The 67,884-nt window shown below is 36.0% G+C and overlaps 5 protein-coding genes across 9 annotated transcripts; 2 read left to right on the forward strand and 3 right to left on the reverse strand.

The window, feature by feature from the left end:
• Positions 1-1,972: 1,972 nt before the first annotated feature.
• Positions 1,973-7,316, reverse strand: LOC110755355 (pectin acetylesterase 8). The gene is made up of 13 exons (XM_021956529.2): positions 7,048-7,316; positions 5,946-6,067; positions 5,715-5,797; positions 5,079-5,208; positions 4,825-4,904; positions 4,652-4,738; positions 4,447-4,571; positions 4,292-4,352; positions 4,097-4,150; positions 3,937-4,014; positions 2,934-3,039; positions 2,359-2,504; positions 1,973-2,209 (listed from the first exon to the last, which is right to left on the reverse strand). Exons 2-13 carry the CDS (start codon positions 6,064-6,066, stop codon positions 2,084-2,086), a joined length of 1,197 nt encoding a protein of 398 aa, XP_021812221.1. The 5' UTR covers position 6,067; positions 7,048-7,316; the 3' UTR covers positions 1,973-2,083.
• A 4,632-nt stretch (positions 7,317-11,948) lies between these two features.
• Positions 11,949-18,175, reverse strand: LOC110755356 (pectin acetylesterase 8). Of its 4 annotated transcripts, none has more exons than XM_088253095.1 (13): positions 18,151-18,175; positions 14,709-14,835; positions 14,507-14,589; positions 14,157-14,286; positions 13,926-14,005; positions 13,715-13,801; positions 13,513-13,637; positions 13,361-13,421; positions 13,226-13,279; positions 13,062-13,139; positions 12,717-12,822; positions 12,465-12,610; positions 11,949-12,328 (listed from the first exon to the last, which is right to left on the reverse strand). In XM_088253095.1, the coding sequence occupies exons 2-13, from the start codon at positions 14,827-14,829 to the stop codon at positions 12,197-12,199; spliced, it is 1,203 nt and encodes a 400-aa protein (XP_088109221.1). In that variant the 5' UTR covers positions 14,830-14,835; positions 18,151-18,175; the 3' UTR covers positions 11,949-12,196. The 4 variants fall into 4 exon arrangements, with proteins under 4 accessions (XP_088109221.1, XP_021812223.1, XP_021812222.1 ...); XM_021956531.2 differs by lacking the exon at positions 18,151-18,175 and adding an exon at positions 16,010-16,277 and having other exon boundaries at positions 14,709-14,829; XM_021956530.2 differs by lacking the exon at positions 18,151-18,175 and adding an exon at positions 16,010-16,277.
• A 3,085-nt stretch (positions 18,176-21,260) lies between these two features.
• LOC110755357 (adenylosuccinate synthetase 2, chloroplastic) lies at positions 21,261-25,612 on the reverse strand. The gene is made up of 6 exons (XM_088253094.1): positions 25,452-25,612; positions 23,997-24,311; positions 23,236-23,928; positions 22,696-23,007; positions 21,989-22,469; positions 21,261-21,435 (listed from the first exon to the last, which is right to left on the reverse strand). The coding sequence occupies exons 2-5, from the start codon at positions 24,300-24,302 to the stop codon at positions 22,299-22,301; spliced, it is 1,482 nt and encodes a 493-aa protein (XP_088109220.1). The 5' UTR covers positions 24,303-24,311; positions 25,452-25,612; the 3' UTR covers positions 21,261-21,435; positions 21,989-22,298.
• Positions 25,613-32,486: 6,874 nt separating this feature from the next.
• On the forward strand, positions 32,487-33,532 carry LOC110755360 (uncharacterized). The gene is made up of 2 exons (XM_088253097.1): positions 32,487-32,666; positions 32,949-33,532. Exons 1-2 carry the CDS (start codon positions 32,499-32,501, stop codon positions 33,516-33,518), a joined length of 738 nt encoding a protein of 245 aa, XP_088109223.1. The 5' UTR covers positions 32,487-32,498; the 3' UTR covers positions 33,519-33,532.
• Positions 33,533-34,500: 968 nt separating this feature from the next.
• On the forward strand, positions 34,501-45,567 carry LOC110755359 (lysine-specific demethylase JMJ29-like). 2 transcript variants are annotated; one of them, XM_021956536.2, is made up of 14 exons: positions 34,501-34,690; positions 34,875-35,830; positions 35,914-36,029; positions 37,693-37,792; positions 37,872-38,010; positions 38,551-38,614; positions 38,706-39,432; positions 40,648-40,986; positions 41,560-42,066; positions 42,911-42,983; positions 43,055-43,140; positions 43,679-43,798; positions 44,235-44,293; positions 45,197-45,567. In XM_021956536.2, exons 2-14 carry the CDS (start codon positions 34,925-34,927, stop codon positions 45,240-45,242), a joined length of 3,282 nt encoding a protein of 1,093 aa, XP_021812228.1. In that variant the 5' UTR covers positions 34,501-34,690; positions 34,875-34,924; the 3' UTR covers positions 45,243-45,567. The 2 variants fall into 2 exon arrangements, with proteins under 2 accessions (XP_021812228.1, XP_021812227.1); XM_021956535.2 differs by lacking the exon at positions 34,501-34,690 and having other exon boundaries at positions 34,710-35,830.
• Positions 45,568-67,884: the final 22,317 nt, after the last annotated feature.

Genomic DNA, 67,884 nt, shown 5'->3' on the forward strand with positions numbered 1-67,884 from the left:
GTTTTTAAGAGCTATTGCTGTTGACCATATAGAAGTATAAAAGTCAAGCTGAAAAGTCTTACCCCTGTATTGTAGTGGAGGGGCCTATTTATAGAGGGCATTTAGTATGCTCTTAGTGCTCATTTTCGATGTGGGACTCGTGGGAGGGCCCTATGAGGTTGACACGAGTCCTTAGATATTTCAGGCGGGTGCTTCGAGGTTGATTCTGCGGAATCGGTAGGGGATACCGATTGTAGGCTGTGTTGGGCTTGTAATGATCTTTTGCTGCTTTGAGACAATATCATCAGTAGCCTATGCCGATTGTCCGAGGCCTTGGGTGCTTGGGCGAGTTTATGAGATCCACGTGTCGTTGTACGAGTGGAGGGTCAGGTATGGTACAAACAGGAGGGAAGGGAAGAGAGGAAGAGGGATATCTGAAAATAGGAATTCTTCACTGGGGCAGCTGCGGGAAAGGGACCTTGAGCTCCCAAAATCCCTAATTTTGTGCAAAGGAGCAGAGTAGATTTCACCAAAATAGGATGATTGAAGGGATGAGAGGAGAAAAGAAGGGAAAGACTTGGCAAAATGGGATGGAAGCTATCAGGGTTTCTTGGAAAAAGATGGCTTCCAGTGGCTATAAATAGGGCCTCTTCTACCCAACAAAGAACCATCCACAACCAGAGAGCAAGCTTCCTCTCTTACTTTCGAAACCAACAATTTTCGTGCTTAGTTCATCTCCTTCCTCAGTTTTCCTTCTTGCCATGCTGTTCTAACACTTGACAGAACCACTGTCAAGCTGCTGGAAAAAGCACTCAAGCCACCCTTTTCTTTCTTTCCTTCGTTCTCAACCAAACCTCTCTTCAAAATCCTTTCTCTCCTATCTTCATACCCATCTTTTCCCAAGAACACTTAATTTTCTCTTTAGTGCTAAACTCATGGCAACTTTGCTCCCATGCCATAAGCCTCTCATGCCAAGCTAAGATTCTACCTGTAAGCACTAAAAAACTATCTGTAAGCAGCCATTATTTTTGTTGGTGAAGATAACTAAGGTGTTTCTTAAGGCTTTACTATCCTTTCGAAACATTTTGGGGTCTGATCTTTCAACTCAGATACAGGGGATATTTTCTTCAGTTTGTTCCTTACGGCAGCCCAGCCCATTTGATAGCTGCCAGAAGAAAAAGGTCCCTACAGTTCCAAAATTCCTAAGGGTCCGTCCGGTAACGTTTTCGGATAATGTTTTCCGAGAATATATTCAAAAAATGAAAATCAGAAAACGAATTTGCAGTTTCAAGATTCGAGAATATGTCTGGTACACTAACTGGAAAACATTTTCCGAGAACGAAAACAGTAAAAACGTGTCTAATATGAACATATGAAAATGAAAAAAACACTGAATATGCGTTCGGCATCAGTATTGTAAAAATTATTTTCAACATCATAAATCAAATATTTTCTGTAGCACATATCTTATCAGACTTATTAATAGGTCAAAAAATTCTTTAAAATTGTGCAATTGTCTAATTAATTATCATTATCTAATACATGCTATCTAACCCAAAATGGTCTCATGTCCTCCAAGATATCACCCTACATCATAGATCAAATCTCTCATACTCTCTCAAATATCTGAAAAATATGCAATTTAAAATTTAAAATTATGGTCATGCTAGGGAGACCATCTTTAGAGACCACCTTGCGTATCATCTCTCTACGCATCTCTCTCTAATAGAGGTAGAACCCACCAATACAATAGGTTCCACCTCTATTAGAGAGATAATACACAAGTTTGACTCTAAAGATGGTCTCCCTAAATTTTGGCTCTTGCTAGTTTGTTTTTGCGTTGTGTTTCTATTTTGTGCATTTTGGCTTGTACCCGTTTAAAAGATTACCCACAGGCAAACTTAAAGATCTTGTTTTAGAATTACTCAATATCAGGGCTGAACTGATGAATGGTTAACAATCCTGCTGAGTTTTAATTACAAAAGCTACCGGATTAAATCATCAAACTCGGAGGGGTAAAATATTATTGAGAACAGTAAGTAGGCCTCGGCCATTACATAAACGTCCATATATCATAAAAATTATACACTTCGACATAGATAAATTAATCTTGTTGCTCATTTGAATCAAACACACGGTTTTTGCATGTAGGATTGCAAGGGTAAGCACAATCTATCTTCTGGAACGGAGTACGGTCGTGGTACCAGTCTCCAACTGCCTTCCCAATTGGCTGCAGAATACATTTAGGTTGTAGATAAAATTTAAAACCAACTCAGTAATTTTCGTTCAAACAGAGTCAAATGAAACCAAGAACTACAAAAATTGACAACAGAGAGCTATTCTCAATTTTTTGTTAATTGAAGACTACATGACTCTTACCGTCTTACTCAACACCGGAGAGTCGGCTGCCAACCATGTCTCCTGTGTTCCAATCTGGCAGTGGGCATAGCAAGAGTCTATGAACAGTCCATGAGATATGGAGTTGCTGGCAGGACTAAGTGCGCCTAAGAACTGCAACCGATATTCTGAAACAAATTCCATATTAAAAACCCAAGTAAATTTTCCAGCGGCCGGTTTATGCCAATGATGCAATACATAAGATGCTTTCTTGGACAAGAAGCTTTCCTTGGTAGGTACAAGGAAGCTTCACTGGAAAAAGTAGGACTCAATAACATAGCAATCAATTTCAACTCATATGTCTTGCTAATAAGTTGACATAACCGTTTGTGGTTCCATGCTTTCATCAAATTGCTTATTATCATCTAAAGACTAAAGGGAACAGGCAGCAGTGCATGAGACCCTAAGAAACTCCAACCATCAAATTTTACTATGACAGAAAAGATTTAACCAAATTCAAATCTTGGTTTAAATTTTCACAAGGGCTATAAAGGATTCTATCAGCTTCAATCTGTGAAGGATTGCTTGCTGGTATGGAGGAGGGTTTTGATATTCACCTTGCATGGTTTGAAGTTGACTGGGTGAGCAGTTCTTTATATCAAGCTTGCACTTTTTCCAGGCGCCTTTAGGATCAGCAATACCCGGTGCCAAAATGTTCTTTATCTGAATGGATACAACAAGGAATCAGAGAAGGTGCCAAAATGTTCTTTATCTGAATGGATACAACAAGGAATCAGAGAAAGTGCACGCTAACGTATTCTCCTAATGTGCACAAGTGGGGGAAAAGAAAAGATGAGAACGAGTACACAACATTTGTATTGGAAATATATACATTTCTAGTAATCGTTGCTTTTGGAGTCTCATAGCAAAGTTCAGGTGACCTACTACAAGTCTACAACTATTTTTATTTTCATACAATTCTAGAATAATAAGATAGAATATGTGACAACTGAAATAATCATAGCCCCATTTTCCATGAAATTGGTTCTTGAATTAATATTGTTCTTTGTCTCACCAACAAAGAAAGCATAATAAATTCTATTCTTACAACCAAAGTTCCTGTAGTGAGCCAAAACAACAACAAATTGTTATCGAGCCTACAAAGGAAAGCAAAGCAAAGAGACTCGATATGAATGATGAAAGGCTAAGTTGTGTTAGGGAGAATCTGAGTTTATTCTAGGAAATTAGATAAAATAAAATATATTACGAATATATATAATTTGGACGAAAAGAAAAAACTTATTATGAACCAAACTATTACTCAGTTTTATATTTAGGGTAACAGATAGACGATATATATCATATATGTCATTAACAAGTTGTTGGAATTTAAAATTTTGATCATAAAGATGATATGAAGTATTTCAACCTGCATACAATTAAAAAGTTGTTGGCATCACATTTTTTTGATAGGCACACCAAAAAAAAAAGGGAAATGGCAGCACATGTTCTATATCATTTTTAGAACAGAAAAAAAAGAACTAGAAAGAAAAGTACTACAAGATACAATAAATTGGAAAGTAGTGTTCTATAAATCAAGGATTAGAAGAATGAGCTAACCTGCCACGAATCATAAGCTGCATTTACCAAAAATATTGGGGTCCGGGTCACTGGTACCACATTTTGTGGGAAGAAGCACTGAACAAAAACAATTAAAAAGGAAATATCAGAAGTAATTAGGAAAGAGTGGAGCAAATCATACAAAACTATAAAAATTTACCAAGCCTGGACTCAATTTTGAAGTGCAGGATGCGGGTAAGTTCTTCGCCGAACCCTGCACAAACAATAGATAATCAGAATCTGAAGCTACTACTTATCACCTGCACAGAATGGAGGCCTAACAAATGGAAGAACCCTCTTCTCCTGAAAGAAGTAAGAGGCCACTTTATTATCTTAAAGAACAGAGATGCAATACATGTAGCGCAACCACTTCACTGTAAAAGGCTTGAATGTGTTGAGATCCAGAAACAGTCTTCCTGTGAATCATTACAAGGTGTTAAGAATTCTGAAATAGATTAGAGATAATATTGGGTCAAGTCTTCAAGACAGATAATATAAAATACATCTTACGCATTAATGAAGTAACCAGCATCTGCCAGACATTTTACTTTAGTACCCACAGGTAGGAGAGAACGAAAGTTATCGCAATTAAGAATTGAGGTCAATCCACCGGCCGAACAACCAGAGAGAAGAGCCTGTAATCATAAGTAGTACTAACAAACAATCAGAAATGTGGACAAGATGACAAAAGTACAGTTCCTGGAATGGGACATACACTTTGGGCACTTTTCATTCCTTTTGCTAACAGATCATCAATGATGGCACGAAAAACTCTTGCTCCTCTGAAGTGAAGATTTGTTGCCTGATCAAATTAGTAGAATAAACACTAGGTTCAGAATTTCTTATGATAGTAAAACATGGGTCGCTGATTGAAATTTATTAACTTACTGGGTTTACTGCTTCAACATCACCAGTGAATGACGCCCCATCACAGTACCTAACTTTGATTCTATTCCAGTTATAGAAGTCTAGCATAAAAATAAAAAAGGGTCCAGTTTTTACAGTTGGCCACAAAAAAACAAAAGAAGAAGAAGAAATTCAAACTAAAAAACAATAGGTATGTTCATCAACTATTGAGTCATTCTTAGGAGTTGTTTCAAGTTTCAAAAAAGCAAAGATTGAGATATGAAGGCAAACCAAACCTGGATTAAACTTTTGCTTGTTGCTAAGCACCCCAGAAAAAGACATCGACTTTTCCATTTTGTTTGATGAACCATAGTGAGTATTCTTACGATCAAGGCAAGTCTCAACACTGTTACACCATCCTCCTCCCTAAGAACCAAATATCAATTAAAGAAATCTCAAACTTCAATGCAAAAGTCTTTTACAACTAGTTTACTAAGCTAATGCTTGGTACCCTAGTGGCATGACCAACACCCTAGTTCAAGATCCCAGGTCCAGACCTGGACAACAGTATAGTGAGGAGAGGCATATGGGAGGGAAAGGGCTACCCCATATTTTGTAGCCTATTCTTTTCTATAGGCCCCCCAAAAAAGGGGGAGTTACTAAAGGTTAAGTTCACAGCCTTCTAGAAAATATTTGACTAATATTATACCATTCAGAGGCCATAATGTATAAGCTCAGACGTAATATACAGATTTCTCTTCTCCAATAATCTATTCTAAGCTCCCTCTCATTGACTAGAAGGTGGAGCTGGGAGAACACAAAATGGTTTAAGATTAACATTCCCACCCTATCCTTTCTATCTTTTTTATTTTGGTGAAAGCTATCCTTTCTATCTTTTAAATCCATTTTAACATGGCAGGAAAATGACAAACCTCAACATGAACCAACCAATTGTTGATTCCTGCACCAAATCCCTTGTCAAAGTGGTACGCTGGTGCGCTCCCATCCAAACAAACTGTATAACATGTCAAATTTTAGAACACAGAGTGAAAAGTAAAAACAACAATAAAATACAGTTATTGGAACAATGAAAACTAAAAGGAAAGTGAAATGGAACAAGGAAACTTTTTAGAGAAGTACTCAATTCCCCAAATATTTCTCACCGGCTCCTTTGGCAACTGCATTCTCAACAAGAGTGATTCCCACAGGATGGCTTTCTGCTTTCAGCAATATCAGTAAACATACTAGAAGACTTAACCATTGGCCTAATCTTGCATGGGCCATTCTGCACACAAATTTTAGCAATAAATATAAAAATAAAATAAAAAGAGTATACAGAACATTCATTTCATAGCTTAATGGTAGACTTAGTTTTCCCCTACATAACAGTACCATAAGTTCCTAATAGAATGCAATACTCAAAACTAAAAAGTTTTCTCTTTACTCAATAATCTATATCTAACTTATAAAGTATAACTCCATAATTCATATAATTGTTTAAGGACCAAACAAGTATCATCATTTTTTTTTCTTTTAAAATTCAAGGCAATCTAGTTTACTTAGCAGTTTCCTGTCATAGCTAGCACCCCAATACATCCAGCCAAAAAGTAATCCACCAAACAAATTTTCTCTCACTTCACATTGCTTAATGCGAAAGGAAGAGCAACACAGGGATTTTTTTAACCTTTACTCTGTACTAATAAGAGCATAAAGTTAGCTAATCAACCAGAATCCAGTTCCATTTTGAACCAACACCATCCGTGCAGTCATTCGATGGAAAACCCAAATTTGAAAAATCAATATATACAAAGAAAGAGAAGAAAAGAAATCCATTTAGCAACTATATACACATACAGACACAAGGAAAAGAAAGCAGAGCAAAAGACTGGCACATTACTAGATCATCAATTCCAAATCTTAGATTGAAAATTCTATCAAACAAAGAAAAAAGATCTGAAATTGCAAACTATTGTTCTTCAGTTCAGAATCCTTTTTCTAGCCAAAGCGACTATTGATATCTGTTTAGCCATTAAGTCTAATCAGCTTGATGGGTTTTTTATGCCAAAACCCAAACTGCATTCAGCTCATATGAGACATTCCAATCCAATCTCAAGCACCAAGTTTCATTACACAATGAACAGAAACTGAACCAATGTTTGAAAATAAGCTCGACCCTGGAAACCAAATAAAGAAGAAGAAAAAAAAAGTAAAACAGAACAGCTTCTTTCGATTACCATGAAAACCAAAAGCATTATTACTCTGTACCTGGAATGAGAGAAGCTGAGAGACAAAAATCTGAAAGAGTGAAAGAATGCAAGAGAGAGAAACCCAGTTGTGAACTTGGGTTTCTTTCTTAATGGTATGAGTAACGGTAGAGAAAGCAATAGCAGGAAGGAAAATAAATGGAAAGTGGGATGAGTGAGGTGAGCGTGAGGGAAGCTATTTGATACACACACAGTTTGGAAAGTGAGTTATCGCGGACGAAGAGCTTAGCTTTACAGAGAGCTTTGAGAGTTATATTTATTGTAGCGATTCGGAGAAGATAAAGCTAAAAGGCGATATTATTGGTAACAGCTGCAAAGCAAAGAACCAATGACTAGGACAAATCTTGTCGGTGAACGCGTGTTATTAAGACGAGTGTCTCTGCGTTATACAAGATAGCATATGCCTAGAAACTTCATGCACGCAAGATAATGTAGCAAATTTTTTTTTTTTTTTTAATTCAAAAGATTACAACGACTGATCTTAACACCATACCCTATATATCAAATTTTGAATAAGATATACGGAAAATGACTGAGCTCGTTGGCTAGTGGTTGGTTAGTGGTATTTATTACCTGAAGAAGATTCAACTTCGACTCACAATGAAAATGATATATTTATGATGAGTCAGATACTTATTCCAACTCTTCGATTGAAATAAATATCAAATTTTTAATTCTAATAGTGTTTTTTATGTGTTGGTCTATTTTGGCTTAATATCACAAAACGTCCCTAAGGTTTACGAAACTATCAAATTGCATCCTTAATTTTATTTTATTTTTTGTCATTCGTGGTCCTCAAGATTAGTATGTGTGATCACAAATGGTCCCTACTGTTAGGTTCCATAAAAAAACTCTGTTAGCTTGCTGACGTAGTATATATATATATATATATATATCACAAAACATCCATGAGATTCACTGACATATCACAAATGGTCCTTGTGAAATTTTATAATTTAAAATTCATAAAAAAAATTTAGTTTTCTTTTTAAAATTATTTATATATATATATATATATATATATATTGTATTTTAAATACACATGACAGTATATTTTTGAAGATGTGGGCTCCACATATATTCCACATCAACAAACTAATGAAGTTTTTTTTTAAATAATTTAAATTTTATAAAATTTAAAAATGAAAAAACCATTTATAGAAGGATTTTAACCTTGAGGACCATTTATGAACCCTAAACCCTTGGTTTTTTTCATTTTTAAGTTTTATGAACTTTAAATTATTATATAAAAACTTCATTAGTTTGTTGATGTGGCATATATGTGGAGCCCACATCTCCAATAATATAGTGCCATGTGTATTTAAAATACAATATATATTTTAAAATAATTTAAAATTCATAAAATTTTAAAAAGAAAACTAAAATTTTATGAATTTTAAATTAAAAAATTAAAAAATTTCGCAAGGACCATTTGTGATAGGTTCGTAAACCTCAGGGATGTTTTGTGATATATATATATGTCACGTCAGCAAACTAACGGAGTTTTTGACGGAACCTAACGGCAAGAATCATTTGTGATTACATTACATATACTGACCTTGAGAACCACACACGAATGATACAAAAAAAACATTAAGGATGCAATCTGATAGTTTCGTAAACCATAAGGATGTTTTGTGATACTAAGCCGTCCATTTTTAACCATATTTTGCTTTACCAAAATTTGGGAAATTTTTTTTGTGCCTCGACTAACATTCAAAATCTAAACGCATTTTCTTCTTCTTTTGTTTTCCCTTTCTCTTTTGTGGTAAGATTGGAAATAGTACATACCAAAATCTCAAATTTTTGGATTTAGGCTTCACATTCAAGACTAAAAGTCGAGCTGACGGTATTCTAAAGATAAATCATTTTTTACAATTACCTACCACAAATTTAGAAGTTTTAGTGACTACACATTATTATTATTTTTTTGTTCAAGAGTGACTACACATTATGCTCACTTGATAATAAAGCGATCCTCAAACTTACAACTGATTGGTCTAAGGATAACCATTCCCGGACAAGCATGTTGGGAAGGAGAGGAACATCCAATGTGGGTTGCCATGCAAAGTTGAGAATTTAAAAAGTTGGGTTGTTTGGCTTTTGTTTTGTCATGTCCTTGTTAATAATGTCATTCTCCAAGTGAAGGATTGATTTTTCAGTATAAAAATAGGGGAGATTCACTATTATACCCAATATAGGGTTCAAATTATAAAATAAAGAAGGCTTAATTATTGATATGCCCCATGTGCTTCACTAAAAATCTCACTTTGCCCCCTACACTTCAAACTGAGTCAATATGCCCCATGTTGCTTATTTTTGTGTCCCCCGTTACCCCCTTTCGTTAGTTTGGTCAGTAAAATTGTTAACTTGCTTACGTAGCATGGGTATTTTAGATATTTTAACTATTAAAAATTTTCAATTTTTAAATTAAATTTAAAAAAACTATTTATAAAATATTTTAATAATTAGAAAGTTCTTTTTAAAAAAAAAATATTAAAGCCCCTAGCACCCGAATAGCCCCACCACCACAACAACCAAACCCTTCCCCACCGGCACCTGCTGCCCCCAACCTATGGCCACCACTCCATCATTGTTCAAATATGATATCCCCACCTAGGTGATGCACCCACCCCAAACCATTAATAATAATCAATCCCAACACACCTAGCCACTTTCAACCCCCAGCCATACTCACCCCGAGTTAACACCCCAAACCCACACCCAACCTCACAAATCCAATCTGCCTCAAGCTGTAGCCATCCCAACAAATTACCCGAACGCCAAAACCCCAAGGCGCAAGAACTTCTCTTATCTTCTCCAACTGGGTTTGATTTGATTTCATGCTTGTCATTTTCACATATTCTCTGTGCAGCCATGAGGGTTATGCGATTGGAGTTTATAAACAGTAAACTCATATTGAAGAACTTTATTTTGTTTTTTGTTTTTTTACCATGGCGGAGGAGAAATCAGGGTGGCAAGATGGGGAGGGAATGGTAAGCATGGGTTGGGGGTGGTTGTTGGCAATGGGGAAGGGTTGGGTTGTGGTGGTGGGGGCTATTCGGGTCCTGGGGGATTTATTTTTTTCCCTCTTTTCTAATTTATTTGATTATTAAAATGTTTTAAAATTGTTTTAAAATTTTGAGAATTTTTAATAGTTAAAATTACTAAAATACCCATGCCACATCAGCAAGTTAACGATTTTACTGACCAAACTAACGGAATGAGGTAACGGGGGACGCAAAAATAAAGCATAGGGGGCCTATTGACTCAGTTTGAAGTGTAGGGGGCAAAGTGAGATTTTAGGTGAAGCACAGGGGGCATATCAATAATTAAGCCAATAAAAAAAATAGATTATTATAAATAAACCCAATCCTAGACATATATTTATAAAAAAACCCACATACTATTTAAACATAGAAACACACCCAAAATTAACCCCAAAATCAACAATTGTATATTTTTTGGGTGTGTTTATAAATGGGTTTTGAGTGTGTGTAATGATGGGTTTTGGGTGTGTTTATAAAGTGTTTTGGGTGTTGGGTTTTTTTATAATTTCAGCCCCCATTTTGGGTGTTTTAGTGAAACTCCCTAAAAAAAATCCTATAGAAAATGGACTTTAGAAACACACCCAAAGCTCATTTACAATATAACAAAGAGGCTTTTAACTTCTTATAAATTACAAAACTGCCATCGATTTCTTAAAACAAGCCCAACTCTAAAATCTCATAAAAAAAACACAAAACACTCAATAGGGCATCAAAGTAATTTAATAATCAAAATTAAATTAAATAGTGCCAGCTGTCGTTTTTTGGGATTTTTTTAGGTTTGTTTATAGAAATTAAGTGGTGTAGGGTTTATCTATAGAGTGCTGCTAAACGAACCTTAAAATTAACTGAGTACACCCTATAATCTAAGTACACCCTAATATTTTAATTAAAATGTAAAATTAACTAAGTACACCCTATTTAACTATCAAAAATACCTCTGATACACCCTAATACAATCTATCACACAACACCCTAATTCCAATCCTAAATCAAGTTTCTCTTTTTACATAAATTCGTTGCCTCTTTTCAGATTTTGGGTTTGCATCAAAATCTTTAATTTCATGAGCTACAATGGGAGTAGATTTGCTAACTCCTTCAATTCAAAGCTTCATCATCTTACTTCTCTTTTCAACGGTGTTTTAGTGCACATGCACACAACAAACAAACTGAGTTATAAGGAAATCAAAGTGTGCATAATTTTAATTTCCAATAAGACAATAAAATAAGATTTTATTTGTTTATTTTTATCTATGTTGCTATTTGCCTTTCTTGGAGATCTGTGCATTGAAGTTTCTCTTTCATAATTCTCCTATTTCTCAGCTGTGCATACTCTCCCATAACCCATTACAGGTTTGCCTTCACTTTAACTCATGGGACAAACCATTAGGTTCAATATTCATGGCTCTGTTATCCTTTTTCAAATAAATGATTTTCATCAAGATTGGTGGGCAAAGAAGCGGGGTCAAACTCAAAGGATTCTTTCGGAACACCATCTCATTCATCATCAGTCATCTTGAATGACGGAATTCAATGAGAAAATCTGTATAGCTCATTGGGTGGTACTTGAAACAAGATCCTTGTACTAAAACAGACTGACAAATCATTTTACTGGAACCAAGCAATACGAAAACTTCTCTAAGTTTGATTAGGGCTGAATATGGTGAGTATGGTGTACTTATTAAATTTGTATTTGTTTCACAATTCAATACATCCTTTTTCGTCATTTTATATTAGGGTAAATTATTAATTCAATAAATAGTTTGGTAGTGTGGTGTACTCAGTTAATTTTAGGGTTCATTTAGCAACACTCTATTTATATCATTAGTGCTATTAATGGGTATATAATTAAATATGTCTAAAAAAAAGACTCATATTTGAATCAAGATGGAAGAATGCGAGTACAATTTAGATTTTGATGATCGATTACATAAACAATGAGGGAAGACACCCAGCACACAGGTTTTTGTGCCATGGTGAGCTTTCATTATTTTCATATAACTTGATGAATTACCTTCTTTTTTCCTTCTTGTTCGAGATAATTTAAACTATAAACCTAGCTAATGAAAATGATATATTTTTGTCACGCAAATGAATGTTAATCTATTGTTCTAGCAGGTGCTGGTTTGGATCAAAAACACGGTTATGGCAAGTGGGATTGCAGGGGTAAGGGCAATCTATCTTTTGGAACGGAGTTCTGTCATAGAACCAGTTGCCAACTGCCTTTGCAATTGTCTGCAGAACAGGTTTTTTACACAGTTAAAATTAGATTTTATTTCAAGTCAAAAATAGAAAGAAAAAAGAACTGATAGAAACATGAAGAAGTGAAAAAAAAGCCAGGAAAAAAGTGGATGAAGAGTTTGGTTTTTACCGTCTTGTTGAGCACCGGAGAATCAGCCATTAACCAAGTCTCCTGCATTTCAGTTTGACAGTGAGCATAGCAAGAGTCTATGAACATTCCTTTTAATGGACAGCCGGTCATGCCACCAATTGCACTTAAAAACTGCACCCTGAAATCTGAAAAAAGGAGAAAATTTCCTTGGAGTTGTTGTTCATGTTTCTTTCTAAAGGGTCATGAAGGTTCTTATTTTTTAAGTTGAAATCTTCTAATTTCGAGATTTACCTTGCATGGCTTCAAGTTGAGTGGGTGAGCAATTCTTTATATCAAGCTTGCACTCGTGCCAAGTGCCATGAGGATCGGCAACTCCCGGTGCCAAAATGTTCTTGATCTGCATGGATGGATGGAGACACAGTGAAATGAAGATGAAGATGAAGAATAAGAGAAATCCCAGCTGAAATTTTGTATTCTTTTCTTCAAAACAAAATTGGTCTAGTTGTTAATTCATCCAAAACACTTAAATAAGGAAGATGGATCATGAAAAAACTATCCTGCTAAACAGAACATAAATTTGAGGAAACAATTTAACAGAGTTCATAACAGAGAAGAGAGTCAGGGAGTTAAGCTAACCTGCCATGAATCGTAGGCTGCGTTTACAAAGAATATCCGCGTCCGGATTTGGGATGCCATATATTGCGGGAAGAAGCACTAAAGTGTTGTTGAATATGATCAGAATTTACAAGTCACAAGGATATAGTCAAAAGTGAAAATCATAACAAGATAGCAATACTCACCAAACCTGGTCTCAATTTTGAAGTGCAGGATGGAGGCAAATTCCTGGCTGAACCCTACAAAAGATGATAATCACAAATGAGTATTGATGTTTGCACCAGATTAGAGAGGGAGAGAGAGAGAGAGAGAGGGAATACATGTGTTTCAACCACTTGACTAAAGAACTCTTCGATGTGTTGGGCTCCAGAAACATCCTTTCTGTTATTCAGTATAAGGTGTATGTATAAGTAAACTCTCATTGTAATTTGGAATATAGGACAAAGCTAGAAGGTAATAAATGTGAGCTTACACATTAATAAAGTAACCAGCATCTGAAACACATTTGACATTCGTTCCGACGGGCAAGAGAGCATGGAAGTTGTCACAATGAAGAATAGAAGCCAATCCACCGGCAGAACAACCAGAGAGAATAGCCTGTAGTCAAATGTCCTAACAAGTCATCAGAACTGAAGATAACAGAAGTGAAATTGGTGATTGTTAAGGGATCATACATTTTGAGCGTTCCCCATTCCTTTTGCTAATAGATCTTCAATGACCGCACGAAAGATCCTTGCTCCTCTGAAGTAAAGACCAGTATCCTGCTCAAATTGTTATTTTATTGAAAATCCCTCCATCAGAAAAAGAAAATGAAAGGTAGTGTATATATATACACAATTTCTAGTGTATGTAAAACTTGGACTGCTACTTGAATAAGTAACTTACTGGGTTTACTGCTGCAACATCACCAGTGAATGATGCCCCATCGCAGTACCTAACTTTGATTCTGTTCCAATTGTAAAAGTCTGGCATTGGAAACATAATTTTTGTTTTACTGTTAAAAAGAAAGGGAAGCTCAACAGACAAAAGAAAATTAAAGCTATGTTGATCAACTACTAAGCCTTTAATTGAATAAATTCTTTCTAGTAAGTTGTAAGCAAAAAATAGATATCAAACCTGGATTAAACATTTTCCTGTTGCTCAGAATCCCAGAAAAGGCAATTGCCTTCAGCATTTGCTTAGATGAACCTAAACGAGTGTTTTTACGGCCAAGGCAAGTTGTGACATTGTTACACCATCCTCCTCCCTAAGAACCAAACAAAAAGAAGAATTAATATGACAACAGAAATATATACTATCAAATATTTGGATTTTCATTAAAATTTATATTAGAACTTGTTAAATCTACCAGTAAATCCTTCTGGATCACCAGAACTGACTGAAAATTGCTATTACTATACCTTCTTTTCTTCTCTCTTTTATCTGGCGAAAGAAATTGTAATGGAAGCAGAGAGAAAAGGGCAAACCTCAATGTGAACCAACCAATTGTTAATTCCTGAGCCAAATCCCTTATCAAGGTGGTAAGCTGGGGGACTCCCATCCAAACAAACTGCAAAGTATGTCAAATTCTAAGAGCTAAATTGGATATAAAAAGAAATTATCTTATTTTCAAATTGAACACTTAAAAGAAAAGGACTGTAATCAGCATATTTGCATTAAGTTTCTCACCGGCTCCTTTGGCGACCGCACTCTGAACATAAGTTATTTCCACAGGAACTCCTGCTGCTTTCAGCAGTGTGACCGCACATGCTAGAAGAAATAACCATTGGCCTAATTTTGCTTCAGCCATCTGCCCCTGTCAAACATAGAAATTAATATACCAACAATTCTAAAGTAAAAAAAAAACAAAGAAGACAAGGGAAACAGAACATTTCATTTTGAAGTAATCTCTTGAAGATTGAATATTGCTTGTGGCTTGAAACTTTAAAATCTAAAAAATTTCTGTCAAGAATCTATGGATAATAGATCTATCATGTATGTAACATATATATACACACACATAAATAATTCAGCAGAACTTATTTATAAAGAGAAAGAGGAATCAACAAAAGCAAGGCAATCTAATTTGAAGGCTTATCATCAAAACCAAAAATTCCACCACATTCAACTAGAAGCCATCCTGCAACCCAGTCTAAATATCAGCCTTGGTATTGCTTAATGCTCAAGGATGAGCAACAAAGAGCTTTTCCAACTTTTGCTCCTTTGCACGGTCTCAAGGTTCCGCTAGCATAAAGTTGGTTAATCTTATAAAATCGGCTCCTTTTAGATTAAGATTACTTTTGTTTGTTCATTTCTACATACAACATACACACACAAAAGGTAAAGTTAAAAAGGAAACAAAAACAGAGCAGTGAAGCAGACCATTCAAAAGTAATCACACAATAACCAAATAGATTGGAACATAACAGCTATGTAAGACATTCAAACATTTCCAAATCTAGAAGGTAAAAGTGATTCCTCATCATCCCAGAATCTATGGCCTAAAATAAGTAATCATTGATACATTTTTCGAATAAGAACCAATTTGGTTCAATCATTTTCCTGAGACATTTCAATCCAGTCTGACCAAAAACAACCCCATCTTTCATATTGCATCAAACTACACAACTCACCCATCGTTCAATGAAAAATCCAAGTTCAACCGGAAAAAAAAAAACCCGTTAACCAATTTATATGAAAAGCACAATAATCAACAACATTATCTTGTAAATGTATAAGTTGACAAGAAACATTACCAACCACACTTAAATACAGTCAAAAAAGAAAAGGAGAAGAGAAAAGAAAAGCATGAACTGATGAAATACAATGAATGCAATAAATATATATATACACACAGAATGTAGATGGTTGTTAATCATACAAACAAGAAAAAGTGGATCTAAAATAATTAAAAAGCTGACCTTTACAACAGAAACAATAACCCATTATTATGAAGAACCCAAAAATACCACTATGTATCATGTATGTACCTGAACGAAAGAGAGGAAGAAGAATGTGGAAGAAACCCAGTTCAGTACATTGAGTTCTTATGCCGAAACAAAAGAAAACTTATGCGTTGATGGGTTTGAGGAGCAATGGCAGCTAGATATATAAGAGCAGAGAGCTCAAAGCATTAAATTGAAATAAAAATGGTGGAGAGGAAAAGACAGAAACTTTTATTTGTGTTTCGTTCTTTGTATGCAGAGAGTGAGAGCGTTTTACGAAAGATTAGCTCTTTCCAGTTTTTGAGCAGAGAACCCAAGAGCCGACACTTATATTCGCTCCCTTCCAAAGAAAGAGGGTTAATGATTGGATACGGGTTCCGGTTTGTGTCTGACCCGAATGGAATAACCCGACTCAGCTGCAAAGTAAAAGCCTACTGGTAAAAAACTACAAGGAATCTTATCAACTCACGCGTTGTTTTATAAGGATTTCCTCTTTAACAAAAAAACCAGAATGTCTTACTTGCAAATTGTAGTATTTTGTATAAAATGTTATGTTAGAATAGGTCTATTTTTCGTGACTTAAATCCGTTGACTGTACTCTAACCAAGCAAATTTCCTTAATTTACTTGATGAGTCAAATTTTGTATTTTTCTCTCCCCAAAATATTCCTATTAAATTTAAGTTACGTTTTAGTTATTTGCTTTTTGTGGTGGAATTCAATACCAATTTGTCTCTAAGTATTGATTAGATGTTTGAATTTCAAAGTGGCTTGTCAAAATGGCATAGATTTTTGGATTTGATGGGTCAATTGTTATCCAACGTAGACCAATTAGGTGGAGACCAATACCAATAGACCAAGGTAGTTGGTGAAGATTGTTATACATTTTAAAGACAAATTTACTCATTTGTAAAATGACTTCTAAGAATTTAGGGAAAAATCCTCAATTCATGTAACTCACCTATTCTACCTTTTGACAAAAAGAAAAGAAAAGGCATACGACTCCTCATATTAGACTAAAAAACTAAAAGATCCAGAAAATCAAAATATTAGACTAAAACATATATCCAGTCCGTCAAATACAACTTGATCCTCTTTATATCTCAACTACTAATGATTAGCAAAGAAAATTTGCTTGAATTAATAATTAAAGGGTACTTTAGGAATAATGATGGGTGAAAAGATAGAATTGTGTTTTTTGTAATTTGTAAAATTTACATTGTGGATGGGAAAATAACATGGGTGGAGAAATAGAACGTGGGGTAGAAATTGCGGCACTCTATATAAAATTAGGAAAACTTTTATCTTACATGGCATGCTATTCAAAGTTTGGATTTTCTTTAGAAGTTAAAAAAAATTGGTGGCATGTCTAGAAACGTGTTCTTGCCTTCTGAACTTTCAAAGCACAACAATTATGAAATTTGAGAATTTAATATAAATAAAACAAAAAATTTTACACATCGATGTGGAATTTAAAACGATTAATGATCACATTGTCAAATTTGCGATAAATTTCTCCAATACCAACGAGTATATCCCAAACATATGTCACACACCAAGTTTTGATAAGAGAAGGAAAAAAAATTACCCAATTTTGTAAAAAAGGAAAAAACTAATCCTACAAATCCCAAAATCTATGCAAAATTGAAACATCATTATCCAATTCAATTCAAAAACATAATATCAATGGCGTGTTAATTGGATTGGTCCAGGTTTTTGGTGTGCTCCCAAGTGGTCCTGGTTCAAGCTCTCATGATAATTGTGTGTGTGAGTAGGACCGTAAAATATAATTAAGATGATATTGGGGGGTCCCCATTCCAAACAGACAGACAAAGATAATGCAAACTAATTAAAGAGAAGTAGAAGTCAAACTGGACAATAATTCATTTCAGTCTTCTATCAGCACACCAATTATCTAATTATCTTTCCACGACTAACCCTAAATACCATTCTTATTTTATTAGTGACCAAAGAAAAATAACTCATTAAATTCTTTTCTTTATAAAACACTGCCAAAATTGGGTAGAAAATTTTTGATAAAAAAAAGCCACTATCATGATTGTTGTGTCCTATGTTTGTAATAAATTCATGTTGTGTCACTCTTTAAAAAAAAATTACTATGTTCCTTCAAGAAAGTATAATAAATGAGTCTCCAAAGGAGGACATTGACGTTGAGGGAAAAACTTACTAGTGGGGGAGAAGATGAGTTCCGGAAGGAGTTGCTCAAGATTCTTATATGACTTTGTACAAACTTTATAAATTTTCTCCGATAAAGTTTTGGTGCATGGGTTGATGAAGACTTGGACTGCATATTTGTAGCTAAAGTATGCTTGAGGAGGAGAGATATTGTCCAAGGGTCAAGTTTGTGTGGTATCTAACTTGCTATGGTGATGGGCACCTTATGGTGCATTGAGGAGATAGTGATGTCCGAGGATGCTCACTTCAAGGTGGAGGTTCACTAACATTTCACAAAGGTGCAACTTGTCGAAAATTGTGGCTCAAGTTAGTTCAGGGCTGTGGATCAGGTTATCCACAAGATGAGTTATTGATCAGTTCATCTCGATACTCATTTTCAATGTAAATTTAAGCAAACGGAATAAATAATAGTAATAATTGATTAAATTATTACAAGATTAGTCTTATAGACCGGAAATTATAATTGAGTATGCTTGACTATATTTTCATTTTTTTTTATAAATGAGTTAAAATTATTCATTTTCCAAAACTTAGCGGGAAAAAGTTAACCAGCCATTAAAGTCAATGTAACCAAAAAAAAAAATATTGATAAAAAGTTGACAACAAAAGCAGTTTTGTTGTCACTGTTCAAAGTGTTGGTTGGTGCATGGAGAATGAGAGGTTCATGGTTGGTTCTAATGGGGCCCACTTAGGGGTGGTGGATCTGTTGGAGTGGGACCCAGTCACGTGAATGGCGGTGATTAGTTGGTCCAGAATCAAATCGTTTGTGTGTTCACAAATGCACATGAGCAGCACATCAATTAATTTCTAATGTTCTAGTGCTACTTCCTAACATCCACTTTATGTAGTTTCAAAGCTGTCACCCAATGACGTGAATTTTTACTTTTTGTCTGGTGATGAAATTGTTTATTTAGAATTCGAATTAAGTATGCACACACTAACTAACTAGTTTTTGATTTAGTGATACTCGTTTCCATTTAGTTGGAGTAGGTCTCAAGTTTCACTCGCTCGAATAGAAAAAATAATATATATTTGTAATGAGTTCGATACTTACATAGTGATTATGTAGTTTTATTGTGGGTCCGTTGTAAAGTATTTTATAATTATCTTATTTTTATATAAAAAATTAATCAAACGAAAATAAAGAATTAAGTATGCCTAGAAAAATCCAGGATCCACATGCCACTACCATTGGTGGACACTTTTCCAAAAAGAACAGATAAAAAATTTAGACAAAAACCATTGGAGGACTTTTGTTGGATTTAGACAAAAATTTAGACAAAAAAAAGAATTAAGAGCAGATATTCAAGCCTACAATCTTGTCCAATCCAAGATGTTAGATGTAGGACTTCGCATCTTCCTTGCTGTATTTCTTTCATTAGCATTTTACTGTTTTTTTAATATAGGGAATTTCAATCCCTCTAGATGAAATTTTTTGGTGGTTATTTATCTAAGTCTCTGACTAATTTTACTCCATTTTCAATTACTTTTCTTTCTTGTTTTTGCCAAAGTTGAGAAGGAGAAGGGGCCTTTTGTACGCATACACTATTGAAAGGATGGGGTTTTTCGAACCTGAGATCATTGATATGCAAGTCAAAGCCCTTTTCCACTAGTTAACGTACCTTATTTAATCTTCACGAAGATTACACTATTGTTTTGGAAAGGGAGCAGTGGGTAATGTTAGTCGATTGCAAGCCCTTCCACAACTAGAGAAACTCCATTTTCACAACCATGTCATCTGCCTCCGTTGATCAAAACAGCCACAATTGCGCTGTGTCTAAACTACAGTGTAAAAAATTTGAGACAATAATTTTTTTATTCTTGAATAAGATGATTTTAGTAACATTACAACTGTTAGAATTATCTACATTTATTTTCGTTTTGGTTACATTGAAGGAGATTGATCTCTTTTTGGCAAAAAAAAAGTAAAGAGATTGATCTCTTGACCTATTAATATATCTTTTTTTTAACACAAGCGATAGAATTATTCTAAATTAATATAATATACAGAAAGGGAATTCCGGGAATTCGAGCCTGAGTGTAAGGGGACGAGCTCATTCCTGGATAACTAACCTAACCTACAGGCTACGTCAACTTGACCTATTCTTATCATAAACATGGATAGAACAGGGATACAAATGAAAAGGAAAGTTTGGCGATTATTGTTTCAATTATTGAATGGATAAGAGTCAAGAATTTGATAGGAAAATGTAATTTAGAGACAATTGATGGCTAGGGGTCATGTAAATGAAAATGAAATTTTGAGACAATTGAATGAGGACACATCAGTCAATTTCGTGGTGAGAAAAGAAATTGAATTAGTGGCTAAATTGTCGTACCCAGAAGAATCGTCTTGTTTTCAGAAAGCTCACATTAAATTCTTCCCATAATATATCAAAGGTGCAATGTTTTGATTAAATTCGTTTGACCTGGCAATATAATTTTGGTCCCACCTATGGTTAGCTCCTTCTAGCAGATAGAGATAGAGATGGGTCACCCAGTGAGATCATAATCTCACTTTTATGATATGCTAATGTAATTTTTTTAGCGTCAATGAAGTTTAGCCCAGTGAAAAGAACATTGACTTGCATATCAGTGGCAGTGATCTCAGGTTCAAACCTCCGTGACACCGTGGTAGTGTGTGTAAGAAACCCCTCTTCCGTTGTAGCTTATACTATCACTTGTATTAAAAAAATATACATACGTAATTTTTTAGCTATCATTCAAGTCATGCCACGTGTCGTGTAGCTCATAATCTGCCCAATTAAATGTATCAAAATGTGATGGCCAGCCACCGCTCTTACCTCTCATTACATGTGATCAGTTGGAGGTTAACATGTGGGGTTCAAATTATGACTGCAGAGATATATTCCTACCTAAAATGTCCTACCATGATATGATACCATGTGTTGATAGAAATGTACACCAAGGGTAGGTGTTATTTTGCCCATTTTAATATAGTTTGAGCCAAATTGATTGAAAATAATAATATGGGGGAGTAAGCGCCCAAAAAATGGAAATACAAAGCACCACTTGAGTAAGGTATTTACTTCTCTCCTCCTTTATTCCTTTTGTGCTTTTTCAAGTGCTACTTCTTGGAGCTACCAGACTCAACTTATTTTTATAAAAAATAAAATAAAATAAAATAAAAAATAAAAAATTCTTGCTGTCATCGTCAAGCCCCTCTTGGGAAAATCACATGACTTGCGTGACGGCTTCTCTGGACAATGGACAAGATAACGATCCGTTTCATCCATCCTTGATCCAACGCTTGACCCTGCCATATCAAGGAATGTGTTAAGTAAAACAAGTAAACTTTGTAAATGAGGGGAACCACACCATTCAAAAACACTGGGGAAAACATATGCTCATAGAGGCTACCATATTGGTAAAACATCAAACTGAGAATAAACAAATCAATAATCTTTTGGATTTTCTAATATAAATTAATTTAAAAACTCAGTACTGTATTTCTCCTATATTATAATTAACGACTACAAAGACAATCTGAAAGAAAGAAGCTAATTCATAACTTTCTCAAACACAGACTAAAAAGGCAAACCAGCACTTTTGGGGAACATGAGCTGGGATTTGGTACAGGTTAATTCAAAAATCAAGCAAGGAAATTATCTCCATATATAATGTAAAGTTGTAAACTGAGGGCCTTGGCATTCATAAACACCCAATTTATGAACTCATGATGGCCTATGTTGTTCTTCAGGAAAGGATGGCATGTTAGGTGCAAAGCTAATGTAGTCTCTTATGGCTAGTGATGATGCAATGTTAGATAGAAAGTATATCAAGGAGATGAGTAGAAGAAAGATCCATACAGTGTCAAGTACATCTTTGAGAGATCCTTCAGTCGAGCTACAGCAAGTCTGTGGAAAGTTGCTACCATGCCTAACCTAATGTTACTGAAAAAAAAATTATCCCAGCCGCTAAACACAACATAGACTTCATGTGGCCTCACCGGGTGGAGAATGCGTTGCATCAAGTTCATAACCATGAACAATTAATTCTATTCCAAAAAAAGAGCTTCTGACATAAAAGGGAATAAATTCCTCCAAAACCAGAAGTTCTGTATTACTTCTGACAGTTCGAACATCATCTGGAATCTAAAGGAAATAAATATTGTGATGATTATTTGTAAATGAGTGCATCGCGTCCAGGCCCCACACCAATGTAATGGACGGGTATGCCAACAAGTTCTTCTATCCTTTCCACATACTGGCGTGCAGCCTTTGGAAGGTCAGAATAGTTTCTGACAGAAGATATATCAGACTTCCATCCAGGCAATACTTCATATTCCACCTAAACATTGAAAAACAACAGCATCAACAAGAGTTTGTCTTTTAAGATATCAAAAATATCCACCCAAAAACACAGAAAAACAATAGCATCAACAAAAGTTAAACAAAAACTTCATCTTTAAAATATCAAAATATAAGCAGGGGCTTGATAACTCGAAAAAAAGAGAGTATATATTTAGCAAACGATAAACAGCATATCCAAATAGAAGGGAGAGGCGAGGGCATGCCTTTAACTGCTCAAGATCACGAAGGTCTGCAGGGAATGATTTTATTGGTGTACCATCAATTTGTTTGTAGGCAAAACCCAACTGAATTTCAAGAAGATCCGACAAAACGTCAAGTTTGGTGAGATTGAGAGAAGAAAAGCCATTAATCTGACAGCAGTATTTCAGTGCTGCTATATCAAGCCAACCGCAACGACGAGGGCGACCAGTGGTTGTGCCAAACTCCTGACCAGCAAACCTAAGGAGATCGCCCCCTTTACCCAAGATTTCTGTGGGAAAAGGACCAGAACCAACTCTTGTAGTGTATGCTTTCACCTACAGAGACGAACTTCAAGTTAGCAAACATTACTTCACCATCTCAATTGGCCTTTGTACTAAATGCAAGAATACATGTCATGAAAAAATAGATTTAGTTGGAGATACTGTTTACTCATGGAATTGATCCCTCTAACCCCATCTCATTGAGGCAATGTGAGGATGACAATGATGACACCAGTAAAATGAAAATCAATTACGCGACTACAAGAGTGACCTTCTACTTACCACTCCAACCAGATCGCCTAGAACTCTGGGAGCAATGCCAAGACCGGTGCAAATTCCACCGGCTGAAGGACTAGAGGATGTTACAAAGGGGTAAGTTCCAAAGTCAATATCCAACATTGTTGCCTGACCCCCTTCGACCAAAATCTTTTTCTTCTCAGAGATGGCTTCATTCACGACAAACACTGTATCTGCAATGAAGGGTTCCAATCTCTCAGCAAATCGCTTATACTTCTCAACTTCTTCTTTGAGCACATGAGGACCATAGTCAAAACCTTGGAATCTTGATGCCGCATCTGATAATAGAAGATCTAGCTTCTGAGGGAAAGTATCCATGTGCCTCAAGTCACTGACTCGAATGCCATTTCGGATAACCTTGTTAGAGTAACAAGGTCCAATACCTCTCTTGGTAGTGCCAATGAAAGATTTAGCAAGCTCATATTCTCGAAGCCCATCCACTACTTGGTGGAAATCGAATAGGAGGTGAGCACGATCAGAGACCAATATCCTTCCCTTGCAGGAGACTCCATTAGATTCAAGGCCATCAATCTCCTTAAAGAGACCAGGTAGATGCACCACAACTCCATTCCCAATAACACAAAGAGTCTCTTCATTAAGGATACCTGAGGGAACAAGGTGAAGTGCAAACTTCTTTCCCTCTGCATTGTAAATGGTGTGTCCAGCATTAGCTCCACCCTGAAAAGATACAAAAACCAATCAGGAAACCACAAAATTTGGCTATAGAAATGAGAGTTTTCTGTTACCTGACAACGAGCAACGATGTCAAAGTGTTGGGCCAAGATGTCGACAAGTTTGCCTTTACCTTCATCTCCCCACTGGCAGCCCAACACACCTGAGACCTGGGTTAGTGACTCAATTCGACTTAGCCCCTGGTTGGGGGACCCAGACACACTTAGAGATGAGGGAGGGGCAACTGAGGGCTTCACCGAGCATACCACAACATTTCTGGGACGCTGGAGGTGAATGGGCCCATGGTAGTGGGGCCCCAAAGAGCGAGGCTTGGAGAGTGGATTGGAGTCGAGAAATGTGAACGACGAGAGGTTGTTCATGGTGAACCGCTGAGGTGAGAAAGAAAATGTTTAATCAATGTCAATTCAAACTTAAAAGACATTGGTTTTAAGCAATTGAAGATAACACACATACAATAAAAAAAAATAAAAAAACAATGCTAACTATTATTATTAGGCCAATAAGAACAGAAGAACTGCGAACTTTACTCTAAACAACTAGAAAACATAAAAAATTGCAATCCCCTTTCTTTTTGTTGTGGGGTGGGAGAATACTAACATTTTGTATGATGAACGGTTAACAATAAAACATTTGAGTTGCATTAGGATTACAGTTAGCCAGACAGGTAAAATCAACCAAGACCAGAATTACAACAACAACAACAACAACAACAAAAAGCAAAAATTTCATTCTCATAGTACAGAAATCATTTTTTTGTAGACAAACTACATTTTTGTAAACAACCAACTTATTACTGATGACTTAAAATGTTGCTACTTAATTCTAAAACTTCGTACTAACCAACAGAACTGAGTGGGACAAAGTTGGTTGGTGGTCAGCTTACTTTAGAATAGAAGCTTCTGTAATTATTAGCTATGGCAATGAATCTCTCAATAGAAAAGTTAATCCCTAAACATCACCACTGCAAATACATAAGAAAGAAGAAATAAACCCTAAATTTTCAGCAGAAAAACTGGGAGAAAATTCATTTTGGCCCCTTGAGCACAAGTAGCAAATCAACTTAAAAATCTTTCTTTCTTTTTTTTTTTTTTTTTGGGTCAAAAATCTTTCTTTCTTTTGTGTTATAACTTTTCATCCATTCTGCATTTAGTGGTTGCAGAAAAAAGGAAAAATATACTCCATTGGGCATAAAACCAAACCCACCCAACTTAAATTCACCGTTTCTCATGCAATAGAAACAAAAGTGAAACGGCATAACAAATGAAAAAAAAAAATTGTACAGAGCTCTAGTCACTCAAACACGAAAAAGGAATCAATAATAAAACTTACAAAAATGTAAAATGCGAAAGGAGGAGGCAGCGATAGAACAATTAATACATCTAATCAACAAAAACCAATTACCAACCACACGACCAAGTAATTCAAGGAGCAGATGCAAAGTAAGTGAAGAAACAGATGCAGTTGAGAAGAAGATGAGTTAAGATAAAACAAATTATAAAAAGAAATACCTCGTGAAGCAGATGCAGTCGAGAAGAAGAGGCTGGACCTGGTGGAGCAGAACTTTCTTCTTTTTCTTTCCTCTTCTTTCTTCTTCTTTCTTCCTTCTGGTGCCGGCGTTCTTCTTGCTTACAGTGGAAAAGAAGCGGCTGGGGTGCTGGGTGCTGGGTGCTGGGTGCGATTAAAATTACGTTTTAAAAATTACCTTTTGACCCTATATTTTCTATAACTTCAAACTGACCACAACATTTTATAAATTATTTCAATATAACCTAGGGGTGGGCATCGAGACCGGAAAACTTGAACACCGAGCCGCACCATATGGAAAAAACCATGTTGACTAAATAGTCAACAAACTGGCATAAAATCGGACTGGATCGATTCAAACCGATTCTGATATTGGCTTCACAACTTACAAAACTAGACTAGATTGAATTGAATCGACTGCATATTTTTTATTATTTTTAAAAAAATTATTTTAAGTCCAATGCTAAATTTCTAATCTCATAACTAATATTTCCCCAAACTCAACTTCAAAGCATCTTTCTTTTCTAGGCTCAATAATCTCTCTTTGCATGAAATTGGATCATTTATGAATTTTTAAGCCTAAAAAATAAAATTTTAGTTAGAATTTGTAAATATATATATATATATATATATATATATAATATCCGATTCGAAATCAGAAAAACTGAAATTGGTTTAAATCGGACCGGAGGTTTTATAAATTTTTTTCACCAAAATCAGACCGAACCGCAATAGTACCAATTTCTATTTCGGTGTGAGGTGAAAATCAAACCAAATCGAACCGCGCCCACCCCTATCATACACTGCTCATATAACCTTTGCATATCAAGGATGTATTAGCCCTGTATCCGGTGGTCGACAAAACAAGAAAAGTCAACAATGCTTGTATTCGTGTATCACACTCGTATTTGTTTCTTATACGTGTCTTCCCTTGATTCTTGCGTATCAATGTTGCATTAATGGTCTATAGTGGCGAACACACGACAGGACAAGAGGGGTCAGACGATGCCTTGGAATGCCTAAAAATTGGTTGTGGATTCCACCAGCGACCCCTTGGCCAGGTGCACACCAAGTGCTTAATGAAAGTCCCCTTCCCCTTTGTCCTTCACTGCGCAGCTCCTAGCTGCTGTGCGCAAGGGCTTAATTTATTTTTTTTTCAAAGCTCTTGGCCAAATGACTTCGTTTGGTCCATGCTCATCAAATGTTTTTTTTAATGACATGCAATGGCGGAATCAGGAATTTTTTTAGAGGTGTGCTAAAATTTTAATTTTAATTTTTTGTATAGAAGATCTATATAAACAATGAGAACCAATTTTTTTTTTTTTTTGGGGTATGCTAATTGATACAATAAGAACCAAGTGGGAATCAGAAACTGAAACTGTGGGAAGCAGAAACACGAACAAAAGTACAATTCATAGCAGTAGCATATCCAAAAAATGTACACAGAGGCATAAACACAAAAGCTTTGTTGCACTTGTAGATCTAAATGCTAACCTGTAAATCGGAAGAAGAAGAAAAGAGAAGAAACAATGGTTCCCACTCACGTGGCCTCCAAACCACAAATATATTGCAAGTATGTGACTTTGTGGGCCAACTAGCTTAACAAATGGTGGACTAATATTCGTGGGGAGTAGGAAATATCTTATAAAATTTGCACCAAATTAGTATTTTATTAAATCTTGCACCAGGCTGAAGCCCACTCTAGTCTACATGTAGTTCCGCCCTTGATGACATGGCCTCAAAACTACATCATTTTGGGCTAGGTAGCACCCCTACCCCCTTTCAGTCCCTCTCAAACCCCAGGCCCCAAGCCCCAACCTCCACCACCACTTCGTTAGCACCAACCACATCATGCCGGTAGCCATCGCCAACCACATTTATGGAATGAAATTTTTGATATGATATTGTTATGCTTCTGTCATATTGATATGAAATTTATTGATTAGAGTTTATATTTGTTATGTTTCGTACTGATATTTATTATTATTTTTTTATTGATAATGTTTTGTTTTGTTTTGATTAATATGATAAAAAAAAAAAATTACTAATAATGTTATGGTTTTTAGTGTTATTTTATACTTAAAAAAGTTTTGGAACTTTTACAATGTGACCCCTTGGTCGGAGAATCCTAGATCCACTACTAATGGTATATTTTTCATATTTGCTTATGCAATGGCATGTTTACCAATAGGGGTGGGCACAGTCTGGTTCGGTCCAATTTTCATCCCAAATTGGAATTGGAATTGGTACTACTCATCCGATCTGATTCGATTTTGTTTTGACCAAAAAATTATTTGATTCGATTTGCTCATACACCGGTTCGATTTTTGATTTTGAATAAACCCAGCTTAAATTTTATTTTTTGGGCTTAAAAATTCACAAATAGCCCAATTTTTTGCAAACGAAGGTGATTGTGCCTAGAAAAGAGAGGTGATTCGGAGTTGGGCTTGGGGAAAGATTAGTTATGGGCTTAGAAATTTAGCATTGGGCTTAAATATTTTATTAAAAAATAAAAAATACATAACCATCTTAGTCCGGTCCGATCTGGTCCATTTTTTCACTACAAGAACCGTAACATGACCAAACCGGTCTACTATGGTTTTTGGTCAATTCGATTTTTTACGGTTTTTTTAAGCCTAATTTGGCTCATTTTTCCTATTTGAATGCCCACCCCTATTTACTAATCTGAAATCGGATTATGAGGAATTGAATTTAGAAGGGGTTGGATTGAGGAGAGTTAGATTTCGGATTCTTATTAAAGTTGTGTACTAAACCTTGTGGAATTGGGGTTGGAGTGATACTAATTCCTTATAAGTTGTTTACTAAATTCACATGAATTGGAATTGAAACCAAATTAATAACTAAAATGCCCTTGTTATTGGGTTAAAGTATATGGCAAATTTAGAATTTTAAAAATTGTGTGAGGATATAATGGGTAAAAAAGATGAATTCCTAATGAGTTCTCCAAAAATACCCTTACCACTTTACGATGATTCCAGAATACCCCAAACCCTAAAAAAAAAATCAATGATTAATTGTTTATTAATCACCGTTGGAAAAAGCAAAATTTTTCCCTTTTCTCCTTGGTTGCTAGCGTCTACTTGTCTTGTTATGCTTCTTATCACTACGGTATATTTGTTTTTTGTTTTTTTTCTATTGTATTCCTTATATTATTATATACTAGTTTTTTCATCACTCGTCATATGGTATCTTATATTATACATTAGTTATAAAATAAAGTTTTGTCAATCTTCTTTTTTACAAGTGACTTAGGTAAAAAATACATATATTTATATGTGCAAGACATTTTAGTAATTAAATTAGTTTAGGTTAAAAATAACAATGAAAATCAACTTCATTCAGCACCGATTCTATATGATTAGTAAACAACTTTACTGGAATGATTCTTCCTATACCGATTCATTACTTCCTTGATTCCTAAATTCCCCGATTCCTTATTTTCTCAATTCCTGGTAAGTAAACGACCCCTTTGTGTGGGTCCCACTCACATTTTCATTCCTCCATGTAAAGTAAACACATCAGTATCTGTAATAGGAATTTAATTCCGATTACGAATTAGTAAACATGCATGTTAATTAATTTGTTTGTGCATATCAGCCGATATTATTCACTAAACTCATATATAAGTTTTTAATGCCTTTTGGTATACAAGAAGCATATATGAGAGACAATGTTGCTCTATGATCTATAAAATACACATGATATAAGCAATTCAAACACATAGACCTGACTTGTACAAAACTTAGTGCAAATGACTACCATCTAGAATTAGGCATCTAGTACAGCTATCTGCAAAGTATACAGACATAATCTCAAAAGTCATTCAAGTAATTTCTGAAACACTTAGCATGCATACAAAGAACAAACAACTATGCAAAATCACATTCAGGATCAACACCATATTTTGCTAACCCAGAAACCCACCACTTGGGAAAAATTAAGGGATATCAATAGTCGTGGCAAAGCACCATCACTATATCGAATGATAAACTCAATATAAGGAATTCCATACAGCCTAAACACCTATAACTAAACTAAGTGGCAATTGTACCTCATGTGCAACTTTCCAAACCTTTAATTACCAAGTTGTTCAAGTCTTCTTGTGGATGGCAATAGTACCTAGATCGTCCAGCTATTCATCTCCAAGGCACCGTTCAAATCAATTGATGTGTGAATGAAGATTTTGATCTAAATCAAATCAGCTTCACCAAGTTCACACGGATAGTTTGATATAGCCAAATAGAATATGCTAGCCTAAATTCTGATTATGAGAATGATATGCAAAGTTGAAAGCCATATTAAAACTGAGAAAGATTTTAAAGATTATAAAAACAATGAAAAATCATTTTCTGACAATGAACACTCTAAAAAATCGGAGCAACAATTTCGCAAAAATAAGTGTTGAGAGAATAAAATTGCCTATCACTAAACCCATGTTTCATAAATGACTTTTCAATAAACGCCAAGAAAAAAAATCAAGAACCCATGAACTCTCTCTCATAGACCAACAATTGGATAGATTTGGGCAAGCCTAAGAGATTGGCAATCAGGATTCGTGAAAATTAAAATTGGCTAGACCAGATCACATGGACAAAATTTTAGTGTAATTGGTTAGTAAGAAATCACTAGTCAAGTGAGTAAAAGCAATTAAATTTAAATACAAAATTTGGGATAAGTTCAAAACTGAAAACAGAAGTTGGGTGCAGTCCACATATTTGTTGTTGTTGATCTAAGTCCTTTGACTCAATGTTCCACGTATACTCAGTCGAAAACGTAAACATACCTCTTCACAATGTATACCAACCCAAAACCCTACCTATGCCTTAGATTAGGTACATCACTAAACATCCTCCCACGTTACCACTGGTTTACCAGGTACATTAGAAAATACTACCAATATGTTAGGTACATATCTCGTAGTTACTTAGTAATCATGTACATTATCTCATATTTACTTGGTAATTAGTTACACTATCTCATACTTACCTAATAATCATGTAATTGTAGTGGCTGGGTACTACGTCAGAGAGTTGTTGGCACATGTGGATGGAGATCGGTAAAGCAAAGCGATAGAGAAAGGAGGGTATAGGGCACTGCTTGGGTTAGTTCGAAGAGAGATAAGGGGGAAAATAGAGAAAAGAGGGAGGTTCAAGTTGTTTGGGTTAGTTCGTTGAAGGTTAAAGTCATTGATGGCCAGTGGCTTACGTCTTCAGTGATCGGAGTTGGGTGTTTGCCAAATGGAAAGAGAGAAAGTGGTTGAACCTCATTGAGTTAAAGAGTTGGAAAGTAAAAAAATGGTTATTTACATTGACACCCCCTAAGATTTCAAAAATAACACTAACACTACCTGAGGTTTCAATTTGTTTTCACAAAATCCTTTTCTTTAATTTTCCGTCGAAGAAACGATTTCATTAAAAAAAATTCTTCAATTGACAAAATTTCTTCAATTGAAAAAATTTACTCACTTATTAGACCTTAAAGGTGTATGTGTAATCTAATCTCAAAGGTTAACATTGTCACTCGGAGAAATTTTTTTAATGTCATCAACAATTTGTAGGTGGAAAATTGACGAAAGAGGTTTTGAGAAAACAATTTGAAACCTCAAGGGGGAAAACACCAAAAACCTTAGAGTTGTTAGTGCAAATAACTCAAAGAAAAGAAATAAGGGGGAAGATAGAGTCGCAGATGGCCGGAGGTTTACAGCTCTGGTGATCAGAGTTAGTGTTTGCCAAATGGAAAAAGAGAAAGAGGTTGAACCTTACATGAGTTAAAAAACCAGTCGTTGAGTTAAAGAGTGGAAAGAAAACAAAGAGTTATCTACACTAACACCTCCCTGAGGTTTGTGGTGTTTTAATAAAACCTCTCAATGTTTTAGAAATTACACTAACACCATATGAGCTTTTAATATGTTTTCACAAAACCATTTTCTTTAATTTTCAGTCAAAAGAATTGATGATTTCATTAAAAAAATTTCTTCAAATGACAAAATTTACTTACCGATTAGACCTTAAGTGTGTACATGCAATCTAATCTCAAAGGTTAACATTGGCATTTGGAGAAACTTTTTTTTATGTCATCAACAATTTTTAGGTGTAAAAGTGACGGAAGGGGTTTTGTTAAAACAATTTCAAACCTTAGGGGGTGTTTGTGTAATTTCTAAAACTTGAAGGGGTTTTGTGAAAACACCAAAAACCACAAGGAGTGTTAATGTAAATAACTAAAAGAAAAAAAACATGTGTTGTTTTGTAAGTAGTGCCTGCTATTATCCCTAATCTCACTAACCTTATAAATATGCCAACACATTGTATAAATTGCAAGTGCACCCTTATTAGTGATGTAAGAGCAAGTCCACCGCAGCCCTTTTTGCCAGGGCAACAGGCCCCCCCAGCACGAATTGGACCTCCAGCGCAGGAAAAGCAGCCCGGGCAAGCCCTGGGTCCCACCAGCCCGGGCAAGCCCAAGGGCAGAATTTGACTGGGCTTCAGCCCGAAGGCGCTGATGTCATCAGTGACGTCAGCGAAGCAAATCAAATTTTTTTTTACCGTTGGCGCGTGAAATACACGCGCCAACGGTAAAAAAAAATTGATTTCACCGCGCTGACGTCAGCGACTGACAGCCCCCAACGGGCAGACGCCACGTGGCGCTTCCCAGATGCTTCGATCGTTTTTTGTCCAGAAATCCAACGGACTCGATTTTTTTGGGTTAAAAAAATGCGAAAAAAATTCAAAAAAAATACCAAAAAATACCAAAAAATTCTGGATATTTTCTCTATAAATACCTATCAATTTCATTCACATTCCACACCAATCTTCATATAAACTCTTCTCCTTCCAATTTATTTTCCATTCTACTCACATTTTTCTACTAGTTTCCATTTGTATCAAAAGATTAATGGCATCTTCTGTTGAAGCCGGAGGCGCTTGGACAACTGCGGAAGATATTGCGTTGTGTGAGTCTTGGGTGAAAGTTAGTCATTGCCCTATATCAGCAATGAAATGAAGTTTTCTCAAATGTGGAGAAAAATTCATGAAGAATTTTCTGAAAAATCCGGTTCGGCTCGGACGGAAATGGCCTTATCCTCCAGGTGGAAAATTTTGAATAGAGAGTTTGGGAAATGGAGGGATGCTTTGACAAAAGCGAGGGAGAACCTTCGAAGCGGTCAAAATCTTACGGATGAGGTAAAATATTTATAATTATTGTTTTATTTAATTTAATGTAACTTTTTTTTCTTACATATTAATTTATTTATATTTTGTTGCATAATCATTTTTTTATTTTGCAATTTTAAATTGTTAATATTTTCTTCCGTATTTATTGTTTTCTTGCATAATCATTTTATTTCTTGCATTTCTAATGTATTTATATTTTGTTGCATAATTATTATTTTTTCTTGCATTTCCAAATTATTTATATTTTCTCCCTTACTCATTTTTTGGTTACATTTCCATTTTTTTTAATAGATCATACAAGCACAAATGTGGTTCGGTGCCACGGGGCAAGGCAAAAAAAGTTTCCAAAATCACCAATGTTGGGAACTTGTGAAGAATTGTTCGAGATTCAAAATAATTTGCACTACTCCGCCGGTTGTGTTGAATGAGACGCCGCTCCACGATTCGCCGGCAACCGATTCGCCAGTGGACTCCCCAATGGATCAAGACTCACCACTCCCACGTGCGCCGAGACCTATTGGGAGAAAAGCAGCAAAGGCGAAGAAAGGGAGCACTTCGAAGAATGAATGTGCACAATTTTTGGAGCAAATTGCTAAAAATGGTGCACTGAGACTTGAGAGAGACTTGAAAAGAGAAGAAGCAGACAAGGCACGAGCTGAAGCATTTGCAATTGAAAGGCAGCAGGCACAAGAACAAGACATGGAGGATAGAGAGATGAAAATCATGGCCATGGATACCACCCATATGTCTCCTGAAACAAAGTCCTATTGGAAGATGAAACGAAGGGATGTGATGAGAAGAAAACTTTTCCACGACGACGGACCTAGCAATACGGATTGGTTAAATTATCAAAACAATTAGGTTGGATTGAAAGATTTGTCGTATGTATGGAGAATTGTTGTATTGTTTCCCTTTTATTCAATAAAGAAAGCATTAAATAATATGAATATTTATTATAAATATTTGCAAATGAAAACAAAGTTTAATTAAAAACAAGACACGTGGCAACCAAAATTAATGGTTTAAAGTATAAAAAAATAGGAAATAAAGTACAATGAATAGTATTTGCCCTTGCCCTAGCCTTTTGGGGTGGAACCAAAAAAGGCAAGGCTGCCACTATTCACGTGAATAGTGGCAGCCCTTGCCTTGCCTTAGCCCTTGCCTTAGCCCTTTGGGGTGGACTTGCTCTAAAAAGCCGAATAGATTGAAAAAAATAGATAACTTGTGCCTTAAGTAACATGACTCCTAAAAATCAAACCATTATGTTCCGAGTGGGGAGCTGGCTCTTAATTGGTTACATATTTTTTTTTTCTTTCTATGCATTGAGTGAGCAACGACTTTAATGTTTATCTAATACAAAAGAAATAAGGAATTGAATTAGTTTGAAATTGAATGCAACAGAAAATAGTAAGAATAACTAGTTACCGAGCATAAATCCAGTCTGAATCACAATTTTGAGAATTATGTCGAGAGAGAGAGAGAGAGAGAGAGCCTCTCATTAATTTTGAATATTCTTTATGTTGACCTTTGACCTAACTTGACTAAGTTTTCTGGGTCTTCTTGCTTTGACCCATGAACATATTTCTTACTTGTTTTGGTTCTCCTTTAATAAATAAGAAAACACTGGCCTTCACTTTTTTGGGTAATAAAACACTGAAATTCTCTTAAATAATCAGAGCCTCATCAGCCCATTGTCCAAATTTTGACTGGCCCAAACCCAACAGCTACAACCTCTCATCAATGAACAGAAAAAAAAGACACAAGCAAAAGTAAAAAGCCCCTGTCTTTTCTAACGTATGCAAGACTGTGTAAAGGACAGTGAGATTACCGTATCCAAGAAGAAAAGGTTGAGGTTTGGCTTCTTGTTATGTTCCCAATGGTGTATTCTCTGTTCATCATCCGAAATATAAATTAATATTTACCTCCCAGAGGGTCCGCAGTCAAATCACAAGTGAAAACTACCCTTGAATTGAAGAAGACTTGTTGTGGCGCCATTTTTTCAAAATTCCCCCGCAGTCCGCTTTTGCCCACAGGTTTTTTTTACTTTCCGAAATTAATTAATTTAACCCATCCAGCCAAGTCCCCATAGTTTCCTGTACTTTCCATCTTCTCTTTAGTTTCCTATAAATCATCTTACTTTCTTTCTCCTCAATAAATTTGAGTTCCCCACGCACGCACACAATCTCACTGACAGCCCCATATAACTCTTTTGTCCAGACGGGAGAGAATACGAAAAGGTTTGAGCGAGTTTTGAAATTTGGGTTGTGATGGCGAGGAGAGGAAGAGGAAGAGGAAGAGGCAGAGGCAGAGGCAGAGGCGGAGGCAGAAACGGGTCAAAGCAAGAAGACCCAGAAAGCCACAGAGACCAAGAAGTCCAGGAAACTCACGAGAATGGTGTCTCAGAAAACGGTACCTTGGAAAAGGAGGAGACTTTGGGGAATCAAAGTGATGGGTCAAAAGGGGTTGCTGAGACTATGAAGAAGAAGAAGCGTGGCAGGAAGAGTAAGAAAGATTTGGAGGCTGATAAAGTGGAAACCATAATGGGGAAGGAGGAGCTTAGTTTGGAAAAACAAAATGGAGAGGAAGGGGAAGGTAAAGGGGTTGCTGAGACTATGAAGAAGAAGAAGCGTGGCAGGAAGAGTAAGAAAGATTTGGAGGCTGATAAATTGGAAATCATAATGGGGAAGGAGGAACATAGTTTGGAAAAACAAAATGGAGAGGAAGGGGAAGGTAAAGGGGTTGCTGTGACTATGAAGAAGAAGAAGCGTGGGAGGAAGAGTAAGAAAGATTTGGAGGTTGATAAAGTGGAAATCATAATGGGGAAGGAGGAGCATAGTTTGGAAAAACAAAATGGAGAGGAAGGGGAAGGTAAAGGGGTTGCTGAGACTATGAAGAAGAAGAAGCGTGGCAGGAAGAGTAAGAAAGATTTGGAGGCTGATAAAGTGGAAATCATAATGGGGAAGGAGGAGAACAGTTTGGAAAAACAAAATGGAGAGGAAGGGGAAGGTAAAGGGTTTGCCTTGTCTGAGAGGGAGAGCCGAGGAAGGAAGAGAAGCAGAGATTTGGGGAACTCTGATGAAAGTTTGAGAAGCAAGTGGGCAGGTTATTCGCTGAGGCCTGTAAAAGTTCCTCTAATGCAAGAAGAGCAAACAACAAATAAGCATTCTAAAAAAGTAAGAAACCTGTTACTCCCTGTTTATGCCTTTTGTTGTCACTATTGTTGATTTATGTAATTGCTGATTTTGGTTTTTAACAGTTTGTTGAGGAGCAATCCTTAATGTGCCATCAATGTCAGAGGAATGACAAGGGCAGGGTTGTTCGCTGCAAAAGTTGTAAGAGAAAACGATATTGCGTTCCTTGCATACAGAACTGGTATGCATTTATCTGCTTCATCTTTCTTATTTATTTCTGATTACCAACTGGTAAAATATGCTGGATTGTTTGAGTTTGTTTTGTTGGACTAGCCAGGTTTCTTTGAAGTGAGTTTGCCTCAGTAGAATCCAGTAAATAAGATATTGTATTTCATTTTGAACAAGGGGATTATGGAATTTTTTTATTAAAAAATTGGTGATAGTTACATATGAAAGTTGCAGAATAGGGCCTTATCCTTTTTCCTTTTTAAAAAAAAAAAGTTTTGGTGCTTGGGTTTTATGCATGATATTAGTGGTAATCGAAGTCAACTGAGCACTCGTTTGGGAGTGCTTTTGAAGCAGCGAAAAGCGCTTCTAAATGGGCAAAAGCGCTTCTGTCTTTTAAAAATGGTGTTTGGCAAAAATTGCAAAAGCGCTTTGGGTGAGATCCAAAAGCACTTGGAGTGGTTTTGGAAGAAGCACTTGAGAGGTGCTTCTTCTTAAAAGCGCTGTAGGACAAAAACAAGGGAAGCACTTGGCTCCCTTTAATGAAACTTTTAAAATGCCAAAAATACCCATATTTAATTTTTTTAAATGCCAAAATACCCTCCCTTTCTTTCTTTTTCTCTCTCTTTTTCTCTTAATGATGACCAAAGCAAAGTCATTTCCTTTCTTCTTGTATTGTTCTTATTTACGAGCTTCCCAACAGTGTTATTCAAAATTTTGAGGTGGTTCTTGCCAATTCCTTTTTAATTTCATATATTACGCCCACATGTCCACTAAACTTTTACACATCAAAGTATGCAGGGTACAATTTGGTTGTTGGAACTTGGATTTCCTTTCATGCTGTTGCTGCAAACCTCATCTTTCCTCAAACTTTTTCTAGGTTTTTTTTTATATCCTCTTGAGTCTCACTTATGTCTACAGATTGTGTTGTTATTTTAGATTTTCTATGAATTTATTTTGGGAATTTCATACTTTTTAAAGTCATGTTTTTATTTTGGGATCTTATGAATTTTTATTTTCTGTGTTTATTATAATATTTTGGGATTCTTTAAATTTTTTTTAAAGTACTTTTAAAAGCGCTTTTACTGTGTTAGCCAAACACTCAACAAAATATAAAAAACGCTTTTATGTAGTGTAAAAGCACTTTTAAATGTGACATCCAAACGACAAACTGCTTCTTTGTAGAAGCGCTTATGTCATAAGTGCTACTGGCATAAGCGCTATTAGCATAAGTGCTTCGGAAAGAAGCACTCCCAAACGAGCCCTGACTCACACGGAATATGGGGTGAGTTTTGCACTTTCTTAGAAGTAAATACTTGAAAAATTGTAGGGTCTAAGTCTACTGAGGAATGGCAATTGAGTAACAAGGTTGTGAAAACTTATATAACTTGCTTACCTTGAGTACTAATAGTTTCTGCTCTCTGGTTCTTTGTGAATAATATGCATTTGACTAAGCCTGAAATCAAGCAACATGTTCTTTTACTTGGTAAGATGCTCATACTTGTTAAAGGCCTTAGAATCAAATTTTAATGGATGAAACCTGGTGTCTGTTCAGATTGGATGTGGCTTTAATAGAGGTCTCTGTGTATGTCTGGTTGCAAATCTCCAATTATTTTGACACACCAACTATCTTTGCATAGTTTTTGTGAGTTTTTATTGTCAAGTTTTGTACTGTCTAGGTATCCTCAGACATCAGAGGATGCCATTGCTGAGTCTTGTCCAGTATGCCGTGGAAATTGCAATTGCAAAGCATGCTTGCGCATAGATGTACCTGTGAAGGTCAGTTTCTCTCTTTGTGTGCAAATCTCCTGAGTTATATGTCAGTAAAGTTTGATTAGATTTATTGGTTTTATTGCAGAATTTGACCCTGGATTTTAAAATTGAGGAGGGTGAAAAAGTTGAGCACTCTAAATATTTGATTCATACATTGCTTCCATTCTTGAAAAGAATTAATGATGAGCAAGTTATTGAGATGGAGATGGAGGCTAGGAGACAAGGTACATTCTTTCTGTCTCTTTCACACAGGTGTTGGAACTCATTAGAGGATTAACTCTTGTTTCTCACCACCTTGTGTTTCGATTCTGAGGCAAGGAATAATTAGTCTAATAATTAAAAGGGCATGGTTGTAGGTTTGTGTTCAGGTGGCTACATGTGTGTGTATATATATATTGTGGGGGAGAGAAGGGGGTGCTGATTAGAAGATGAATTCACATGATTACAAAAATTGTTTTTTTACTGAGTGAAGAGAAGCATTCTGCAAATGACGCTGCCACACACACACACAGAGGCTTATAGCTATACTCTTTGCTTTTCAATGGTTTACAATCATTTGTGTAATTGAGTATTGAGCTAGTGGGTGTTATTGCTGGTTCTTTGTTGGGGTTTGTTTCTATTGATATGTGAGATTAGAAGAGAAAACATGCAAAATTATCTTAGTTCATGAAAGATGTGACCACCGCCATCTGAGTCCTACAACACAAAATATTAATGTGCTTTTACCTGTTTTTAATTTTCATTTTGGACATTCTTTGGGACAGGTTTAACTCTTTTGGAGCTAAAGACAAAAAAGTCAGATGTAAAAGCTAATGAGCGTGTGTATTGGTAGAGCCATTACCTGGAATATATTCTATATTACATTTATTCTGCAGTCTGATTAATCATTTGATATTAATTTTGTTTATTTCTTTGTCAGCAACAACTGCAAAACTTCAATTTTTGATCTTCACAGAACCTGTCCTAGTTGTTCATATGACCTTTGCCTCAACTGTTGTCGGGAGATCCGAGATGGACACTTGCAGGGAGGTGGGGACGAAGTGATTATGGAATATGTCAGTCGGGGCCTACACTATTTGCATGGTGGAAAGGAAAAGGTGGAACTGCCTCCAGAAACTAGCCCCAAGTGTTCTGGAAGGTCAACATTTGAGTGGAAACCAAACGAAGATGGAAATATTCCTTGCCCCCCAAAGGACATGAATGGTTGTGGTGATGGTATTTTAGAATTGAGATGCATGTTTCCCGAAAATCACATCAGGGAGTTGGTAAAGAAAGCAGAAGAAATAGACGAAGCTTACAATCTTATGCGTTTAAGTGAAACTTTGACAGAAAGGTGTTCATGTCTCAACTCTGTGGATGATGTTGGCTCAAGCAGCACTAAATCAAGGAAAGCAGCTTCTAGAGTTGCTTCTGATGATAACTATTTGTACTGTCCAAGGGCTGGAGATATCCAACGTGATGATTTTAAGCATTTTCAGTTGCATTGGTTCAGGGGTGAGCCCGTAATTGTGAGTAATGTGCTTGAAACTACAAACGGTTTAAGCTGGGAACCATTGGTCATGTGGCGTGCTTGTCGTCAGATGAAACATATTAAGCACGGTAGACATTTGGATGTGAAGACCATTGACTGCTTGGATTGGTGTGAGGTCAGTTATTCTCTGGTTTTGAATTGCTTACTACTATTTATAATTATATTTCTAATTGCTCACTGCTGGCTGTAATGATGTTTTAAATATGTTAACTTTTTAAAGTTATAGTGTGATAATATTTGAGAAATATCTGTATTCTGTACAGGTTTTTTCATCAATTTAGGTGGATATTTTGATGGTAGAAATTTTATAGGGGGGTTTGTTAATACTGCCTTGTGCAGTCTGAATAAGCACAAACACCTTTATGGTCACTGGTCTAAATCATAAATTGTTTATTTTCCTATGGCTCATGTGTTTTAAGTATTCTTTGTTGAGTATATATGTTGGACGAGAAAAAAGAATCTATTCAGATAGTTTAAAAATTATGAACACCAGTCTTAACATGGTTGCAGAAAATTTGTTCAGGGTAACTACATGGAAGGTTTTCAACTTGTCTCAGTCTCAGCTCATATGAATTAAATGATATGTGTTTAATGTGAAACAAATCATGTATATAATTATGTACCCAAAAACATTCACGTATAAATAAGCAATAAATTTCTTTTTGTTGATTTGGAATGCTAACCAACTAAATATTAGGCAGGGATCTAGATTTGTTTCTTTAATAATAATTCTAGAGCAGAATTGCCATTCAGATCTTCCTAATCAGGTTTTGAATATTGTCAAATGGGCTTTTCTTTTTACATGAAGTGATTCAACTGAACTAATCACCATCTTGGAAAGTTGAGCTCGAATGGGAAACCACTTAATGTAACGAGTTTGTAAGTGTGGTCAAACAAAGGAGTTGAGTGGATTTTCTTTTTCTATTGCATGTTTATACGAGGGATTTTGCAAATGCAAAAACCTTGTTTCTTCATGTTGTCAGAATCACAAACCTCCCTTTAGATTGATGTTAAGGGGGGTGGTCATTACCACTGGTTTTTTCATCATCTCAATCCAGTCGTTTTAAGATATTTGATAATCTGATTAGCACATTCTGTATTGTGTTTATTTATCATTTTTATGTGCTTGTTAGTCTCTTATGATAATCTAACATCATTTTAATTTGTCAGAAGTTTTTACTTCTTGATGGATTGTTTAGGGGCATTGTTCGTAATTTCTTTCCACTTTTGTCCTCCCGCTATAGTTATCACTCTCTTTAAAACTTGAACTGTTCTATGTTTATTGATGGTTTGATTTTGATAAGTTATATTAACTTGTGATGAAATGTAGGCGGATATCAATATACACCAATTTTTTACTGGATATTCGAAGGGCCGGTTTGATTGGAAAAATTGGCCTCAGATTCTGAAACTTAAAGATTGGCCGCCGTCTAATTTATTTGAGGAGCGCCTTCCTCGTCATGGTGCTGAGTTTATTTGTTGTTTGCCATTCAAGGAATATACCGATCCTCGCAGTGGTTGTCTGAACCTCTATACCAAATTGCCTAAGAAGTGTGAGTATTATGTAAAGCCAGACATGGGCCCCAAGACATATATTGCCTATGGTTTTGCCCAGGAGCTTGGGCGTGGAGATTCTGTAACCAAGCTTCACTGTGATATGTCTGATGCGGTAATCTTTCTTTTTCTCTTGTTATATTTTTATATATATTTTTTTTTTTTTGGGGGTTGGGGGGGTTGGGTTTTGTGTTTCTAGGGCTGCATGTGGTTTCTTTCAGAATGTAGTGGTCATTTAGGATGTGAGATGCATGTAATAAGCAATAACCAGATGAATTTATCTTGTGCATGCTGGTAGTGGTTGTGCTAATTACTGCCCATCTGAACTTTCTGGTTGGAGTCTTCACCTCAATATATATTGTAAATAAAGTCAATGCTCGGTCATTCTTTTGATTCAAACAAAAATTATATACTGCCGAGACATATCAGAAAATTTAAAATAGTTAGTTGCAAATTTCATATGTGTGACTGTATCCTTAAATGTCACTGTGACGAGTGCAGAATGTGTTTGATATGTCGTACTCATATGTTTGTCCTTTTGGTTTAGAATTACTGCATAATTGATGCAAGTAGGTGACAGAGGAGAATCATTTGAATTTGTTTCATTTATACTTCATGTCTTTACCACCCCCCCTCCTTTTCATATTATAACTTTCAGCATATTTTTGTCCTGACTAATTTGTTTCAGGTCAATGTTTTGACACATACTACTGAAGTGACCCTTACTCCTGAGCAACTTGCTACTATAGAAAAGTTGAAGAAAAAGCATATGGAGCAAGACCAAAGAGAATTTTTTGGAGATTGTCAGACTCGGGATGACTTTATGGATAGTGATAATCCTGGCAGTGGATCGTGTTCCAGGGATGCAAATGATAAAGAATTTTGTCTTGAAGTTGGTAATAAAAAAAGTGATACATCGTTTCAAGAGTTGGATAAATCAAATGTTGGGCATGATGGAAACTTTTCAAAGGGATCCAAGTCTGAAAAGAGCGTAGAGGAAAAATTAGATCATGATGAAAGTGGTGAAAATAGTGAGCATTCAATAAATACTGGGAATAAGTTGGAAGGGTCAAATGAAGCAGAAGGTGGTGCTTTGTGGGACATTTTCCGGAGGCAGGATGTTCCTAAGCTGGAAGAATACCTCAGGAAGCACTCTAAGGAATTCAGGCACATACACTGTTGTCCATTGCAGCAGGTAAATTGCTTAGTAACAATTCTAAAGCTAGATAATTTTTATCTCTTGAAGATAATGCTGCAATAGTAATGGTTTAGGCCTATTACATAAACAATTCTAAAGTGACATTGGTTGGTGCTCAAAGAAGTGAGTTATTTTTCTTTTTGTGCTTAGTATGTATTGATTTAGGCAAAATTTATTTGAGTTGGATTACTGCAGAAATCTATGAATAATTTGATATATGACTGAATATAAACTCAAGTCATTGATGGATTTCATGATGTGCACTTACACATTTGTGTGCCACGACATCTTGGTGTGGCTTAGAGTTTTCAATATAATTTGATTAACTTTACTTAGGTATTTCAGACTTCCATATGAGGTCTGTTTTAGGGTTTCCTTATTCGGGTTTGTATGGCCTCAATAATAGGTCATTTATCTGTAAATGGAATTTTTTGCTTTCTATTGATTGTTTCCCTTCTTTTACGGTCATTATAAATTGGCTTTTGGATCTTTCAGTGCACCTCCAGCCAATTTATCTTTATGAAAGTTTCTGCTTATGGTCATTATATTTTGTCCCCTGACTTGTATACTATTATTTTCTTTCAATGAAAGTTTCTTATGAAAAAATAAGGTTAATTGGCTGACTCACCAAATTTGATGAGGCTATTTAGTGGGATTCAGTAAAAGATGCCCTGCAATTTGGTAGTGCATGAAATCTTGCTTCCACTTTCAAAATTGTAGCCCATCTGATTTAGTGTTTCAGATAGGAAAGTTATTGACGTATTTATATATATATATATATATATATATATTGTTTTTATCTAGTTTTTCATCATATACTGTGGTCTTTTTGATGGTGTAGGTTATTCATCCCATACATGATCAGACCTTTTATCTGAATCTCGAGCATAAAAAGAAGCTCAAGGAAGAATATGGTTAGTTCATTAAATACTTATGAGTAATTGGATTCAAATTATATATCTTATGCTTTTGTGCGTTCTAATAGGAATTGAACCATGGACGTTTGTCCAAAAACTTGGGGATGCTGTCTTTATTCCTGCGGGTTGTCCGCATCAAGTAAGAAACTTGAAGGTAACTTGTTAAATGATATTCAGGTTTACTTTTGCATGTACTTGATGCTCTACCTTTTTGTTTTGTTTTGTTTTTTTAAAAGTTTATATCAGACCAGATCTGCATGTATTTAGTGTCAGAAATTTGTCTGTCTTAACTTTGCCTTCTATTAATTGCATTCTTTTATAGAATAATTTTCCTGTAAAGTCAAAGCATCAATGTATAGTTACAATACAATACATGGCCTTTTTTGATGAATTATTTAGAGATCCCTTCCTGGAATTGATTTTGTTAGCAATTTCAAGTGTGATAACTTATTTTTCCATGTATAATTGGGGAAAAAGAGAGACCGCATATCTGTTGAAATTTGTTATGTCCTAATCTTTTTTCATAGGCTTTCTATCTTAACTCTTATTAATCTTTTACTGAACATGCATTCTGAAAGGATATTTTTATTTATTCTTCAATGTAAAACTTTTCTTGCTCTGTTTGTGAAATATGAAATTCGTTTGTTTTGGTTTCCAGAGTCCAATGTATTTATTTATTTATTTATTTTCAGTCATGCATCAAAGTTGCGATGGACTTCGTTTCACCTGAAAATGTCAGCGAGTGCTTCCGCTTGACAGAAGAGTTCCGAAAACTTCCACAAAATCATAGGGCTAAAGAGGACAAGTTGGAGGTATGTAGATTTCTTTATTTTTAAAATAGGATGTCAATGTTGTTATATCAGCATGTTCTGATAAATGTTAAATACATTAGATGGGTAACCAGACCAACTGACATATCGCTTATTCTAATGTCGTGAGTTGCTTGGGTTTTTTCTTGATTTGGTGGGTTAGTGTGATTGTTCGAACTTATGCCTAAAATGAGCTTCTTTTTCATTATATATTTTTGTCATACACAGACAGACAGACAGACAGACAGACAGACAGAGACACACACACACACACACACGCATACTGATGTGTTCTGCTTTGAGTATTATCTAGAGACCTAATTAGGCGATCATTTCAGTCCTGGATGGTACAGATATAGGCTATTATGATATGCACACAAGAATTATATTATGCGAGACAAATTACAAAAGACTAATTCTTCTCCTCCTCTTGAAACAGGTCAAGAAAATGATTGTTCATGCTGTTAACAATTTGATGTCTTCAGATCAGAATGCAAGGTTAGTCGATTAGTACACTATACATATGTGATGCCTTTGGATAAGAATGCTAGTAAGCCTGTACTCAAAGGTCGGAGGTGTGCTGGTGTCTCAGTCTGGCAAAACCTGACAAGACTAGCCTTTCTTTATTATTATTTTTTTCTATTTTTCTTTTCTTACTTTGCTAATATCCAGATTAATAAAGTTACTAATCATACTTCCATTATGCATATAAGATTTAACATTTTGACAAATACAGTTTTGTTTGTTGATCTTCTGATCAACCATTTTGAGCAAATGATTTTGTTTCTTGATTTAACTACATACAAACATGCACACATATTCCTACTCATCGATGAGCGTTAAATGCACACATGCAAGCACACTCATAGACACAAACATAGACACTCATTGATGAACAAAGAAATTTATTCTCAGTAAAGTAGAAATCCAACAGCCCCTTATTAAAAAAAAAAGTACTTTGTTGAGATTTGAATATCAGTTTAAAAGGGTTCCTCCTGGTTTACCTGGTGAGTAGAAAATCAAAGTTTTCCGTGCGTGTGTATTGTATTGTACTGCTTGCAAAATGTAGACTGAAATCAGTTGCACAATAGCAAATATCTTAAAACACAGGCTGAAGTTTAACTTGTGTCAGTGGATTCTCCTGGAGTGCTGTTACTGACACGTTTTCACAAATGTAAGAAATGAATGTTTTCAATGGAATTTGAATGGAATGTAAGCTGCTAGTTGAGAAGGTCAGGAAAAAAGTGTTTTTCTACAGATATTAGGATGTAATTAGTTTATTCACTGTTGGAATACTATCAGCTTGAACATTGTTTTAATAAGTACTATTAATTTGTGTCTATTCTTGTGCACTTGAGAATATCTGTTGAGATGACTGGTTCTATATTTTTTGATTTCCAGGTCAAAGGAAACTGCAGACGCAAAGCATAAAAAATGCAAGTATTGAAGATGGTTGAACTGGGAAAGGTTCTTTTGAGCTGTGTAGGCTGCTGGATCATGCATGGTGATCTATGTCATAAGAACTATTGTCTATATTTTGCTACATATTAACCGATGATTGTGGTATTTTGTCCTCCATGCTCAAATTTTGTTCTTGCTGCTTGAGAGTTTTGGAGTTTCTACTGATTGGGTTATGTTTTACAGTCGTGTAATCTAAGTTATATAAGTAGTTTCTAATTGTATTATGTGAATCAATTGTGCCATTATTTTGTGTATTGTAAAGTGTAGTAGACACGATTGAAGATCTAGTAACCGGTTTAGTTCATTGGCCATTCTCTTTGTTTTTTTTTTTTTTTTTTGTTCTTTCAAGCACTCTGTTTCAAATTTCTTCTACCGTTATGTGATGAACTTGCCAATGTAAATTGAAATTAGTAAAATATAATTAATAAATTGCAAGCGTGATTTGGTGGTAAATTTCAGTGTTTTGATAAAGTCTAACTAAATTGCATGCAGACAATCAAATATTAAGGCTCTCATACATATGAAAACGAAAGTTAGATTTTACGAAAAATTATGCAGAAGCATAAAAAAATACCCCTCGCTCTAAACATTAAAAACCCAACAGTCACCTAATTTCCTCACTCAAGCTAAGAGCACAAAGGAAAGCAATATTTAAAGAAACAAACTCCACTGGGAAAGGGTACATTTAACTATATATATATATATATAATATTGTATTCCATCCCAACAAAGCGCACCAAAACAAGGAAGTTGTGTTGTGTGTGCCACAGTCCAATATTCTATGCTTCCCAAGTCCACATAGCTAAGAAAATAATAACAAAGAGGTAGTGGTGGGAAGGAAGGAGCCATTGGATTTTTGCACTTTTTTCCAGGCTTTATTCTTGTTTGGTGTGAATAGAATGTGATTATTGTTAGAGGTCGAAAGGCAAAGACAAGGGCAAGGCGCGGGGTTCAAAAAGCAAAATGGGGACCAAATGGAATGGAAGCATCCACTTGTAACAGTACCCAACATGCACCAAAAACAAAGCCAATGTGCTCCAAAGGAACCCTAAAGGCAACGATCTTTCCCTGAGAGGAGAGAGATCAAGAGGCTCCAAGACAAAGCCCCTTATGACCGGCGCCTTTCGTGGCTCCCTTCCTTTTGTTTTTGTGCCCAAACAAATAACCTTTTTCTTCTCTCTCTGTCTTCCTCCTATCCTATGCAATGCAACGTTTTGCCACACCCAATAACTCTTATCAATTCAATCTTATTATAACGAAGAGCAATCTTATTTGGGAGTCGTACGCATGAGTTTTATGGCGGATCAAGTTGGGGAGAGGCACTAGCGGACCCAAGAATTTTTCAATGGAGGTGCAATTTTTAAAGGCTAAAAGCTCAAAAAAAGAAAAAAAAGAAAGATAGACTACTAAATATCCTTATAATTTAAACAATACTAATATTATTTATAATTAATTGAAAAAAATAACATTACAATTAACCTACAATTGTTGCCGACGAGGTTTCATATGGGATATGATGCCTTCCCCAATAACAGGGGCGACATTACCATCGGCAGTAGATACCGTGGGTTGTGGGGATGACTTTAAGGTTTGCAGTTGTCTAGAATCAAAAGTCATATGCTTTGTAGCGCTAGAATCAATTATCCATGTATTATTTGGAACAGATGCAGAAACCTTTAAAATCTTACCATTGTTACCTATAGCAGTGACCAAAGTAGACGCTTGTTCAACTACATGTTTAAAATCATCATTCGTTTCAGCAACACATGCACGAGGTTTGTTGTACCTAGGATCACGAGTCTTGTCCCACCATTCACGATATCCAATAATTTCATAACAGTGATTCTTAGAATGCCCGGTTTGACCACAATGAGGGCATTTTCGATTAGTCAGTGGAAATAATTCAAAAATTGTCCCGAAAAAATTTCAAAATCGAAAACAAATGATTTAGGTTTGTGAGATAAATGATAAGTAAAAAACTTCAAAATGGGAAACAAATTAATAATTGTGAGATAAATGATGCATGTTATATGTCATTAATTCACGAAAAAATGGGCAAAGTTATTTGAAATAAAAAATTTTGGTACGATCAAATGAACAAGGGATATTATTCGGATAAATGGATATTGAGAAAAGTCAAACTATCCAACTCAACATTAATATTTTTTTTTTAATATATAAACAAAAAATGGGTCCAAATTGATGTTAACAAACCCATGGATTTCTCCTAATGAACGCTAGACCTTTTGTGTTTATATCTGTTGAGGCCCAAAAAATCCACAGTTGGGCCCAAATAAATTCTCAGCCCAGTATAACACTTTATTGAGGAAAAACCCGACTTGGAACACACAAAAGTCCGCCATGCACGAGTCACACTCCACGTGCCATGCCAAATAAATAATCCGTCATGCTAGGAATCAAGATTAAGATTATAAAGTGCATTAGCTCTGCAAATCCATGCTAATTATCCCATCAAGCATAATTATTAAAAGCATGCCAAGCGATATGCCATGCCAAGCGACATGCCATGCCAAGCAAGAAATCATTATTACACACCCAACCACGCTACAAGCCTAAGTGGGCCCAAGCCACTCGAATGCCCGGGGCTTGCTTGAGTGGGTTGTGGTATTGATGGTAACAAGTTGTCATGGGGCCCATCGATGGGTCGAGAAATGGAAGTCTCGGGTCGCTTGGGGGCCCCGAGACTCAAGCCCATTTTTTAGGCCTAAACATGGGTAAGCACAAGAGAGAAAATAGACTATTGCTTCAACTAGAGTAGCCCAACCAAAATAGCCCATTGCTCCAATTAGAATAAGCCAACCCAAAAGCCCAACAATTGATAAGGTTATCTCATCCATTGGATAGATCATGTGGTTGTCTTAAAAAACTAATGTAATTAGAATAAAAAGCAGCACAAGCCTTGGCACTCAGCTGGAAGATAAAATCACGAAGGAGCTTGGGGAATCCACATGTGAGGGGCTGCTGGGATGCTAAGGAACAAGTTCCAAGTGAAAGCATTCAAGAGACCAAGGGGTGTTGGCACGCAGGGAAGGGTGCCATCCCTTGAACCAGCAAGCACACCCATTTTCTTTCCTTCATCAGATTTGGCCATGGGAAGAGGAAGAAAGAAGAGAAAGAAGATGGGTGAAAATAGAAGTTCCTCTATGAAGAAGCCGCGGGAAGAAGCATTGAGCTCCCAAAAATCTCTGATTTTGTGGGATTGGGCAGAGCTAATTTTTGCCACCATAAGGTAAGTCAAGATGGAGGAGAAGAAAGGAATATGAAAGCTTGGCTAGATTGGAAAGAAACCATTAGGGTTTCTTGGAGAAGAACCATTCCCAGCAGCTATAAATAGGACCCCTTCTACCCAACACAAAGACAACACACCCTTCAGAGAGCAAGCTACCTCTCTCACCTGCAAACTCAGTAATTTTCGTGCTTTGCTTGTCAATTTCCCTTATCTCCCCTGTTATGGCAGATTGCTGCAGCTTTGACAGAGTCACTGTCAAGCTGCCGGAAACTGCTAAGTTCACCCATAATTCTTCACCATCCTTCTCCCTCTCCATCAGACCTCCTTGGAACCCCTTTCTCCTTCCATTAGAACCTCTGTCTCTCATAGGAACCCACAACTCTCTCTCCTTAAGTGTTAAACCCATGATAATTTTGCTTCCATGCCATAAGTCTCTCATGCCAAGCTAGAAGATCTATCTGTGATTTGTTGCTATTTTCATTGGTGAAGGTAACCAAGGAGTTTCCTAAGGCTTCACTACCCTTTCGAGACGTTCTTGGGGCTTAATCTTCGAACTCAGACACAAGGGAACACTTGCATCAGATTGCTCCTTGCAGCAGCCCAGCCCACTTGATGCTACCAGAAGAAAAAGTCCCCTACAATATCTAATTATATATATATATTAACGAGTTATATGATACGAACCTTCCCCTTAAGACAATAAATATTGGTTTGACTTGACTTGTTAACATTATTTCACTCATAATACCACTACAAGAAAAAACCCTTTTGGCGACCACGATCTTTGGTCGCTAAAAGGTTAAATTTTGACGCCAAAACACTTTAGCGACGAAATAATTTGTCGCTAGGTTGGTGGCCTAAGGCTCTTGGTTGAAAGTATCAGGCGACGAAAACAAATTTTCATCCCCAAAACCTTTACGCGATCAATTTATTTCGTCGCCTAACAGTAATCAGTTGGCCGCCTATAAAGAAGGGTCCCTGTGAAAATACCAAAATTTGCCGTGAACTGAGAAGGATTGGGCGACCAAATAGATTGGTTCATCCCTAATAGGTTCTAGTGACTACCGCATTTGGTCGCTAAAGCTTACTTACTTGGTCGCTAAAATGTTTATTTTAAGTGTTTTTAATTATTATATTTACATTTTTGTGTGTGATAATATTAACCTTTTGTTCATTAACATATTTTAATTTAGAAAAACATTAAATTTAGGTAAATAGATCAATAGAAAATGACACGAATAAAATTTTCTCCCATTCAAAAGTACACGAGCATACTAGTCATTCAAGTACACATAACATATCCAAAAATAGTAGACATAAACGAGTGAAGAACACTGCACTGAAAGACTGGAGGCCAAGCTCCATATATCTTGTCCTTGGTAAACCCAAGTTCTGCAATCATTATTTCTCCACTCTAAGATTGGAGACCAAGCCTGTATACTATTTTGACCCAAAAAAATGCCTGTATACTATGCCTTTTGTATCTCCAAGTTTTGTAGTCATGATCTTTAACATCTGTGGGATAGGGACTGTGATATAATATCGTGTGTAAATGTGATTTTACTTAGGAATTGGCTTAATTTCCTAGACTTGTAATTGTGTCCTTGTTGTGTAGATTTAGGCCTAGTTTTTAGGCAAATTAACTTGGGCCACAAGACTTATCCAGATTGAGCAGATCAAGGGTTGACTATGTCTACAAGGTAATTTGCATTTGCATATCATATTAGGAAAAGTATAATTTTGTGATTTAGTTTTATTAGGAATGAAATTCATAATGAAATCAATTACAAAAATTGTTTTCCTCTTTTTCACGGTAAAACCAATTCTACTTTCTCCTACTCTTTTTGGGAACGTGATTTCTCTTGATATAAAACAAAGCTTGAAGACCTTTGTTACTTACTTCTACAAAAACTGATTTGAGAGATTTATATTGAGAGAAGCAAAGATGAGTTCATGAAAAATCAGAATGATAAAGCAACTTTGTGAAGCTTTTTAATTCTAGTTTGCATCTTCATATTTCATATTCCATATTGGAAGTTGTGTGCAATTGAAGCTATGTGCGGGCATGCTTGTTCGTGAGGATCATTGATTCGAGAGAGTTCAAGCAAGGACTGAGTAAGGCAAGACAAAAGTATTGGATAGATTCTTGTAAATCCTTGTGTTAATTTACTTCTGCTGCAAGATTTTATTAGTTAGATTTGGGATTGAAATCCTTGTTGAAAATACCTGTAGGATGACTAAAGATGCCTAGAGGGGGGTGAATAGGCCAATTTAATATTACAATCAACAAACAAAAATTAAACTTCGGTAGCAGGATTGATATGGCTTATCAATCCTGAAACGTGCTGGGCATAAAATAAAAGAACACGCAGAGAATTATTTTACGTGGTAAAACCCCACTTCTGGGGAAAATCCACAGAACTCCTCAGTCCAACACAAATCCACTATAGAACGATAATTACAAGAAGTACTCACACACTTATCCTAGACACATTCTAGATAATGTTTACCGACTTCTTCGTAACTCAACTTCTGTTATGGGATGATCTTCGACACTCCTTCTGTTGAATGCAATATTGGTCACGATTGCTTCAAGCTTGCCGGAGGATAAACGCCACAACAGTCTTGGTGCCCTCAACCATATGAGTCACCGACATGCATATGAATGCAATATGAATGAAGAACAGATTTGATAAATCACCAAGTAAACAAGGAACACTTGATGACTTATCTAAGAAAATAAGCACAGCAGCTTTCACAAAACAGATTCAATATGTTCAAAAATTTGATACGTTGAAAGCCCCTCTTTGAAAAGAGGACACCTTGGTTTTATTCAAAACAGGTTCTCTCACTCAAGAGAAACCTATGTGACCACCAATCCTATTCAACAAAGACTTTCAACCTTATTCAACTACCACACTACAAAACCTGATGCAATATGAACTCACAGCAAACCTATTCAACTATGACTCCAAAACTTGATCCAATATAATCTCTCAGTAAAGACGTCAAAGCAGGACCACATATGTTATTCAATTATGACTATTAGTTTTGATTCAAAATGGATTCTTAGAAACGACGCCAACCAAGTAATCTTTAATAGAAAAACAATATCTATTAAAACAAATGAATTAGATCAATCAAGTAGGAAATAATATCAAGAGATAAAATCTAATCATATTAAAAATAGGATTAACATAAAAATACTTGAGTGAAAATAATTCCAACTAGGAATTCTATAATGAATGCATGATTATGTCATGATTTACCTGTTGTCAAGTTTCTCATATGGTCAAGTCATGCCTCAGAAGTATGCGGTTGAATGAGTTGTGCCAAAACGTCCAGTAACAATTCTTCACACACTAATTTTCAACTTATGCTAGAGTCTAGGAAATGACAATACAATTTTCATACTAACACTTGTCCAATCATATTCCGGTTATCTATTTACTCTACCTGAGGCACGATTTCATCGTGGAATTCCCAAACACTGCCAATTGTTGCTTGACCTTCTCAAACTCATCAATCATCTTCCTTTACAAAAGAAGCAAAATAAGGAAATGTATTGGTCAACAAAAATAAAAAATTATATATATGGAGACCAAAGCTGAAATCTAAATAAGCCATTACAAAGAGTTTGGATCTACAAAGAAAAATGATTATTGATCATCAATATTTAAGAATGTTCGAGAATGGTATTTGAACAAAATAAAATTTGAATTCATTTTTATTGACTGTCTAAGCATACCTTTGTGATAATAACAGAAATCAAATAATCAATTACCACAAATGAAAAAGGAAAACAGTTCCGAAGAACCAATGTAAAGACTAATATCATGCATAGCACAAAACCCATTAGAAAACATAAATCATAAAATCCAAAGTATAATCCACACCTTAAATGGAACTGAGTGTAATGAGAAGAAGAGGTTCTTACCTCAAATGGTCCTCCGTCCAAAACCCCAAACCAAATCCTTCCACCTCCTCAAATAAATCTACATGCAAAAATAAGATATTACCCCAGTAAAGTTAGACTTCTAAATGACATTATTCTAAACACATTATAAGGACCCACAAGATGAGGAATAAAGATTGGTTCTTAACCAGCTATTAAATTTAAAAGGATTCTTTATGAAAATGAAAACTCGATCTTTCGGTTTTGTGGTTTTCTGCTCTTATAATTTCTTGTACGAAATTCGTTACGAGCTTTATATGTTGTTGCAGTTTGGAATGGATTGAAAATGTGTATATACGCTTTTGTGTGTTTATGCTTATGCATATTGTTAACTAACTCAATATTCCCTCTCTTAAGGTGGTTACTCATTCAACCAAAAAGTATTGAAACGTCTTGACATTGGTTCGAAATTCATATAGAGAAAAGAACGGGTTCAAGGTGGATAATGACCTTTTTGTAGATAGGTTCTTCAAAATTGGTCTCAAACAATAGGATGATAAGTCAAAATTCGATTAAGTAATCTAGGATTCAATGAGAGATTTACAAAGTTAACTTCCAGACAAGTTTGATTGATCCTTGTAGTTTGTCACTTTTATCACTTTGGTCCCTATTGTTTCAATTTGATCAATTTTGTCCATGTTTTACAATTTCGAGCAATTCAAGGACACTCGTCCATTTCAATCAAATCTCTCTAATTTTCATTACTTTTTGAACATGTGCACCTCACCCTCACGTAGAGGGGCAATTTAGTCCAATTGTGCAATCTAAGAGAACCGTAATAACCTGATCCTAAATTAATATTTAATTATGAGAATATTCAAGTAAAAGACAATTTTACCCCGATAATATTTTAATGATTTTAAAGTTGACTTTTTGTTCGGGAAAGAATTTGGGGAAATGAATGGCACCATGATGTAAATCGCGTCGAGATAAGTCCATACACACGTAGTGGGCTCAAATTGAAGTTTTAACGAAGAAGTTATGATTTGCGGAAGCCCAGTGGCATAACCGTAAATTTTTTTCAAAAAGGGTTTTTAAAAATCAGAATTTCCTCTCTCTCTCTCTCTCTCTCTCTCTCTCCCTCCCGATACCTCTCTCTCCTCGCGATGAATGCCTCCAACCGGCCACATTTTGGCCGGCAGTTGCTTGCTCTAGCCACCGTTGAAGACGGGACCGGTCCCAAACGAACTGGCCTAATGCCCTCTTCCCACCGCACCCCTCCTCCGTCACTAACAGCCACCCCAGTCGCAGGAAAAAGCCCAAAACAGGCAAGTTTTTGTTAAAACTTTCCGGCGTTTGTTCCGGCAATTCCGAGTACCAAATTTGTCGATCTAGGTATGCTTTTTCATCCTCTCAATGTGTTCTAGATGATGGTTGGGTTGATTAGGATCAATTTTTGCGTTTTGAAACTCACATTGTTGCTTAAAGTTTCTGCCAGTTTCGGCTTGTGTTTCCGACAAGTTCCGGTCACTTTTTGGCATTGGTCTAAGAACAAAAGTTGCTCTACTCATTGTTCTGATCATGTAGGTATAGGTTTTGACGGGCGGTTTGGAGATTTTCCGATTGCCAGAATTGTTTTGGGCACCCACGCGCTTTGAGTCCTAAAATGATCCCCATATCTTCCCGAGCACGACAGTATGCTCGGATTTGAATTTGGTTATTGTTTGACTGTCGATCAGAAGTAGCATATTGGGCATTATCCGGGTTCGATACGTTCGGACCGTTGGATCAACTCTATTTTCATATATGTTGATCTAGACATCTCTAGGATCGTGTAGGAATTCGCGGATTGTGAATCGGAGTCCTGGATGCTCCAATTCAATGACTTAAAGTATGCATTAAATGATAACTGTCCGATCGTGCGATTGCAAGCGATCTGACCGTTGGTTTCGAACCAAACTTGAAGGCCATGTATAGTAAACCTTATTGAACTCGTAGGAACTCACAGATCAGAAATCGGAGGTCCTGGGTCCTGCGGGCCCGGTTGACCAAGTTTGGGCAGTTTGACCCCTCAGTTGACCGTGAGTCTTCTGAGGTAGTTACACTCTTCGCGAAGTACTAGAACAACCTCATAAACATGTCTTGACTGTTATTTGAGTTATTTTGATTATGTTGGAATTATGAGATTGCTTTATAGTATCTTATGGAATTCTGGGATATTATTTTGACAATTGAAGTTATGGAATAGATGAGCATGGAATACTTGATTGGTGGGTTGTGAAGGTGAGCCGTGGGTCTCAGCTATATTTATTAGGGAATGAGTGGACGTTTATTTTTAAGTGTACATCACTCTTTTAATATGGAATTTCTTGCATAAGTGAGTTTTGATTAAAAATTGATTTAAATTGGGTTAATAAGGTTATGGGATCACTAAAGGGTTAATATTTTACATTATTTGTTAATATTATTATGATTATTAAAGTATATGACTGAGTTATATAGGATTATTTAAATGTAGTTGAGAACTAATTTTTGGAAAATGGATTTGTGGAATAAGGGAAAGTTTATGATAAGTTTCAGAATATGGTTTTCAAACCCACCAGAGTACCCCCCATTTGCCATTGAAATAGTTTTGTCATTTATGACAATGCCCCACTAGCTTCGGGGACGCCTGAACCTTGTGGTGTGAGGATATTGTTGTGTAGATACAGCTGCACCAAAATGGATTCAGTTGCATCCTCAACTTGTGATACTCGCAAGTGCACGAGCCGTTTGGTAGTATAGCATATGTAAGTGCGAGGTCGATCCCACGAGGATTGGTGATTGAATGATCCAATTCATTTTCCCTACACAAAACAGAAATGAAAAAGAAAGGAAATAAATAAAACAAGGAAGAAAGAAAATAACTAACTCAAGTAGATAAGTTCCCAAGTTCAATTTAGATTAATGGATTGATTCTAGCTAAAGTATGATTAAGCCATGGTCTGTGGTCATAACCTTGTGTTCCTAATTCCCTAATTTGATCATTTGTTGTCTAACCTAAAATTAAGCATTAGGAACCCATTAAGCATAGAAGAACAATTTAAACAACCAAGCATGTATCTAATCCCTGTTGTCGAATGTCCATACATACTCTTCCTATTCATAGTTCAATTCGAATTAAAGTATGGTGTCTACTCTTAATTCAAACCAAGATAGCTAACATGCAAGCCTAAATGGTGATCAATCATTCAAACTAGCATATTAACTTATTAGCATAATGAATAAGAACAAAAATCATAATTGAAACTTGGAAACTAATCAAACTTGAAACTAAAGAAAAGAATTTACATAACAATGAAAATTAAAGTAGAACTTGGAAAGACTTAAAGGAAAATTTTAGCACAAAGATCTCATTATAACAATTGAAAACTAGAAAGAGAAACTAAGAGAATTTGAGGGAGAGAAGGGAAGGGAGCTCTAGAGAAGTGTTTGAGAGCTCCCCCCCTTGGGGTGTGTTTACAAGCTTGGGAAACCTCACTATATATAGGCCTAAGGAAGCTGAAAATCTGAATTAAGTATGGCTAATGCATACAACACTTGTTTTATAAAAGATGAATTGGTTGATGCACTTGTATTAGAAAATCTAAATTGGGTGATGCACTTGTATTAGAAAATCTTGAATTGGTTGATGCACTTCACCAATAGATCCCACCAGCAGCCCTAGCTCATCTTCATGTCACCATGACCAAGTTTCCAACCAGAAATGATAGCTCATACCTAGCTCACCATGACCAAGCATCCAACCAGCACATGCTGAGGTCAGCATGACCAGCAACTTCAAGGGCTTACAACTTGGGCTTCTCTTAATCAAATTAGGACTTTAAGCACTCGAAATTGAAGTTCAGAATGTCTTCTTTCCAGCCATATATCATTTGGGCCAATCCAAGGTCGGAGGAAGAAGTTAAGGCCGAAACAAATTGCTAACTCATTTTCCGCGCTGATAAGATCCATCCTGAGCATGGTTCTGTGTTTGCTAGGTAACGGACTCCAGATTTATCCAATGGGGCTGAATTTTGGATATGTTATAGTACACACCAATGGGAACAACTGTCATGAAGAATGTGGCCTCATCCGAGCTATGTAGGTTGCTGAAACAAAGCTTTCAATATGACCTACGAAACTGAGCTGGCAGGGGACTGTAGCCAAAATTGAGTTTGTCTTTAAGCTCTTCATCCATTCATCCAAATTAGGCCCTAACATGCATGGATTGCATCATTTCCTATCCAAAGCCATCATTGTTCCCTAAAGCTGAAAGATAAACACAAAAAGGATTAAAAGTACAAGTTTAACTCAAAAACATAACCAAATCATAAGCTAGAAGGGTACAAAATGATATACAATTATGAACCGATCAAATACCCCCAAACCTAGATTTTGCTAGTCCTCGAGCAAAACAACACAAAACAAAGTTTAAAACAAAACAAGAAGTTAACTAGACCACTTTCGTAGGTAACTCGATTGCATTGAGCGTATGTAACAAGCCTTTAAACCTCTAGGCATCCCTAGTAGGAGGAGTTGTGTCTCCTGAGGGTTTAACAGATACGATACCCACAAACGTTTTTCTAACTCTACAAAACAAAATGGTTAGAAAACTTAATAGATTTGTTAGTCCTTAAGCAAAAACCAAAACCAAAACCAAAACTAAAATAATTACAAAAACAAAAACAAAAATAAAAGAAATAAAAATAAAACTCAAAACAATCTTTCCGAACATTTTCTGAAGAGAAATGACTCATGCACATGACTCAAAAATTTTAACAATAAAAACTCAATTTTAGACATTATTTACCAGGCGGCAAAGTTCAAAACACAACATGCTCAAAGTGTGGTAGTGTGATAGCCAAATGTAACAAATTCCCCAATCTTAGTTTTCACACAATTTCAAAAATCATACAAAGCACAAATTCAACTTCAAATCTCACCAAAGTTGTCCTCTCACAAATGAATCACTCAGAAGAGGGCTATAATGCAACACTCAGTTATAAACATGAGATTAGAGTTAAACCATAAGGGACTTAACTCGCAATAGAAAGATGAAGAACTTGCATTAATATGATCTCAAGAAGGATGCCAAACACTTAAAAGTAAGAAAATGCATGCAATTCAACCATATGACATTTAAGATCAATTTAGGTCTTTATTATAGGTTGTAATGGGGCCAAGGGTGTAAGGTGAGTGAGAAATGAAAGGTATGGATAATACAAAGTCCAAGGAACTCAAAATGTAAGAGCATAAAATAATTGTTTACAAGACTTCGAATCATCACGATTAGATTTTTTTCTTTTACATGATCAAAACTCCTTATACCTTCATTTACATTGATTCAAACTCCTTTCCAAACACCAAATTATTTTGAAGGCCCAAAAATGAAACCCAAAAATGAAATTTCATTCAACCACCACTTAATCACAATTTTTCTCTTTTCTTTCACCAATTGTGTGATTTTTTTTTTCTTCGAAATTCCCAAACTTAGTATGAAAAACACATCCCAATTAAAGCTCATGAGTTCCTTAGAAAGGTAAATATTTGTTTTTCAGGCTAAGGCGAGGAAATATAATTGGTAAATGAAAGAAAAAGGATTACATGTAGGCTCAAAATGGTTAACAATGGAAAATCATGCTTAAGCATGCATAAGGTTAGCTTGAAAGGCACAAACGATCCAAAGAGGGCCTTAATATCACTTCTTAAATGTCATGAAATCAAATTGCATAAGAATGAATGACTTTTAAGTGTTCAACCAAATCAATGAATAATGAGATCAAACAACAACTTTGATGACAAGAAAATAAGAGTATGTATATAACACTCATGAATTGAAGTACAAGGCTCAAAAGCTCACTTTATATAGTTGGTTAAATAAGTCTAATTTATGATTCATACAATTCTTTAGATCATGCAAATCCTTTAATTGGAAAATTATGAAACAAATGGCAAGTGCAAAGAAGGTTTCGAACATGTCATGCTAGAACGATGCCAAATAATTTATTTATTTATTTTTTTTAATTTTTTAATTAAAAAAAAAAATAATAATAATAATAAAATGAAATCCAATTTTTATTTAAGTCATGCAAACATTTATCACAATCTCATCATAAGTGTTCGGAAAGTGACTCAAAACAAAATAAGACTCAAAATATAGAAAAAAGAAAGAAAAAAAAAACAAGCAAGAAATTAATTTTTTTATTTTTTATTTTTTATTTTTTTAAGAAAAACCAAATTTACTTGCTAAACTCCAATACCCCCAAACCTAGAAATGAACATTGTCCTCAATGTTTAAAATTAGCCACAAACAATGTCATAACAAGAAATGAAAGGTACTAAAGTAAATATAAATCACAAAACACACTTGAATTAAAATACACAAATAAAATAAAATAAAATAAATAAAAATAAAAATTACAAAACAAACAAACAAACAAATAAATAAATAACGAAACAGTAAAACACTCAAAACAGTAAGCCCTAAACAGACAGTCTTACGCAAACTAAAACTCAAACGTTTGAAAGCCCAACCCCAAAGAAAGTTAACTCACTTTGAAACCAAAACAATGGTGAAAACCCGACCCACAATGAAATCCAAAGGCCACACGTTTTAATTTTAATTTTTTCTTAAAAAGATAAAACGTGAATTATGAGCGCAAAGCGGGATTTCTAAAAAGAGGGAATGTGGTCCCTGATGTCGTCTCATGGATAGTCATGGGCAGACTGAGTGAGACACGTGTTGACAGATAGAAGCGCCGCAGATTTCACAAGCAGAAATTACGGGCTCATGGAAAGGCGCGAAGGCTTTACTGAACGCGTCCGTTCAGAAAAGACATGTCGTGATAAATGAGTTGGGTATGGTTGGAAAGCAAAAAGGTTGTGGGACTCGAGGAATGCTGGAGATTCAGAAATGCTTAGACGCTGCAATGGCTAGGGTTTGTCAAAGACTATGTATATAAGAAGGAAAAAGAAGGGGATAAAAACAAAACCACAAACTCAGAAACACAAAAGAGAAAAGAAGAAAAAAGTGAGAAATCAAATGGCCTCTTCCTACCCATTTTCGTTAGATCTCAACCTAGCTCCACCGACTCAGACACGAGGCCAAGCAGTAGCACCAGTATGGATGCCCTACTTTGCCTCCGCACGGGGGCCTGTGACTGTCAATGACTCAATACTCCTGGACAACGATGTTGCCATTGGAGTTTGCAGAAATTTAGTGACTCCCAAAGATATACGTGTGTTCGGGACAAGGGATGACAACCGGGTCACGAGTGATGCCCTGGCACTGAGCGTGCAGAGTACAGCATGTGTCGCAAGTTTGGGTCATCGCCTACTTGCGAAGTCCCATGAGGTAGAGGTGCTTAAAGCTCAGTTGGCGGCGGAGCGAAGTTTGGTTGAAGACTGTCAGAGTGCTATAAAAAGCTTGAAAAGGGAGAGGTCAAGGATTGTGGAGGTGAATCGACACCAGCTAGAAGTATTGCGAGACGAGAATAAAAATCTATCAAAGATGGTAGAGTTGTACTCTCGCGACATGAGAAAGCAACTGGAGGACCTAGACCGACCGGGTAAACGCAAGCAAGCAGATCGCGAGAGTAGTTACGCTCAAGCTAAGATTGCGATCTTTGGGAGCTCAAGTGATGAGCCCCAAGAGGCTGTGCGTGAAGCCCCGGAAGAGGACAGCCAGAGGGCCAAACTCAAAGCTCCTATGGTCGAGACACCGAAGGCCAAGAAGAAATGATTTCAGTTTTTATTTAATTTTAAAGTGTATGTGTGTTTTTTTTTTTTTCTTTAATTGGGAAATAAAAACGTTAGCTATCTCAAAGAAACGATTGACCCTAAATTTAAAGAACGACAATCAAACAAAAACACGAAGACCCAAACAAGATTTTTTTTTTTTTTTAAATTTTTATTTTTAGTTAAGTAAATACACAAATAACTGCTTCTTCTTTTAAGAGAAAAACTTAAGGATAACCAGTTAAGGGCCTCAGAAAACACAGCCAGGGGTTCCGGGAAGGTTGGAGGGGTCACAATGGTCCCGCTTAAAACCCTAACTTCTTAGACACCGAAGGTGTCGCCTTAAAGAACTCCTAGACACTGTATAGACTGCGGTTGCTCACTGGAGTTACCAAAAATTTAGCTCCTTCAAAGAATATCCTATGAGTTTTAAATTATACTACCTAATTAAATAAAAAAAACAAAATAAATAAATAAATAAATAAACTGAAATAAACACGCAATTCAAACAAGAATTTAAAAGAAGAGTTGGGATTCTTGCACCAGGTGTCCAAGACGCATCTTTAATTTTGTCTCTTCTTCCAACTACATTATTAAGAAACCTGTCAAACAAGAAGAAAATAATTGAAAATAAAATAAAATAAAATAAAAACTGAAAAAGCAAAAACACAAACATCAGAAAACAGGGAGGCAAAAGTAAGTGAAAGTGTAGACATGCTCCCTTTTAAAAAAAAACGTGCTCGCAATTTGCGCCAGAAATGAAGGGATCCGAGAGAAAAGAGCACAGGATAGCACCCTCGAGATCCGAAGTGCTTTCGGCTCCCTCGTCTGTATAAGTCTATTTAAACTCATCTCGGTGAAGTAGAAGAGTACCCCGCATTTCTTCCTGCAAATTCAGAGAAAAACATCAAAAAATCCAAAAACAAAACAATGGCATCCTCATGCACTCACCTTGATGATCTTAGCCTTGAACTGTCCCTTGCACCACCGAATGCGCAGATAAGGGCTCCTCAAAACCATGTCTTCCCAAACTCCACATATCATCACGGTACGGCCTCAAACTTTGCTGAGGTAATACCGAACTTTTCTGAGGCAATGCCGAACAGAGCAGCGCTGCTTGGAGGCATGATTGGCTGCAAGCTCACACCGACAGATCATCTGCATGTGGCACAGAGGTCTGACAAAGCAGCGGTGGAGGAGTCCAATAATTTAACTGTTCTCCATGCGGTCTCGGCTACCAATTTGGGTATGCGATTGCTGGCGAGAACACGGGAGTGTGCCGCGATGAGCGAGGAAATAACTTCCTTGAAGGCTATGGTGGCGGACTTGCAGAAGCGGCTCTACTGTGCCAATCAGCACGTGGAAGCACTGCAGAGAAAAAATGAGGACCATGTGGAGCTGCTGCAGATTCTGCAAGTAAGAGATAATAGAGGCATGCCATGAAGATGAAGATGAAGACGAAGAAGAAGAAGAAGAAGTTGTTTTTATTTTTAATTTATTTGAATGTTCTTTTTTTTTTTTGTTTTTTTTTTGTTTTTGTTTTTTTTTATAAATTTTTTACTTCTTTTTTTTTTCTTTGTTTGTAATGCAGTGTTTGAGTGAAATAAAAATAATATGTTTTTAACACTCAGAAATAAACTAACTAACCACACCACGTAAATAAATACATAAACTAACTTAACAAAACAAAAAAAAGAAAACAAAGAAGTTCCAAATTGATTTTTTTTTTAAATTTATTATTATTTACAACTAACTGACCACACAAAGAAAAATAAAAAAAATAAAATAAAAGAAGTTCCAAATTTCAATTTACAAGGATAAAAAAAATAAAAACTCAAATTTCAATTTTTTTAAATTTTTTTTGTTTTGTTTTGTTTTGTTTTTTTATAAAACACACAAATATACAAGCAACTCATGGATGACCAGTTAAGGGCCTCAGAAAACACAGCCAGGGGATCCGGGAAGGTTGGAGGGGTCACAAAGGTCCCACTTAAAACCCAAACTTCTTAGACACCGAAGGTGTCGCCTAAAGAACTCCTAGACACTGTATTGACGGAGACGCTCACTGGAGTTACCACGAGTCAGCTAATATAAAAAATCTTTTTAATTTTTTTTTAATAAAAGAAATAGAAAATTAAAATTACTAAAATAATAACAAAACAACTAAAGAGAAAAGATTGGAATACTCCCCCTTGAAGCGATTAGGTCGAGCATGGATGCATTTGGAGGTCGCGACTTCTCCCACTGCTCCACACTCCCCATTCTTATGATTGAGGTTGCCATCTCTCTCCATTTTTATTAAGCTATCATAAATTGCTAAAACGAACACAAAAAACTTGAAACAGAATTAAAGGATTACGAAATATAAAAAAAAACTAAAAATGAAAAGGAAAAATCAACACACATCCAATTCCATGCTTCAAAGCAACAAGCACCAATGGGTTGTGTAAGCTGGGACTTAAACCCAGTTCTCTTGCTTGTTGGGCAATTGTCCTTTTCTGTTGGACTACAAACACAACTTGTCCATTAACGTCATTAACTTTAAAACTTGAAATTGTCCAGTTAAGAAAAAAAAACTAAAGTAGGAAAGCCAAATAGAATCAAACAATGTTACCGATCCCCGGCAACGGCGCCAAAAACTTGTTGTGTAGATACAGCTGCACCAAAATGGATTCAGTTGCATCCTCAACTTGTGATACTCGCAAGTGCACGAGCCGTTTGGTAGTATAGCATATGTAAGTGCGAGGTCGATCCCACGAGGATTGGTGATTGAATGATCCAATTCATTTTCCCTACACAAAACAGAAATGAAAAAGAAAGGAAATAAATAAAACAAGGAAGAAAGAAAATAACTAACTCAAGTAGATAAGTTCCCAAGTTCAATTTAGATTAATGGATTGATTCTAGCTAAAGTATGATTAAGCCATGGTCTGTGGTCATAACCTTGTGTTCCTAATTCCCTAATTTGATCATTTGTTGTCTAACCTAAAATTAAGCATTAGGAACCCATTAAGCATAGAAGAACAATTTAAACAACCAAGCATGTATCTAATCCCTGTTGTCGAATGTCCATACATACTCTTCCTATTCATAGTTCAATTCGAATTAAAGTATGGTGTCTACTCTTAATTCAAACCAAGATAGCTAACATGCAAGCCTAAATGGTGATCAATCATTCAAACTAGCATATTAACTTATTAGCATAATGAATAAGAACAAAAATCATAATTGAAACTTGGAAACTAATCAAACTTGAAACTAAAGAAAAGAATTTACATAACAATGAAAATTAAAGTAGAACTTGGAAAGACTTAAAGGAAAATTTTAGCACAAAGATCTCATTATAACAATTGAAAACTAGAAAGAGAAACTAAGAGAATTTGAGGGAGAGAAGGGAAGGGAGCTCTAGAGAAGTGTTTGAGAGCTCCCCCCCTTGGGGTGTGTTTACAAGCTTGGGAAACCTCACTATATATAGGCCTAAGGAAGCTGAAAATCTGAATTAAGTATGGCTAATGCATACAACACTTGTTTTATAAAAGATGAATTGGTTGATGCACTTGTATTAGAAAATCTAAATTGGGTGATGCACTTGTATTAGAAAATCTTGAATTGGTTGATGCACTTCACCAATAGATCCCACCAGCAGCCCTAGCTCATCTTCATGTCACCATGACCAAGTTTCCAACCAGAAATGATAGCTCATACCTAGCTCACCATGACCAAGCATCCAACCAGCACATGCTGAGGTCAGCATGACCAGCAACTTCAAGGGCTTACAACTTGGGCTTCTCTTAATCAAATTAGGACTTTAAGCACTCGAAATTGAAGTTCAGAATGTCTTCTTTCCAGCCATATATCATTTGGGCCAATCCAAGGTCGGAGGAAGAAGTTAAGGCCGAAACAAATTGCTAACTCATTTTCCGCGCTGATAAGATCCATCCTGAGCATGGTTCTGTGTTTGCTAGGTAACGGACTCCAGATTTATCCAATGGGGCTGAATTTTGGATATGTTATAGTACACACCAATGGGAACAACTGTCATGAAGAATGTGGCCTCATCCGAGCTATGTAGGTTGCTGAAACAAAGCTTTCAATATGACCTACGAAACTGAGCTGGCAGGGGACTGTAGCCAAAATTGAGTTTGTCTTTAAGCTCTTCATCCATTCATCCAAATTAGGCCCTAACATGCATGGATTGCATCATTTCCTATCCAAAGCCATCATTGTTCCCTAAAGCTGAAAGATAAACACAAAAAGGATTAAAAGTACAAGTTTAACTCAAAAACATAACCAAATCATAAGCTAGAAGGGTACAAAATGATATACAATTATGAACCGATCAGATATGCGTTCTCGGGGTAACTGCATGTCCCCCGAGTTCTGCAAGGACGTGCGGCTCAGGGTTGACTGCATGTCCCCTGACTGCAAGGATGTGCGGCTCAGTGGTGCGAGGATATGCGTTCTCGGCTAACTGCATGTCCCCTGAGTCTTGCGAGGAATGCGGCTCAGGCTGACTAAGTGTCCCCTGAGTCTTGTGAAGAATGCGGCTCGGGTTGACTTTGTATTTTCGAGGCGTGCAAGGATGTGTCGCTTATGTGACACTTGGAATTGACGGAATATTATTGGGAATTGACGGAATATTATTGGAATTGATGGAATATTAGTGGAATTGACGGATCATGAATGGGGGTAAGCCTAGGTGGAGAATGTTTGGGTTTTGAGATGTTTTAAACTAAAATTTATGATTTTATTTTGTTACTTATTAGTGAAGGTTTTAAATATATGTTTTCCAACTTATGAGACAAGGATTGAGAGTTTTCTAAATTTTAAGAATTTTATATAATTTACAATTATTTTCTTAAGTAATGAATTTGTTTTTTTTTTTTTTTTCATGTGAAAGAGGGAAACCTATTTTATTTAAATTGTTGATATTGACATTAAGGTTTCACGAGGTCAATGCAATCTAATAATTATCTCGTTTTCCTACTTATAAGTAATAAGTTAATTATATATATATATATATATATATATATTTATTTATGCACATGTGGGATGAGTAGAAGATTGTTCTAACCTCAATAGCCCTTGATTGAGTTTCAGTGGATTGATATGAATTCTTTATGAAGGTTTCTTGATTTTATTTGTTTAAGTTACCATTGTTTACTTAAAATTTATGTGGAAAGAATTACGTATGGCTTGATCTTTTAGTAAGGGTACGTAGACAACCTAAGTTACACTGGAACTTGATAACGTGTTCATGTTATTCTAAGAGTTGAGACCAGTTTCAGATGGTAGAATGGTTTATTTGGTATAAAGAGCCCTGAGGCCATTCAAAGTTATTTGCCTGATGCATGCTGAATGATTGAGATTTGGTTTTCAATGTTAATTGTATATTTACAGGTGGAAAGTTTTTGGGAAACGTCCGTTTTACAGGGGAGATTGCCTATTTTTCGGCAGAAGGCAAACCTTAAAAGAATTGTTGAGTCTTAGTTAGAAGGGCAATTTGGTCAAGTGTGCCCGACACCTACCAGGTGTCGGACGCGCACAGGGTTCGGCGGAGATTCCAAAGTGGAATTTGGGTCGGGTCCTATCAAGAACAACCAAGCTAACTCTCCTTCCATTCCAATTTAGGCTCGATAATTTTTTGACTCATAGGTTTGGATCTGGTTAAATTGATAAAGGGTTCAGATTGAGGGTAAGTAGAGGGTTCATTCGAGGTTGAAGATGTGGTTGTACTTCGGGGGTTGAAGAAGTGGCTGTACTTGTCAAGCTTAAAGATGTTGAACTCTGGTACTGTTCACCCGTTTTGATTTAGTTCATGTTGTGGTAGGGTAAAATTCTCCATTGGCTTGAAAACCATTGGTGATCAACAAGTCAACTTTCTTTGGTGTGCGAGTGTGCCACTGTTAGCGGTTAAAATCCTAAAAGATTTATGAAAAATAAATAACTTGTGTCCCAAGTTATTGACTTTAAACAAGTGATTGTGAATTTGGGTGAGGAATATCTCCCAAGTAAGTTCTTTTCTTGCCTTAGATGGATGAGGACTTTACAATTTTCCACAGTACAAACTAGTAGTTCTAGCCAAAATAAATATTAAAAATAAATCAAATTGTTTCAAAGAGAACTGCCAATTACACAATTTAAAACAAAAGAGAATTGCCTATGACTCAGGCTGGACAGAGTGTATCTGTGCTGGATTTGAACGTCAACACCTTCAACTAATGGGCTTCAGCTGGAAATCGATACCAATGTTGAGATTGGCAGAGCTTTAATCAAATTTAAACCATGGAGAGGCACATCGAGTGGGCAGAATTGAGATCTCCTCAGTCTAGACTAGATTGGCAATTGCTGGCATGTGATTGCACTTCAATACCTGTTCTGCTTGATTATGAATCATCTAGAGCTATATTGGCAACTCTGAGACATCAAGGCATTTCTGGAAATTTATTGAGGTTTTCATATTATGAAGAACCTGAATTCTGCTTGATTTACATGTGCTGAATCAAATTTGTAACGAGAGAAATCTCGTCTCCTTCATGAACTGCTTCTTCGAGTTGAACTGATGTTGTAAGTTTGAATTCTGCCTGTTCTGTAAGAGGCTGGATGGCTTTTTACAGGCCAAAGAATTTGGGTATTTCAGAGTTTGAAAGCTTTTGAGATCATGTGATCTTGCTTGATTTTGTCATATGACTGAGAGTTTTTGTTTTGTTTTGTTTTGAGATCGTATGATCTTTCTGCCAACTCCCCAGCACGTCCTCTACCCTGTTTGACGTTGTGTCTTTGGAGTCACATGGGCCTTTGTGGAGAGAAAAATCCTCCCCATTTTTTGCTGATTTGATTTCTGAATCTAGTGATCAATGGTGGTGATCCAACTTTTGAGCCTTTGGAAAAAAAACTAAAAGCTGGGTATTTAATCAAACTAATTAAATCTGGTTTCTTTCAGATTAAATTACCATAAATGGAAATTAACCCTTAACCTGTGAAAAACATTTTTGCAATTGGCTTGAACAAGTCTGGGCCTCAAAACAACATGGGCTGGTCTCTGATTTGGGTAAAAAAAAGCCCAAGCCACTGTTGCTGATATGGGCCAATGGTCAGATGGGCTGGCACGTGGAATATAAGCCCAAACAGATACAAACCAAGCTCCAAGATGTTGATTATGTAATGGCGAAATGAGAATGGTAACATCAAAACCAATAGGATGGAGGGCCAGCCCAAATTTTTACGAAAAAAATGAGAACTTAATCAAAATCCTAAGCCCCAATGTCCCTAAAATTGACCCTAATTTGAAATGGAAGAATGACTAACTTGGTTGTTCTCTTAGATTAAATGAACGGATGGCTTGCCCCTCTACGTGAGGGGTGCATGATCAAAAAAGGTAACAGCTCATTCAGGTGAACAACGTATATCTAGTGTTTTGTATGTTTCTATCTTTTATCTCTCTCATAATCTGTCATCGATCTATTTTAGGACATCATCAACTCCCACAACTCCAACAACTCCCACAACTCCAACAACTCAAGCTTTAGGACTTTTAAAGATTTTTCTTTATCTAGTGAAAATAAAATATTTGATATATATCTAATGTGAGATGAGTGTGAAAAACTAAAGCGAACATGACAATTGATTCAAACCTATAAGCATTTCACCTTTGAAATATAGAAATTGCCTTCAAAATACATATATTAATATGTAACATCCCGACCCAAAAATCTAATTATTCGT

The sequence above is a fragment of the Prunus avium genome, chromosome 5, assembly GCF_965620075.1.
Source record: "Prunus avium chromosome 5, drPruAviu1.hap1.1, whole genome shotgun sequence".
Classification (NCBI taxonomy): domain Eukaryota; kingdom Viridiplantae; phylum Streptophyta; class Magnoliopsida; order Rosales; family Rosaceae; genus Prunus; species Prunus avium.

What these genes read in the sequence shown, in the direction of transcription:
- LOC110755355 (XM_021956529.2), bottom strand. Translation starts at nt 6,066, where the DNA reads ATGGCCCATGCAAGATTAGGCCAATGGTTAAGTCTTCTAGTATGTTTA. An exon ending in CAAGCAAAAGTTTAATCCAG is followed by an intron (nt 4,905 to 5,078) that starts GTTTGGTTTGCC and finishes TTTTTATGCTAG; the next exon opens with ACTTCTATAACTGGAATAGA. An exon ending in GTGAAGTGGTTGCGCTACAT is followed by an intron (nt 4,151 to 4,291) that starts GTATTGCATCTC and finishes TTGTTTGTGCAG; the next exon opens with GGTTCGGCGAAGAACTTACC.
- LOC110755356 (XM_088253095.1), bottom strand. Translation starts at nt 14,829, where the DNA reads ATGGCTGAAGCAAAATTAGGCCAATGGTTATTTCTTCTAGCATGTGCG. An exon ending in ATTGGTTGGTTCACATTGAG is followed by an intron (nt 14,287 to 14,506) that starts GTTTGCCCTTTT and finishes TTTGGTTCTTAG; the next exon opens with GGAGGAGGATGGTGTAACAA. An exon ending in CAGGAAAATGTTTAATCCAG is followed by an intron (nt 14,006 to 14,156) that starts GTTTGATATCTA and finishes TTCCAATGCCAG; the next exon opens with ACTTTTACAATTGGAACAGA.
- LOC110755357 (XM_088253094.1), bottom strand. Translation starts at nt 24,302, where the DNA reads ATGAACAACCTCTCGTCGTTCACATTTCTCGACTCCAATCCACTCTCC. An exon ending in ACATCGTTGCTCGTTGTCAG is followed by an intron (nt 23,929 to 23,996) that starts GTAACAGAAAAC and finishes GTATCTTTTCAG; the next exon opens with GGTGGAGCTAATGCTGGACA. An exon ending in TAGGCGATCTGGTTGGAGTG is followed by an intron (nt 23,008 to 23,235) that starts GTAAGTAGAAGG and finishes TCGTCTCTGTAG; the next exon opens with GTGAAAGCATACACTACAAG.
- LOC110755360 (XM_088253097.1), top strand. Translation starts at nt 32,499, where the DNA reads ATGTGGAGAAAAATTCATGAAGAATTTTCTGAAAAATCCGGTTCGGCT. An exon ending in GTCAAAATCTTACGGATGAG is followed by an intron (nt 32,667 to 32,948) that starts GTAAAATATTTA and finishes TTTTTTTAATAG; the next exon opens with ATCATACAAGCACAAATGTG.
- LOC110755359 (XM_021956536.2), top strand. Translation starts at nt 34,925, where the DNA reads ATGGCGAGGAGAGGAAGAGGAAGAGGAAGAGGCAGAGGCAGAGGCAGA. An exon ending in ACTGTGATATGTCTGATGCG is followed by an intron (nt 40,987 to 41,559) that starts GTAATCTTTCTT and finishes AATTTGTTTCAG; the next exon opens with GTCAATGTTTTGACACATAC. An exon ending in ATCAAGTAAGAAACTTGAAG is followed by an intron (nt 43,141 to 43,678) that starts GTAACTTGTTAA and finishes ATTTATTTTCAG; the next exon opens with TCATGCATCAAAGTTGCGAT.